This window comes from Heterocephalus glaber, unplaced genomic scaffold, assembly GCF_053883595.1.
Source record: "Heterocephalus glaber isolate CG9 unplaced genomic scaffold, H.glaber_assembly_v1.0 deba00001431, whole genome shotgun sequence".
Lineage (NCBI taxonomy): Eukaryota > Metazoa > Chordata > Mammalia > Rodentia > Bathyergidae > Heterocephalus > Heterocephalus glaber.
In genome coordinates, this window is record NW_028258295.1 from 3,433,419 (window position 1) to 3,489,491 (window position 56,073).

General features: G+C 36.6%; 3 protein-coding genes and 2 pseudogenes across 3 annotated transcripts in view; all 5 read left to right on the top strand.

The window, feature by feature from the left end:
• The first annotated feature begins 2,437 nt into the window (after positions 1-2,437).
• On the top strand, positions 2,438-4,055 carry LOC101725916 (putative olfactory receptor 10D4). Its single transcript, XM_004870935.4, has 2 exons — positions 2,438-3,409; positions 4,023-4,055. The coding sequence occupies exons 1-2, from the start codon at positions 2,495-2,497 to the stop codon at positions 4,053-4,055; spliced, it is 948 nt and encodes a 315-aa protein (XP_004870992.2). The 5' UTR covers positions 2,438-2,494.
• A 14,516-nt stretch (positions 4,056-18,571) lies between these two features.
• On the top strand, positions 18,572-19,504 carry LOC101725540 (putative olfactory receptor 10D4). Its single transcript, XM_004870934.1, has one exon. It carries the CDS (start codon positions 18,572-18,574, stop codon positions 19,502-19,504), a length of 933 nt encoding a protein of 310 aa, XP_004870991.1.
• A 13,297-nt stretch (positions 19,505-32,801) lies between these two features.
• LOC147827809 (putative olfactory receptor 10D4) lies at positions 32,802-33,747 on the top strand (annotated as a pseudogene).
• A 6,574-nt stretch (positions 33,748-40,321) lies between these two features.
• Positions 40,322-42,920, top strand: LOC101725158 (olfactory receptor 10D3-like; annotated as a pseudogene).
• Positions 42,921-55,874: 12,954 nt separating this feature from the next.
• Positions 55,875-56,073, top strand: part of LOC101724786 (putative olfactory receptor 10D4) — a 939-nt gene continuing 740 nt past the window's right edge. Inside the window, exon 1 of the mRNA XM_004870933.2 lies at positions 55,875-56,073. This exon is cut by the window's right edge and continues 740 nt beyond it. Coding sequence (XP_004870990.2) covers positions 55,875-56,073 — 199 coding nt within the window.

Genomic DNA, 56,073 nt, shown 5'->3' on the forward strand with positions numbered 1-56,073 from the left:
CCTTTTAGGAATAGGTCTGAGGGAAGCCTGCTGTTTAATTCTTATTGCAGAGGACTGTGAGGAGGGTGCTGATAGTGCAGCCAATGTACTTTGTGATATTTGCACTCTACCTTGGGCAGTAAAGAGCAGACCAGTTAGCAGTTTGAATTTGGTTACTAAGCTAGAAACAGAAGTGTTCATATTAAAGGGAAAATTTGTACACTTGTAGGTTACAAAATGTTTTCTTTCTAAAAATTCTGTCAGAATATTTACATAACCCACTGTTCTGGGCCGAGAAAAATAACTTTTCCCTGACATGTGTGTCTTTTGATACTTGTGCCCTCTTTTTTATTGGGTAGGGATGAACTTTACATTCAGCTATATTCCCATCCAATTTTAAAATTTTTTACTTTGAAACAGTGCCACAGCTATGTCACTATGCCTAGGGTGGGCTCAGACTTGCCACCCCCCTTGCTTCATCATCTCAGAGTGTGACACTTACAGGTATAGGCCACCTTACCTGTTGAAGGCCAGTGGACTGAATGCTTTTGTCTTAAGATGACAAGAGTCAGCTCAAGAGGATTTGGGGGAGGGCTCTTTTATATTTTTTAAATTTTGTTTATTTATTTATCATTTATTTATTTACTTATTTATTTTTTTGGTACTGGGGATCGAACTCGGGTCCTTGTGCTTGTGAAACAGGTGGCAAAACCACTAAGCTAAATGCCCAGCCCAGGGCTTTTTTATTGTAGCCATCATTTGAAGTTTTGAATTCAGGATAAAGAGGCCATTTATGTTTCTAAACATCAAGATTTTTGCTTTCTCCTTTTTTCTTTGAATGGTAAAAAATGGAAGTGCATAAAGTTTTACTGATTTTCAAGTCAAAAAATGCTCAAATTCCATAAACATGTACAGTTTTATGTAGCAATTGAAAGTAAATATTCTTTTGATACTCTTATTGATCTTTTAAAATTCATCCCTAATTTTATTTTCATTACATCTGTGATGCTTTTGTTAATATATCATTACTTATACTCAGTCTTACATGAATGAGATTCAGTGGTTAAGTGAATTTATTACACATTTACTACTAAGTGCAAAAGGTAGACTCCTAGCATTTTATATTAATCTCACAAAGCCTCTATGAGGCTGAAAATATACAGTTTTCTTTGGAGCACACAGTACTCATTGAGGGTAAGTTACTCAAATCATTCTAGGTAGAAAATGGTAGAATCAATTAAATTTAGACACCAGTTTCATAGAATGTCTGAGAGAGTAGCTCAAGGAATGGAATCTTTATTTTATTCATTTTTCTTTTTTGAGCAGGAGATAATGATTGCACATAACACTGAGTAAATGGCCATGGTCCAAAGTTGATATTTAAGTAATATTTGGGGCTGGAAAATACTTTTACTGCCTGTCAATATGATATCTTTGTTATCTCTGAATCTTCAAACCCCTGGAAGAGGGACTAGTCTTACATAGGACGTAGTGATGTGACAGATGACATCATTTCCTGAGAGCCCTTGCTTCCTTCACCTTTTCCTTCTTTCCTCTTGTTAACACTTACTGGGAATTTTATCCACAGTATAAATCTCTAGTCTTATCTAAATTGAAAGATTTCAGGGGATGAACAATCTGTAAACTGTGAATATACTTGTCAGGTAATTTCCTATCAACAAATCCTGGTCACAGCAGAGGAAAATAAGATTTATCTTGTGGCAACATATGAATGTTTAAGTGAAAATGAAATGCAAAAACAAAATAAATTAGAGCTTCAGAAAATATGGTTCACATTGTTTATTAGGTTTATCTAGTACAAACATAAAATATTAAATTGTATTAATGTTATTAATACTATTTGCAATTGTGTATAGTATAGAAATAAAAATGGAGAGAAAATTTCTAGTGGGATACTGTAGTTGTTTCCATGACATGTACAATGCCGTTTTCTAGATACAACCCACTTTTTGTATGTGTGTGAGTGGGTTATAAATATGAATAATACTCTTTCCTCTTGAATATAAATGACAAAGAATGTAAACAGTATTGTTGAAAGTAAAAATAATGGAAGGGACTTACCATTTTTGCTTGGGTTCATATTTTTATGTGCATGTATTTAAAAATTTGGTCTGTTTATATGCCAGGTATGGCTTCTCTGATATTTATGTGACAGGGTATCTGATAACACCCTTTCCTTGGAGAAGATAGATGGTTCTGAAATACAAGAGTTTGTTTGATGATGAATCAGAGTAGAAAAAACTAAACTAAGATGGTGGTAAGAGTTGATTATTATAAGATATTTCCTGATTATAAAAATGAACTATTCTATTGCTTTATGACTCAGTTTTTAATTTAACCTCAAGACCAGATTTATTGCAAGTCCCTTTCCCTCAATGCCCCTTTTAAGCTTATTTTCACTAATTTAAATAGAACCACTTTATTAGGAAGATTTTCTCAGTCCTCTGATCTTATATCATGTTTATTGCATTGCTTTTCCAGGATTGCCTGCCCTATGAGCATGAGAAACTACACGTCTGTGACTGAGTTCATCCTCTTGGGAATTCCTAATACCGAAGGGCTGGAGAACATGATCTTTGTCCTGTTCCTGACTTTCTATACCTTCTCCTTGCTGGGCAACCTGCTCATCTTCCTCACCATTCTGGCTTCCTCCAACCTCCACACCCCTATGTATTTCTTCCTGGGAAACCTGTCTGTGTTTGATATACTTTACCCTTCTGTGAATTCCCCCAAGATGATGGTCTCCCTGGTGGGGCAAAGCCGCACCATCTCGTACCAGGGCTGTGCTTCCCAGGTCTTTTTCTACCACATGTTGGGCTGCATCGAGTGTTTCCTCTATACTGTGATGGCCTATGACCGCTTTGTGGCCATCTGTCACCCTATGCAATACATGGTCATCATGAACCACAGGGTGTGTACTGGCCTGACAGTGGGCACTTGGCTGGGGGGCTGTCTCCATGCGAGTGTCCTCACATTCCTCATCTTCAGGTTACCCTACTGTGGCCCCAACAAAGTGCACAGCTTTTTCTGTGATATCCCAGTGGTGCTTTCCCTGGCCTGCGCAGACTCCTCTCTAGCACAGATGGTGAGTTTCACCAACATAGGTGTTGTTTCACTTACATGTTTTCTCCTCGTCCTCACTTCTTACACTCGCATTGTTCTCTCCATACTGAAAATCCACTCCTCAGAAGGCAGGCGCAGAGCCTTCTCCACCTGCAGTGCCCACCTCACCTCTATCCTCTTGGCCTATGGGCCTGTGATTCTTGTTTATCTCAAGCCTGCTTCCAGCCTCTGGCTAGATGCTGCTGTTCAGGTGTTAAACAATGTCATCACTCCTTCCCTCAATCCTTTGATTTATTCCTTGAGAAACAAGGATGTGAAATTTGCCCTGAGGAAGGTGTTAGTTCAAGTGGCCCACTCTCCTGGAGTATAAAGAATAGGAGAGATATTTCCGTGAAATTCTTTGGGAGGTTGCTTCAGATGCAGGCTTTTAAAATCAGGGTTATTGCCAAATATTGAGCTGGGCAAAGTTAGTATTTCTCATTTCTTGGGAATTTTAACAGTTATTTCATCCAGAATGGATGTGCTGTGACATGGATTTTCATCTTCAAAGAAACTTTCTATGTTAACCCAGCATTTTGCTATTTTTAATGTTGCTAAAACAATGTACCTTTCTTGCTTCTCACATTCTGTAGCTGTGAAAATATTATTTTGATTGATTTTCATGAAACCACATTATTCTATACAGAAAACACATTTCCTGCCATAGCTTCTTTTTTTTGTTGTTATTTGTTTTAGAAATTTATGCCTTAGTCTTTTCTACTCTCCAAGTCAGTATCTGTCTCATCACTCAGTGAAGCTAGCATAGTTGAGAAAGCATGAAATTCAGAAGTAAGATTCCACAACTTGGTACAGTAGTCAGTTTACACTCAGTTTATGTGTTTTTTGGCTTCAACTGTATCTATCTCTTACAAAACTATCTTTCTCTTATGAAATAATTTAAGGTTTTCCTTTGTCTCCAGAGAAATCTGGCGTTGGACTTCATTCTTAAGTGAGAAAGTGGCCAATAAATTATGATTTAAAATGTGAGAATGGATTTTGAATGAGAGATTTGAATTGGTAAAGTTGTAATGACTTCATGAGCTAGAAATTTCTATCCATTGTAGATACTCTTCAATTTTTGATAATCTAGTATAACTGTAATTGAAGTAAAATCATGAGTAATTTGTTATTTTTAGAATATTTACATTTTTACATTTAACCAAACTAATTTGAGGATAGGAAACTTCTATTTAAGTACATCCAGTCAAACACCTACAATCATAAGTGCTAACATTTAATTTTTTTTTAATGTGTTCAAAGTACTTTACATATGTTGGCTAAGTTAATGCACAGAATTCTACCAGGATTTGCTATATTATACTCTTCATATAGATGAAGAAACTAAGAACTGAGAATTATTCATATACATGTCTTTGAACCTATAATTAAAACTTTGTCTTTCCTATGCCATATTGCCTGATGAGAAATCTTAAAGAATATTAAATTCTGTATGACAGCTGTATCTTTCTATCTATATATCATTCATGGTTGTGCTAATTGGCATATATTGACTAATACAATCTTAATTGCCTCTTCTTTGGGTAGGTGTGGTTACTGCCCTCAATTATTAAGGTGGGAACTGAGGTCCAGAGAGGTGAGTAACTCCATGTAAACAGTAGTTATGCCATTGGTTAAGTAGGGAAGCACTGTGGATAACAGTTCCAGCATAAGGCGTTATTGGAAGAGAATGTCTTTACTCTTCCTCACTCTATACTATTATCCTTTCATTTGTCAAGTCATTGAATCATTGTTGAGCTTACACTCTTTTAGAATTTAGGCTCCACATTTGAAGAGACTGTCAAAAACTTTGTAGACACATTTCCAACTATCACTGACATTCTATCTTATTTAAATGGGGTTTCCTTATTAGAAGTCTTCTTTCCTTTTAGGATTATTTTATATGATAATACATGTTTTGCACATATTTTTGGATTTAAAAAGTGCACACTAATTCATCTTGCCTTTCTTAAAATCATACATCTTTAGATTTACTTTCTGTGATCATACCATTCCACGATAATTCCTTTCTTTGATCAGATTTTATTGCTTAAATTATTCACTTTGTCTTTGAGAAATATAGAAATTGTGACACTTTTCATATCATCATTTTGGGTTGTTATGTAATCCAAAAATTATTATTTTTTGTATTAAATTCTTTTATTGGTACATTGTAGGTATACAACACAATTACATTTCTGATTGGGAATTGTAACTTTATATAATGCATCTTGGTTCTTATTTGTTCCCCATTCCTAGCCCTCTCTTCACCCCCTCCACCCTTCCCTATTTACAAAGACTTTATTTCCATTTTTTCCATTTATCAGCATTTTTTCCTTTCCCTTCTTTCCTTTCCCCTGTGCCTCCCACTACCCCTACCCCTTTGGACCTTTTCTTCCTATTTTACATTATCGATTATTCATTCTAATCATTGGTACATTTTAGGTATACAATATAATGACATTCATCATTGGAAAATTGCACCTTTACATAGTCTCTCTTGGTTGTTATTTTTCACCCTTGGCCAGCCCTCCCTTCAACCCCTCCATTCCTCCCTATTTACAAAGATTTTGTTCCTATTTTTCCATTTTCTCATATTAATCCCATTCCCTTCTATCCTTTCCCCTAGCCCTCCCACTTCCTTCCCCTTTGCCCCTTTTCTTCCTATTTCACATTACCTATTATACATTTAGTCTTTATTTACACTTTCAGTTTCTCACACCAGAGAAACTATTCGGTATTTACACATGTGTGTCCTATTTATTTCACTTAAGAGTATTGCTTCAATGTGCATCCACTTAGCTATAAATGTCTCTAATTTCTCATTTTTTATGGCTGAGTAGTACTCCATTTTACAAAAAACCACATTTTCTTTATCCAGTCTCCAGTTGATGGGCATTTGGACTGTTTCCAAGTTTTAGCTATTACAAACTGCACTGCTATGAACATGGGTGCACATATATCACTGTGGTATGATTCTTTTAATTCTTTGGGGAAGATCCCCAGCAGTGGAATAGCAGGGTCAAATGGGATTTCCAGTCCTAGTTTTTTGAGGTATGTCCATACTGATTTCCACAGTGCTTGCACCAGTCTACACTCCCACCAGCAGTGGAGCAGGGCTCCTCTTTCCCCACAGCCCCGCCAGCATTTGTTATTGGTTGATTTCATGATAGCAGCCATTCTTTCTGGAGTGAAGTGGAATCTCAGTGTTGTTTTCATTTGCATCTCTCAAATGACCAGTGATGTTGAACATTTTTTCATGTATTTATTTGCTATTTCTACTTCTTTGGCTGAGAAATGTCTGTTCATTTCAGATGCCCATTTTTGGATTGGGTCTTTAAATTTGGGAGATCTGATCTTTTTAAGTTCTTTATAGATTCGAGATAGTAGACCTTTGTCTGAGGAAGAGCAGGTGAAGATTTTTTCCCACATTGTGGGTTGTCTCTTCACACTGCTGGTGGTTTCTCTTGCTGTGCAGAAGCCGTTTAATGAGAAGAGATCCCATTTGTTGATTGTTTGTGCTAGTTCAAGGGCAACTGAGGTTTTGTTCATAAAATCTTTTCCTACACCAACGTCTTCAAGGGTTCTACCTAACCTCTGTTCCAACTGGTTCAGCATTTCTATTTTAATATTTAGATCTTTAATCCATTTTAATTTTACTTTAGTGCATGGCAAGAGATACAGGTCTAGTTTTAATCTTTGGCAAGTTGAAGCCCAATTTTTCCAGCACCATTTATTAAAGAGGCTATCCTTCCTCCAGTGAGGGTGTTTGGCTCCTTTATCAAAGATGAGATGGCTAAGTGTGTCTGGCATTGTTTCTACATCTTCTAATCTGTTCCACTGGTCCTCAAGTCTGTTTCTTTGCCAATACCATGCTGTTTTTATCACAGTAGCTTTGTAGTATAGTTGCAGGTTGGGGATTGTGATACCCCCTGCCATGTCTCTGTTACCTAGAATTGCTTTTGCTATTCTGGGTCTCTTCTTGTTCCAAATGAATTTTTGGATTGTTTTCTCGAGGTCTATGAAGTATGCTGCTGGGATCTCAATTGGAACTGCATTAAATCTATATAGCAGTTTTGGAAGTATGGCCATTTTCACTATATTAATCCTTCCTACCCAGGAGCCGGGGATGTCTGTCCATTTTCTGATATCATCTTCAATCTCTCTTTTCAGAGTGCCATAGTTTTCAGAGAAGAGGTCTTTGATTTCTTTCATTAGGATGATTCCTAGGTATTTCAGTTTTTTGGATGCTATTGTGAAAGGAATTATTTGCCCTATTTCTCTCTCAGTGAGTCTGTCATTGGTGTAGAGGAAAGCTATTGATTTTTGTGTGTTGACCTTGTAACCAGCTACTTGACTGAATTTGGTTATTAAGTCTAGAAGCCTTTTGGTGGAGTTCTTGGGGTCTTCTATATAGAGTATCATGTCATCTGCAAATAATGACAATTTGACTTCTTCATTTCCTATCTTTATTCCTTTTATTTCTTTCTCTTGTCTAATTGCTGTGGCTAATGTTTCCAGAACTATATTGAACAAGAGTGGTGATAGTGGACATCCTTGTCTTGTTCCTGATTTGAGTGTGAAGGATTTCAGTTTTTGACCATTTAGTATGATATTGGCTGTTGGTTTTTCATAGATGACTTCTATCAGTTTGAGGTAGAGACCATCTATTCCAATTTTTTGTAGGGTTTTTATCATAAATGCATATTGGATTTTGTCAAATGCTTTTTCTGCATCTATGGAGATAATCATATGGTTTTTGTCCTTGGCTCTATTGATATAGTGTATTACATTGATTGATTTGCCTATGTGGAACCATCCCTGCATCCCTGGGCTGAATCCCACTTGATCAGGGTGTATGATCTTCTTGATGATCTTCTGCATTCTGCTTGCCAGTATCTTATTAAGGATTTTTGCATCTATGTTCATTAGTGAGATTGGCCTATAGTTCTCTTTTTCAGTTGGGTCTTTCTCTGCTTTGGGGATCAAGGTGATGCTTGCTTCCAGGAATGAATTTGGGAATATTGCTTCCCTTTCAATTTCATTGAAGAGTTTAAACAGTAGTGGCAGCAGTTCCTCTCTAAATGTCTTGTAGAATTCAGCAGTGAAGCCATCAGGGCCCAGGCTTTTCCTAGGTGATAAGTTTTTAATTACCTTTTCAATTTCATTGGTTGATATTGGGTTGTTCAGAATTTTTAGGTCTTCTTCATTCAACTTCGGTAATTCATATGTATCTAGGAATCTGTCCATTTCTTCTGTGTTTTCCATCTTATTGGCGTATAGGTTCTGGAAGTAGGTATTGATGATCCTCTGGATTTCTGCTGGGTCTGTTGTAATTTCACCCTTTTCATTCTTAATTGCATGGATTTGGGCCTTTTCTTTCCTTTTTCTGACAAGGTTGGCTAAGGGTTTGTCAATTTTGTTGATTCTTTTGAAGAACCAACTCTTGGCTTCATTGATTTTTTGTATCATTGTCTTAGTCTCCATTGCATTGATTTCTCCTCTGATCTTTATAATTTCCTCCCTTGTATGAGCTTTGGGGTTGTCCTGCTCTTCTTTTTCTAGAAGCTTGAGGTTCAGCATCAGGTTGTTTAATTGGACGCGTTCTGTTTTCCTAATATGCGTATTCACTTCTATGAATTTCCTGCATAAGACTGCTTTCATTGTGTCCCATAGATTCTGATATGTTGCATTGTCATTGTCATTTAATTGAAGGAACTGTCTGATTGCTTCTTTAATTTCCTCTGTGACCCATTGGTTATTCAGAAGTGTGTTGTTCAATTTCCACATGTTTATGAAATTTTTTGAGTTTCTTTTGCTATGGATCTCCAATTTCATCACACTATGGTCTGATAATATACAGGGGATAACTTCAATTCCTTTGCACTTACTTAAACATGTTCTATGTGTGAGTATGTGGTCTATTTTGGAGAATGACCCATGTGCAGCTGAGAAGAATGTGTATTCTGATTTTGTGGGGTGGAAGACTCTGTAAACATCTGTTAAGTTCATTTGTTCAAGAGTTCGATTGAGTTCTAGTATTTCATTACTTATTTTTAGTCTAGTTGATCTATCTATTTGTGACAGTGGGGTGTTGAGGTCCCCCACTACAATTGTATTAGTGCATATATGACTTTTCATGTCCATTAGTATTTGTTTTATATAGTTGGGTGCACTAGTGTTTGGTGCATAGATATTTATGATTGTCATCTCTTCCTCTTGGATTCTTCCCTTTACAAGGATGTAGTGTCCTTCATCTCTCTTAATCAGTGTTGGTTTGAAATCTACTTGAGCTGCAAAGAGGATAACTACTCCTACTTTTTTTCGGGTTCCTGTTGCATGGAGTATTGTTTTCCACCCTTTAACTTTCAGTCTAGGAGTTTCCTTTTGAATTAAGTGTGTTTCTTGTATGCAGCATATTGTTGGATTTTGCTTCTTGACCCATTGTGCCAGTCTATTTCTTTTGATTGGTGAATTGAGACCATTAACATTGATGGTTATAACTGAAACGTATTGACTTGTCATTGCCATGACTTTTTCTTTTTGTTGGGTTCTCCCCCTTTCCATTGAATTTCTTGTCATGCCAGATGGGCTCATTCTGCTTTGCTTCCTGGGGTTGTGATCCTCAATGTCTGTTCCTAGGCTATTGTGTAAAATTCTTTGGAGTGCTGGTTTGGTATTCATGAAGTTCCTAAGGTGCTCTTTGTCATGAAAGTATCTTATTTCTCCATCAATTTTGGAAGATAATTTTGCAGGGTACATCAATCTGGGTTGGAGGCTGTTTTCTTTGAGGGCTTGGAATATGTCACTCCAAGCTCTTCTTGCCTTGCTGGTTTGTGTTGAGAAGTCTGCTGTGATTCTGATGGGCTTTCCTTTGTATGTGATTTGTTTCTTTTCTCTGACTGCTTGGAGAACTTTGTTCTTCTGTTGTGTTTCTGGAATCTTAACAATTATATACCTATGTGTAGATTTTTTTTGATCAAGGCTATTTGGAGTCCTATATGCCTCACTTATCTGTATGTGAAGCTCTTTTCCCCTGCTTGGGAAGTTTTCTGTCATTATTTCTGTGAAGAGATTTTTTAATGTCATCTGCACTCTCTCCTGTTTCTTCATTGAGCCCAATCAGTCTTATGTTATTCTTTTTTGCATCATCTAGCAGCTGCTGGATTGATTTCTCATGGTTCCTTATTATTTGGAAGCAATTTTTCTTTTCCTGGTCACTAATTGCAATCTTATCTTCTATATCTGAAATTCTGTCCTCACACTGGCTCATTCTGCTGTGCAGACTTTCAATGGAGTTTTTCATGTCCTGGAAATCTCTTTGCATCTGTTTTATGGATTCCATTTGTTTCTTATGTTGGGATTCCATCCTGTTCCTCAGCTCCTCTCTAGATTTATTAATCATGTCTTGCACTAAGGGCACAATTTCTCCTGTTATCTGAGAAATTATTTCTGATTTCATTTTTTCCAGATCCCCTTTTGTTGCCAGTTTAGTGGGTCCAGGTTGTTGAGTATCAAAGTGTTCCATTTCATTTCCCTTTGGGGTTGCTGTAGGTGATCTGGAAGTCTGGTTTTGAGATTTATTTACATGTTTTCTCATTTTGACTGGGGGGGAGGGGCTGTTAGCGCCTGCACGGATTACCTCCTCTGAGGTGGGTGAGGTTGGACAGGGGCCAGGAGCAGCGGTAGGGATGGTGACCCAAAAGCCCTTTCCTGTGGACTGGGAGTAGCCAGAGGGTTGGTGGCCGGGAAACCCCTTCCTCTGGACCAGGAGCAGTGGGACAGAAGGTGGCCCAAAAGCCCTTTCCTGTGGGCTGAGAGCAGCCAGAGGGATGGTGATTGGGAAGCCCCTTCCTCTGGACCAGGAGCAGTGGGACGATGGCTCAGAAGCCCCTACCTCTGGGCCGGAAACAGTGAGACTCAGTACCTTGTTCTGGTGGTCTGGTGTCCTCTGCACCTTTGTAATGTGGAATCAGGTGGCTGCCTGTCTGCAGTGGGGTGATTCGGTGCCTTCTGCGTGACTCAGGACCTCGGTAGGGCGTGCACAGACCTACCTGTCTGCAGCGGGCTGATTTGGCTTGTGTTCCGCCCGTCTGGGGACCTCGGCAGGGTGTGGGCAGACCTGCCTGTCTGCAGCGGGGTGATTCGGCATCTTCTGCTTGACTCAGGACCTCGGTACAGCCCATAAATTATTATAAAATATTTTAATCAGTGATTGGGCTACAACACAATGAAGTCAAATGGGGAGCCATGAGAACAATTCCAAATACTTATTGGCAGTTTACTATTTATATGGTACAGTGATAGCCACACAGGATCGATTCAAATAGATATAGTTTCTCTATTTGTGTAATATCAAATATACTGGAGGAGACTGATGTGGTGCTAGTAGTCAATATATGATGGAATAAAAACTGAAAAAAAAATCAAAGAAGGGGCTGTGAAAACATATGTTTAGATAAGTGTGTCAAAGATGAGGAAAGAAATATCCTAGAAAATGAAGAAATGAGCATCTTGAGGAATGAACTCTGATAACTGTGATTGTAAAGTACTTTAGAATGCTTAGATTCTCAAAGGAACCTGTTAGTGAGTGTTCTTGTTTTCTAATAGGGCTTTCTACTGACAGCAACTGCAATGTAATACATTACTTTAAAAAGTGCAATAACAAATAATTTTATCTTGCCTTTTCAATATTTTTGCAAACTGTTGTCAGAATAATGCAGGCTATTTCATTATCTTAATCACTCTAGACAGTGTTCTTTGCATTGTAGCTACTTCTCTCAGTCTTCTCTAAACTTTAAAATCTTATCACTATTCAAACCAGTGAAAGCCCTTGCAGCAACTGTTTCTGGATCAGCACTGAGAAAAACATTTCCTTTATCCTTAGGAAAAATTTGTTCTATTAAAGTTATGAAGGATGTGCAAGTCACAGCTGCCACAACTAATAGACTGGAGCCCCCGTTCAGTCTTGGCCACCTCAACCACTGTCCTTTATGTCAGCCCAGTACAGTCACACTCTGAGCCCAGTAAGTTAATGCACTGTCACACAGAGATATTCACAGGTCCTTCTTACTTGCTCATAATTTTTTTTCCTGAAATTCCCATAATTTGATCCAGTTCTTCTGTAATCACCAATCTGTGGTATTACCTCTGAACTACTGATGTTTCAAGAGTCCAATAAAAGCACCCATTTATTTTTCTTCTATGTTAGAAATAATTGAGATAAAACCCAGACTGCCGGAGTGCATCAAAATAGCAAGTTAATTCTGATAACTAAGTTACATAATTACTAAAGTAGAGTGTGGTTTGATCAGGAGCCTAGTACTCTTAATCGTTCCTCAGTGAATGCATTTGGCTTCTCTTTTTCTAGTCTTTGGAATTCTTTTCAAAGATTTTGTTTCTCTTATATCACAGTGTGAGTGATGCCCCTCACAGTAGCTGTAGCTGCCTTATCTGTTCCCAAACCACATGACACATGGAAGACATGACACACTGCAGACAGGCGAGTTTGGCATCAGATACCCATGTATATCTGCAGATCTGACATAATAAAAAATGAAGAATATGGAGGACTCCAAAATGCAACAGCAATTGTTTTCATCTCAAAGGGAAGCATTTCCACTCCAAGTAAATTTTAGTTTAAATAACTAATGTCTGGGAATATATTACTTATATCCACCTTTGTGAGGTATGTCCACCTATATAACTTGTGTCTATGAAAAGTCAACATAGCCTCCAATGGGGCAGGAAAAGCATTGTTTGAGACAGTAGGTTGTAAGAGTGAATAGATATGTGATGAAATTAGATGTCTTCAGGAGAGTATTTTGCTTTCAATGTAAAACTCCCTCTTTTTAAAAGAATATGCTAATCCATTAATGCTTGAATTCCTGTGAATGTGGTATTTCATTTCTTCAGGTGAATTTATATTAGTTTTAATATAGTTCATATGTGCATAATATATTCATCCATTCTTCTTTAAACCATATATAAGTCTTTTGAGAATGGTTTGTCCTTGAAAGTCATTTAATTTGTCTATCTGGCAAAATATTTCTTTGACAAATACTTGTTAAGTAAGTGAATAATTTGGAAAGTTTATAAACACACATAACAAATGATACAATTTGACACCGTTGTACTACTTTTTAACTTCAGTGTTGAGATTTTGACAAGAACAGAAGTTCTGGCAAGTTGAAATTGCATGGTAGTTCTACATATATGGTCACATTGTTACTCGTATCTGCTCTGTGTGTGTGTGTGTGCTTGATATGAACACTAATTATGAGATCTTCAAACCACTTGAAGTAATAATTTCTGGCACTACTTAGATATAAAGTAAAGTAATCAATTTATAATAGATGCAATAGAAAAAGAAATGTTAGGAGCACATCATTAATTATACATACTGTTAGTGGGAGATTGATTTTCACTAATTCAATATTGCTTATCATAATGACTCAGAAGGAAGAAATTGAGATTAGCTAAAACTAGATAATTAAAGTCATCCACATTATCTTCTACAACTCACTCATTAAGCTGTTTAATATGTGATGACTCAAAATAATTCACTTTTTTTTTTTTTTTTGGTACTGGATATTGAGCTTGGGACCTTGAGCTTGCGAGGCAGGCTGCAGAACCACCGAGCTAAATCCCCAGCCCAATAATTCAATTTTGACTCAGTAATGATGATGACAATTTTGAGATCTTCAAAATATTACTAACTTTAAATCAAAAATTTTTTGATGCCTATATGTAATAGAAATTTAATCTTAGCCTATGTTTGAGGAAATAAAATTCTTCATAAAATGGAAAACTATGTATCAATAACAATAAACCAAAATATTGGCACTACTTATGCAACAGAAGAGAAGAATTTCAAAAAATTATATTGAAAGAAGTCAAGCCAAAAAGAAAACAGATTTTGATTCCATTTAAAGTATATGCCAAATGAAGCCAAGTCTGTAGAGACAGAAAAGAGGTTAATGATGAACTAGAGTTGATGTGTGAATAAGAACGATTATAAATGAGCAAGAGTTTACTCTTACCAGAGGGAAATGTTCTAAAAATGGATTTGATGATATCTGCACAGCTTTGTAAATATATATTCTCTGAATATCACTTAAAATTGGTGAGTATTATGGCATATAAATTAAATTTCATTCAAAGTATTTAAAAGATATAATAACAATTGCTGGTTGAAAGAACTGAATTTTTAAATCAGTTAATCCTTCGTTTTAGAAAACAAAGCTAGCACCACACCTGCCTTGCAAGCGCAAGGTTCTGAGTTTGATCCCTGGTACTGGAAAAAAAAAAAAGAAAGAAAGAAAAGAAAGCTAAACAACAGGAAAATGGATAAGGCTTCAGGACTTAGCATGTTTATTTTTAAAAGTAAGACTCAGATTACTTATTCTATTTAGTTATAATTAAGGATTTTTTTGGTGTATATATTTTATTAAGCTGGGCAAGTGCTGCATGACCAACAATGTAGAGATTTTGAAAGAACTAGCTTCCAAGCAACTTGTACTCAGAACTGTTCAATGCACAACCCCTTTCTCTAAGTGAATGAGTGTAGGTCTGACCAACAAAGTCTTATGTCTGAGGTACAAAACCAGAGAATATTGCCCTTGTTAGCAGTTTATGAGCAGGCCCTGAAAAGTCAGAGTAAAATTTATTTTATTCCTCCACAATCAAAGAATGTAAATTTGTGTCCCTTTGGATGTGAGATTCCCACTGGTTACTTGGAAAGTTTTCCTTTTATGGAGATGACTCAGTAAATAGGAGAAACTGAAGTGACTACTACAGCTCCACACCCCTCAACCAGGAAGCAAGAGGTTGTACCCTCTTCTGTGGACAAAAGAGAAAGGGTTGTAATTATGGTCACCCCTGGACAATTGTGATTGCAACACATGTATTAAAATGTATCTATAAAGATAAATAATTTTGGTCAAGAAATAGCGTCAACACCAGATGTTTCAGAGAGTTGATGGCAAGCATGAGTCATCTACACATTTACCCAAAGAAATAGTATAAACTCTATTTGTACATATACATTGAAGGGAACTATGCATGTTAATCCAGCAGCCACGAACACTTATCAATAAAACGTTTATAGATATGAAAAAAATCATGTCCCGCTTTTGGTATACTTAGTATGGTTAAGTATATTTCAAAGAGAAAACCAGAAGCCTTTTTGTTTTGGGTTTACTTGGTTTTTAATTTAAGTTTAACTAAATTAAAAGTTATGCTGAAAGTGTTTTTAGATGAGAGAAAAAGGGAATAATCACACCTGCAGCTAAAAACACAACACAGAAAGCTATTCCCCTGTGACAATACAGCAAGGACATTCTGTGCATTTTGGCATGACATTCTCACTGCATTTGCTTCATCCAGGAGACAAAATCTCAGAAGCAGCAGAACTTGGCTGCTATTCAAGAGGCCTTATTTGTTTGTGTTCATGCTATGCACTGTGATAGAAATGATTTTATAGCTTTACTCTTTATTTGAAATTTATTTCCCAATGGCCTGTTTCAGGTAACAGTATGTAACTCACAAAAACAGCAATATCATCAGTAGGCATATGCAAGAGAGGGAAAGCCGAGCTGTAAGCTACCACTAGATCATTCACTATAGAAGAATTCTCTAGAAAATGAATTACACATAAAAGAGAGAAACAGTCAATTGGTGACATTTATGCATTCATTTCTGGGTTTTGTTGTAAAGAATTAGCTTCAGTGAGTGTGAAGGTTGGCAAATCCAAATTATGCAGAATAGTTTTCCAGTTTGAGTCCCAAACAAAGAAAGTCCTGTAGAACAACAAGCCTGCTTTGAAGCCCATCAGGCAGGGAGAGCCCATGTTCCAGCTCAAAGGATGTCAGGCAGGGTTCTCTGGTTGCTGGGGGCGAGGATCAGATGTGTTCTATTAGGATCTTCAACTGATTGGATGAGGGTTCTCATTATGGAGGTCAATATTCTTCACTCAAGATCAGCAATGTAAATGCTAATCGCATCTTAAAAAATTGAGCATAACTTAATTTAGATAGATTTAAATTCCAAATTAAGTTTTAGAGGAAAATTTGTCAACTTTCTGAGCCTTATTTTTATGCTTTCAGAAAGAAAAATATAATCTAACAAGGACTTAGCAATATAATAAAAGGGCCTTAAATAGTCTGGCTGGGAAAGAAAAGGTTATTAATAGGCAGTTGTTACTAATTCAAAATCATAGGGAAGAGAATCTCATATATTCCCTCTGCCATTATGAAAGACAGTAATTATGAGAATGTTTTCAAGATTACTTAATCCTCATTACAATAGTCTTTTCATACTTCCTGCATTATTTCAAAAGGATTTTACCCACATCATTCTTAATGAGTCAATATACATATACCTTGGAAAATTGGTAAAAATAGTGTGCTCACACTACCTAATTGACACTTGTGTGGGCTGATCTATTCTCTACATAGAGGACATGAGGTTGAATTATTAAAATATACATTGTACTCATTATAATAATAAAACCTATGGAAATAGACATCAGTAGTAGTCCTAAGGGAAAAATACAAAGCAGAGTTTTCAGAAAACAAGTAACATGGGAACACAGTAGGTGTACAAACCATAATGGGGAAGTGTAATACTAATTGTGGAACACAGTTACAGGGAGATTGCTTTTGTTTTGTACTTTAGCCTCAGATGTAATTATTGCCTCTTTTCTCTGGGTGCCTACTTTTGTAATTTTCAGGTCTTTCTTCAAACTCTGATTCTCTAAGCACAAGATCACCGGACAGTCTGAAATATCTGAACCCAAGTGTTGGACCTCTACTTCAAGGAAACCATGTTCAATAATTTAAAAAGCTTTAAAAACTGAATGTACCTAACATATACATGTACCAACTTCCCAGAATTGTAAACATTGTGTACTACACACATGCACTAATAAACTAAAAAAAAAAAAAAAAAGAAAACCTGAATGTACCTAAGGGATGCCATGTAACTGCCCTTTAGGCTAAGAAGTCCTGAGGGAAGCCAGTAGGCAAAGGGGAAGGAGGAGAGGGAGGGTCATCTCCACTCTAATTGCTCCCTCTGTGACACACGTTCAAGTCAGTGCCCACCAGGGATGAGGGTCTCAAGGAAGCTGGAGACCTTTACTCTCTCCTGAGGGGATTTCTCCTGCTTCTTCTCTCAGGCCTCATGGTGCTGTTGCATCTAGGCTTTTACATTTGAGTATCTGGATCTGAGAATGAGAAACATTCAGCTTTTCTGGCTCCAGAGTCTGGCTCTTCAGTCTACATGCTCTAAGGTTAAAAGAAATGGTTGGGTAATGAGAGGCCTGGGTTTTAGCCCAATATGATCATATTTCCCTCCACTGTGTAGATGCTTTTTCTTTGGCCCATTGTCTTCTCATAGTGTTCATGTTTTCTGAGGGCTATTTGGGCTCTAGGAGGATGGGTAGAATGCAAGAAAGAGTAGCTCTGCTTAAGTTTGGGTGAATAATCACTGAGTGGACTCCATGATATTTTCTTAAGATATTTCCTGATTAATGAAGATATAAAAATTGTCCATGGGTTGCACACAACTCATTTTTATTGCAAATAACACTACAACTCAGACTAAATTCTGCACTGAAACAGACACTTGTTAACATTGGTAATCATGCATTTTTTTTAGTATATTGCATATTACCTCATTCTCTCTTTTTTTTAGACAAATACCAGTTTTCAGTTGTTCTGCCTGATGATGGAGAAAACAGCTTTGTGAAGCATCCACTTGAGTAGGTAATCCAGACTGTCCCTACTCACTCTACAGAAAAGTTGTGATGTAAAGACTATTTAGAATTGAAACATTAGTGTCTTGCATTCATTTTTCAATCAAAGGTGTTTAGGGACACCATTTCAATAAATAGTTTATATTCATTAAACCTTTTATTGAACCAGTTGTTAACATTGGCAAATGTGTTTGCATGATAAGTACTATTGTTTCTTCTGTTTTATTACTTACCGAAGAGTCAGGATTCATTGCTCAGTTGTTCTGATGAATGACTGAGAAAGCAGATTTGGGAATCTTCTATTTCAAAAGATGTAATGCCAGGCTGCTTTAAATCACCCAACATAATGCTGTAACATAAAGCTTCATTAAAATCAGAATAGGTTCCTTAAAAAAAGATGGGTAGGGGCAGCATTACATTAATTTTTATAAGAACCATTAGATCATAGTGTACTGTTTGTAGAGATTCAGGGGAAATGTACAGATTTTTTTCAATGTTATTGGGAAAAAGGGTGAAGAAATATTTGAAAAGTAAATATGACAGACACACAGTCACCCCTTAATTAATGACAGAAGTAGACTGAACCCTATTTATAAGTGCTTTACAGTTCATAGGTATCATTAGCTTCCAGTGGAGTCTCTAAGGATATTTATATGTTGGGGAGAAGCTCCTCTCAGCGAGGCTCTTCTTCCTTTTCCAGGATGAACTACAGTGAGGATGTGGAACCACACTTCTGTAAGTGACTTTCTCCTGATGGGAATCCCTCACATCACCGGGATGGAAAATGTGCTCTTTGTCCTCTTTCTGGCCTTCTACCTGCTCACACTGCTGGGAAACCTGCTCATTCTTCTGGCCATCCTCACCTCCTCCAGCCTCCACACCCCCATGTATTTCTTCCTGGGAAACCTGTCAGTGCTTGACATATTTTTCCCTTCAGTGAGTTCTCCCAAAATGATGGTCTACCTAATGGGGCAAAGCCACAGCATCTCTTACCAGGGCTGTGCTTCCCAGCTCTTCTTCTACCACTTCCTGGGTTGCACCGAGTGCTTTCTGTACACCGTGATGGCCTATGACCGCTTTGCTGCCATCTGTCACCCTCTGCAGTACATGGTCATCATGAACCATCGTGTGTGTGTCCTCATGACTCTGGGCACCTGGCTGGCGAGCTGCATGCATGCATCTGTGCTCACATTGCTCATCTTCAGGTTACCCTACTGTGGCCCCAACAAGGTGCACAATTTTTTCTGTGACATCCCCGTTGTGCTGCCCCTAGCTTGTGCAGACACCTCTCTAGCACAGATTGTGAGTTTCACTAATGTGGGGGTGGTTGCTCTCATGTGTTTTCTCCTTATCCTCACTTCGTACACTCGAATTACTCTCTCCATATTGAAAATACGCTCCTCAGAAGGCAGGCGCAGAGCCTTCTCCACCTGCAGTGCCCACCTAACCTCCATCCTGCTCTTCTATGGCCCAGTGGTCCTCATTTACCTGCGACCTGCCTCCAGCCCCTGGCTGGATTCTGTGGTTCAGATGCTGAATAATATTGTGACCCCTTCCCTGAATCCTTTGATCTATTCCTTGAGAAACAAGGAGGTAAATTTGGCTCTGAGGAAGGCACTGAGCCAAGGGTTGCACATTTGTTGGGGGTGAGCTTCATGTGATACTCTTTCTTTGCCATTTTGCCTGACAGTCATCTGGATGAAAGACTTCTCTTGTATCTGGTGTGGTACTGTGTGCAATTTGTGAGAGGAAGGTGACATTGTATAGTTTGTAGTGAGATTAATGTCTGTTTGTTTATGCAATTATTTATTCCTCAAAAGTTTTCAACGTTTACCATGCACCATGCTCTCTTCTATGTACTTTATAGACACTGAAATATGTAATTAACCTAATATTGATATGTAGATGATATAATTATCTCAGTGTCCTCAGGAAATCGTCACTGAGAGATTAAGATACATACAGTGTCACAGAGATCTAAAGTTGCCTAACTAGGATGTGAATTTACAGGTCTTAACCTTTTTTAATGCTTGTTCTCTATTGTAAGAATTGTACCATAGATACTTATTTTTTCTAGGAAGTTCTTTTCATTTGACATAGAATAATCTTCAATTTGCCAAAATTCTGTACTCCATTAAATTTGCTGCATTGATTTCTATCATTCTTGAGTGAGTTTGGATGGATCACACATGTTGGAGTACAATATAAGGAAATTCTCTTACATTTTAGAAGCTAGGTAATATCCATATATTTACCAAGAGATCTGAAGACAAATCTATTCTCAGATGAACATCTTTCTTTATGAAGAATTTTGAACTTTATACAAATAACTGGAAGTTGGCTTTCATTCAATCAAGAGCAGAATTTTAATTCTAAAATTCTAGGACTTTCTAAAATAATATTTGTCTTGCCTACAAACCTTTCAAAATGTAAAGAGACTGCTAAAGTAACACACATTACTCATTATTCCTTGTTTGAAAATATAATCAGTCTGGACCTTTTATCACTTTTCTTCTGTTTAGTGACTCAATTCAATCTAAGGTTTCTGAGTTCCTTTTGAACCTCATTTCATCTAGAATCTATATCATCTATATCAATGCGTATGTATCTACGTTATCTATCTGTATTGGTGCAGATAGAAATGTACAGCTCTGATCAGATTCTGAATACTTTTTCTGGTTTCAGTACTGTAACTTCCAATAAGAATGTAGAGAGCATCAAGACTTAAACATAGATTCAGTTCTAATAAAAGAAAATGCACATTAACAAGGAAAAAGAGGAAAGAACAAAATTCTATTGTCAACCTTGCCAGGTTTTTGTTCATTTGTCTTACCCATGATACCATCCTCCCATACACATTCTTCTCCATCAACATTCCCTTCTATAACCCCTAGAGACAACTACTCCTAATATAAAATATAACTGAAACAGCTGGAGATAGAAAGAGAAAGGAGATGGCCCTGACAAGCATACAGTACAAATGAGAAGCAAGCATCCATGTCTTTCTTACTTTTGTCATTGCTGAGATAAAATATCCAACATCCAAGTTAAAGAGGGGGTGTTATTTAATTATCTCATGGTTCATAGAGGTTTCAGTCTATAGTCCAGGCAGGATGGCATAGGAGAGGGGGATCACAGAGGATAAATAGTACACGACAGGGCAGGGCAGGCAGATTGCAGCAAAGAGCAAGCAAGCAACAGTGAGCATTTTTCTGTCCCTTATAACTTATCTAGGCTACCCACCCTCAGAAATTTTGGGCTTAATTGCTATTGTGGCATAGTCTATTCTACCCTGACTGATACAACTCTCCTTATAATTTATTGTAAGTTAAGACTGGTCATCTTTACCTTTTAGAATGTAAAAGAATGACACTTTCATTAAATACTGAAATAAGACTCTTTGTACAATTTAATGTTTGCTTCTTCTGAAAATATTGTATGTAGCAAGTAAAGAATCAGGCGAAGTACTTGACATATTGGTTGGGAAATAATTGATAATTGGGACCGTCAATGTTTTCAAATAAACCACAAATTCAGCTATTTGTATAAAGTTGACTAATCATAAAATATTACAATTTGGTAGAACACGTACATCTATTGCCCAAAGCCCATTCACAGTGAGTTACACTTGAAATTCTTTAATTCATTACCCCTATTCTGCAGAGCTACTTGGACTGTGGAAGTCCAAGTAGCTCTTCAATTCACATTCCTTCCTCAGCTAATCTCATAATCAAGTTAGAAACAGTTACTGAAATGTTTGACACAACAGAGTATTTCTCCTCCACACCATCCTACTCCAATCTTAGGTGAATTTAAGTCTCCAGTGATGGGACAGCTCTCACGGATGTGCCTTTATGTCCTCTTTATTTCAGGATCCTATCTAAAGTCACCCCCAGTTTCGGCCAACAGCCCTGTGTGCCCCATGTCTGAAGCATCTTTTCTTTTCTTAGTGGAGACTGCGATTTGCATTTCCAGTACTGTATTTCTCTGAAATCCTGCCCCTGAGCCCGGCTCTGAGTCGGGGTGAAGTGCCCGTCTTTGGTCGGTAGATGGTAGTATCAAGCGCTTTCATCTCCTTACTGAATGTTTTGTAAAAATAGATCTGAAACTGAATTATCAGATGAGAATGAGTGAAATGATGATGCATTTGGATCATTCCAAGGGCCACCCTATTCTTTAAGGACTAGAACCAGATTCTTCCTGCTTTTGAGCTATATATTTCTTATAATTATTTCTATTTTTATTTAATGTTATTGGTACATTTTAGGTAAACAATACAATAACATTCATCATTGGAAATTTGCACCTTTACATAATCTCTCTTGGTTCTTAGTTTTTCCCCTTTACCTGCCCTCCCTTCAAGCCCTGCATCCTACCCTATTTACAAAGACTTTGTTTCCATTTTTACATTTTCTCATATTAATTCCATTCCCTTCTTTCCTTTCCCCTACCCCACCCACTTCCGCTTCCCATTTGCACCTTTCATTCCTATTTCACATTATCTATTATACCTTTTAGTCGTTATTTACACTTTCAGTTTCTCACAGTAGAGAAACTATTCAGTATTTACACGTGTGTCCTATCTATTTCACCTAAGAGTATCACCTCAGTGTGCATCCCTTTAGCTATAAATGTCTGATTTCTCATTTTTATGGCTGAGTAATACTCCATTTTATTTAAAAAAACTATATTTTCTTTATCCAGTCTGCAGTTGATGGGCAATTGGGCTGCTTCCAAGTTTTAGTTATTACGAATTGTGTTGCTATGAACATGGGTGCACATATATCACTGTGGTATGATTCTTCTAATTCTTCAGAGAAGATACCCAGCAGGGGAAGAGCTGGGTCAAATGTGACTTCCAGTCCTAGTTCTTTGAGGAATCTCTATACTGATTTCCACAGTGGTTGCACCAGTCTACACTCCCACCAGCAGTGGAGCAGGGTTCCTCTTTCCCCACAGCCCTGCCAGCATTTGTTATTGGTTGATGTCATGATAGCAGCCATTCTTTCTGGGGTGAGGTGGAATCTCAGCTTTGTTTTCATTTGCATCTCTCGAATAAGCAGTGATGTTGAACATTTTTTCATATGTTTATTTGCTATTTCTACATCTTGTGTGAGAAATGTCTGTTCATTTCCAATCCCCATTTTTGGATTGGGTCTTCAAATTTAGGAGGTCAGATATTACTAAGTTCTTTATAGATTCTAGATAGTAGACTTTTGTCTGAGGAACAGCTAGTAAAAAATTTTCCCCTCATTGTGGGCTGTCTCTTCACCCTGTTGGTGGTTTCTCTTGCTATGCAGAAACTTTTTAATAAGAGATCCCACTAGTTGATTGTCTGTGCTAGTTCACAGGCAACTGAGATTTTGTTCATGAAATCTATTCCAATGCCAATATCTTCAAGAATTCTACCTAAACTCTCTTTCAGCCAGTTTAATGTTTCTGTTTTAATATTTAAATTTCCATCCATTTTGATTTTAGTTTAGTGGATGGTAACAGATATAGGTTTAGTTCTAGTGTTTAGCAAGTTGAAACCCAAGTTTTTCAGCACCATTTATTAAAGAGGCTATCTCTTCTCCAGTGAGGGTGTTTGGCTCCTCTGTCAAAGATGAGGAGGCTGAGTATGTCCAGAGCTGTTTCTGTATCTTCTAATCTGTTCCACTGATCTGCAGTTTTGTTTTTTCTCAGTACCATGCTGTTTTTATCACAGTAGCTCTGTAGTATAGTTTCAAATTGGGGATTACAATATCCCCAACCTTGACTTTGTTGCCTGGAATTGCTATTGCTATTCTAGGTCTCTTTTGTTCCAAATGGATTTTTGGATTGTTTTCTCAAGGCCCATGAAGTATGCTGCTGGGATTTCAATTGGGATTGCATGGAATCTATATAGCAGTTTTGGAAGTATGGCCATTTTCACTATGTTGATTCTTCCTACTCAGGAGTAAGGGATGTCTTTCCATTTCTGATACCCTCTTCAATCTCTCTGTTCACAGTGGTATAGTTTTCAGAGAAGAGGTCTTTGATTTCTTTTGTTAGGTTGATTCCTAGGTGTTTCAGTTTTTGGATGTTATCATGAAAGGAATTATTTACCCTATTTCTCTCTCAGTGTGTATGTTGTTTGTGTAAAGGAAAGTATTGATTTTTGTGTGTTGACCTTGTATCCAGCTACTTTACTGAATTTGCTTATTAAGTCTAGAAGACTTTTTTGGAGTTCTTGGTGTCTTCTGTACAGAGTATCATGTCTTCTGCAAATATTGACAATTTGACTTCTTCATTTCCTATCTTTATTCTTTTATTTCTTTCTCTTGTCTAGTTGCTGTGGCTAATGTTTCCAAGACTATATCGAACAGGAGTGGTAACAGTGGACATCCTTGCCTTGTTCCTGATTTTAGTTTGAAAGATTTCAGTTTTTGACCGTTTAGTATGATATTGGCTATTGGTTTTTCATAGATGGCTTTTATTAGATGGAGGTAGAGACCTTCTATTCCAATTTTTTTGTAGGGATTGTATCATAAATGGGCGTTGGATTTTGTCAAATGCTTTTTCTGCAACTATTGAGATGATCATATGATTTTTGTCCTTGGCTCTATTTATACAGTGTATTATGTTGATTGATTTGCATATGTTGAACCATCCCTGCATCCCTGGGATGAATCCCACTTTGTCAGAGCATATGATGTTCTTGATGACCTTCTGCATTGTATATACCAGTATCTTATTAAGGATTTTTGCATCTATGTTCATTAGTGAGATTGGCCTATAGTTCTCTATTTCAGTTGGGTCTTTCTCTGCTTTGGGGATTAAGGTGATGCTTGCTTCCAGGAATGAGTTTGGGAGTATTGCTTCCCTTTCAATTTCACTGAAGAGTTTAAACAGTAGTGGCAGTAGTTCCTCTCTAAATGTCTTGTAGAATTCAGCAGTGAAGCCCTCAGGACCCTAGCTTTTCTGAGTTGGTAAGTTTTTAAGTATGTTTTCAATTTCATTGATTGATATTGGGTTGTTTAGAATTTTTTAGATCTTCCTTCAACTTTGGTAATTCATGTGTATCTAGGAATCTGTGCATTTTTTCTGTGTTTTCCATCTTATTCGTGTATAGGTTCTCGAAGTAGGCATTGATGATCCTTTGGATTTCTGCTGAGTCCATTTTAAGTTCATCTTTTTCATTCCTAATTGCATGGATTTGGGCCTTTTCTTTAATTTTTCTGAGAAGATTGGCTAAGTGTTTGTCAATTTTGTTTATTCTTTCAAAGAACCAACTCTTGGTTTCATTAATTTTTTGCATCATTGTCTTAGTCTCCATTGCATTGATTTCTCCTCTGATCTTTATAATTTCCTCCCTTGTATGAGCTTTGGGGTTGTCCTGCTCTTGTTTTGCTAGAAGCTTGAGGTTCAGCATCAGGTTGTTTAGTTGGGCTTACTCTGTTGTCCTAATATGAGTATTCACTGCTATAAATTTCCCTTGTAAGACTGCTTTCATTGTGTCCCATAGATTCCAATATGTTGTATTGTCATTGTCATTTAATTGAAGGAACTGTCTGATTTCTTCTTGAATTTCCTCTGTGACCCATTGGTTATTCAGAAGTGTGTTGTTCAATTTACATGTGCTTATGAAATTTTTGCAGTTTCTTGTGCTATGGATCTCCAATTTCATCGCACTATGGTCTGATAATATACAGGGGATAACTTCAATTCTTCTGCACTTACTTAAACATGTTCTATGTGTGAGTATGTGGTCTATTTTTGAGAATGACCCATGTGCAGCTGAGAAGAATGTGTATTCTGATTTTGTGGGGTGGAAGACTCTGTAAACATCTGTTAAGTTCATTTGTTCAAGAGTTCGATTGAGTTCTAGTATTTCATTACTTATTTTTAGTCTAGTTGATCTATCTATTTGTGACAGTGGGGTGTTGAGGTCCCCCACTACAATTGTATTAGTGCATATATGACTTTTCTTGTCTGTTAGTACTTATTTTATATAGTTGGATGCACTAGTATTTGGTGGATATATATTTATGATTGTCATCTCTTCCTCTTGGAATAGTCCCTTTACATGGATGTAGTGTCTTTCTTTTTCTCTCTTAATTAGTGTTGGTTTGAAATCCATTTGATCTGCAAATAGGATAGCTACTCCTGCTTTTTTTCAGGTTCCTGTCCCATGAGGTGTTGTTTTCCACCCTTTAACTTTCAGTTTATGAGTTTCTTTTTGATTTAAGTGTGTTTCTTACATGAAGCGTATTGTTGGATCTTCCTTCTTGTCCCATTCTGCCAGTCTATTTCTTTTGATTGGTGAGTTGAGACCATTAACATTGATGGTTATAATTAATATGTATTGACTTATCATTGTCATGACTTTTTCTTTTTGTTGGATTCTCCTCCTTTGCATTTAATTTCTTGTCATGCCTGATGGATTCATTCTGCTGGGCTTCCTGGGGTCATGATTCTCATTGTCTTTTCCCAGGATATTGTCTAAAATTCTTTTGAGTGCTGGTTTGGTATTCATGAAGTTCCTCAGATGCTCTTTGTCATGAAAGTATCCCATTTCTCCATCAATTTGGAAAGATAGCTTTGCAGGGTACATCAATCTGGGTTGGGGGTTGTTTTCCTTTAGGGCTTTAAATACATCACTCCAATCTCTTCTTGCCTTGAGGGTTTACATTGAAAAATCTGCTGTGATTCTGATGGGCTTTCCTTTTTATATGATTTGTTTCTTTTCTCTCATGCTTGTAGAATTTTATTCTTCTGTTGGGTTTCTGGAATCTTAACTATTATATGCCTATGTGTAGATTTTTTATGATCAAGGCTAGTTGGAGTCCTATATACCTCGATTATTTCTATGTCAAGTTCTTTTCCTCTGCTTGGGAAGCTTTCTGCCATCACCTCTGTGAACAGTTTTTTTAATGTCATTTGCACTCTCTCCTGTTTGTTCATTGACCCCAATCAGTCTTATGTTATCCTCCTTTGTATCATCTAGCAGCTGCTGGATTGATTTCTTGTGGTCCCATACTATTTTAAAGAAATGTGTCTTTTCCTGGTCACTAATTGCAATCTTATCTTCTATATCTGAAATTCTGTCCTCACATTGCCTCATTCTGCTGCTTAAACTTACAGCGGAGTTTTTAATCTCATGGAACTGTGTTTGTATCTTTTTGTGGATTCCATTTGTTGCCTATGTTGGGATTGCATCATGTTCCTCAGCTCCTCAATTTTTTTATCTGAGTCTTGTCTAGATTTATTAATCATGTCTTGCACTATGGGCACAATCTCTGCTGTTATGTGAGAAATTATTTCCGATTTCATTTTCTCCAGATCCTCTTTTGTTGCCAGTTCAGGGAGTCCAGGTGGTTGAGTATCAGAGTGTTCCATCTTGTTTCCCTCTGGGGTTGCTATAGGTGATCTGGAAGTCTGGTTTTGAGACTTGTTTACGTGTCTTCTTATTTCAACAGGGGGAGGAAGGTGCTGCTGGTGCCGGCATGGCTCACCTCCTCTGTGCTGCCGGTGGTCGTACAGCAGCCCAGACGCCTCTTCCCCTGCATTGCGGGTGGTGGTATGGTGGCACAGAAGACTCCTTCTCTGTTCTGGGGGTGTTGGTATGGCAGCCCAGAAGCCTCCTCCTCTGCACTGGTGGTGGCTCACCTCCTCTGCACTGAAGTTGGTGGTAAGGCTGCTCAGAATCCTCCTCCTCTGCATTGCGGGGGGGTGGTGTGGTATGACAGCCTGGAAGCCTCCTCCTTTGTGCTGAGGGTGGCTCACATCCTTGATGCTGAGGTCTGTCATAAGGCGGCCTGGAATCCTCCTTCTCTGCACTGGGGGTGATGGTATGGCAGCCCAGAAGCCTCTTCCTCTGCACTTGGGGTGACTCACCTCCTCTACACTGGGGGGGGTGGTACGGCAGCAAAAAAGCCTCCTCCTCTGTGCTGGAAGCAGCTTAACTCCTCTGCCTACCTCTTATAATTTAAACCTCTTTCCAACTGTTAGTTAACTCAGAAATGGTCACTTGAGAAAGTCAACTACACACAACATAACCACATTCATAAAATATTTTATAAATACAGGATAACAAGGAAAGGAAAACACTAATGATGAGCCTCTGCAGGCAACATTTCAGTTCAGTGCCTCAGGGTTGATAATACAAGAAGAAATCCAAGAGAATAGATGAAAAGATGGTCTAAGGTGATGAAAAATTAGCTGAGGTTTATTATTTTTTATGTGAAAGGCAAATGTCAATTCATGTCTTTTCTTTTTCTTAAATTATCCCTTTTTGAAACAGTAGTATCCAGGGATAGTGGTGCACATCTGTAATCCTAGCACTTTGGGAGGCAGGAGAATGACAAATTTCAGACCATCTTGGATTATTTAGTGACTTGGTGAAACCTTGATGCAAATAAAAAGTCTGGGTGGGAGTTCAGTGTGAATGACCTAGGTTCAATCCTGAGTACTGCAGGAAAAAGAAGTGAAAAGCACAGAAAAGAAAGAAAAGCAAGAACATTACTGATAACTCTCAGAGCACAGCAATGACACAAACAAGTATTTACAAATTGAGGGTGTCTTAATAATGAGAATGAGTCATTTTTCCAGTTTTTTGTTTTATTTTTTAGTATATATATATATATATAACATAATATTTACATTTTTGTGAGAAGTTGGTACATGTACTTTTTGTCATCTGCTTTCCAAATAATGATACTTATTTATAATCACAGTCTTCTTTCTCAATAATTAATCAGTACAATTTCTTCTATCACTTTTTTTTGTGACTACTAAATTGAAGGCACAGAAAACACAGAGCTTTGAGACAAGATTTATATTCCAGAGCTACAATAGTAAATAGTAAATTTTAGGGTGCTGTGAAGGACATATATATGTAAGATGTTGACACAAGTACCCTGATTTAAGGGAAACTAGAAGTTGTTTATTCTGAGTGAAATATAAGTGACTATGCTAAAAAACATAGATTAAAGGAACCCTGAATAACATGTTCTTCCTGGAAAGGCTGACATGAATTTTTGCAGCCAATGAACAAAGAAATTCATAGATCAATACATTTAATAAATACATAGATGTGAGCATTAAGTGAGCAAACTGCACAGATCAAAGATGTAGTCTGTATATTTTTCATATGCTGTTTTATAGCTTTCTTAGCTTTAGGGTTGGCAGAAGCTAGAAGTCATCTAAGCTTAGAAATACATTCTAAGAATTTTACCTTATAGTCATGAGGACTTACAGCAGATACATAAGTTAATAATAATGACTGTTAACATGACCGACATAGGCCAAGAGAATTTTGGCTCTACTACATTCCATTGTCCACAATCACAACATTCTGTTCAGCTGTGATCGAAACACTGGGGAATCTTTAATATAATTGTTGCTTCTTCAGAGAACTTCAGTTCACAGAGGGCTTATAAAGTACATGTCAAATAGGCCCATTATGGTTTAGGTACTGGTATGACTCACCCTTTAAAGTAGTGAAAGTTACACATGCACATACCTAAGTCATGTTCCAAACATGTAACTTACAATAATTTACATGTAGATTAAAATAAAGTTCATTATATTTCATGTATTCAAGTTCACAGAGTTTCAGTTTCCAATGCCAAATGGTATTGCATTTTCAATCTTTTAATTCTTCTAACAAGAGAAAAATTAGGTTGACCACAAGAGACCAGATTAAAGCATTTTACATTTCTTTTTATCTCTTAATAATGTCAGTAACTCCAATGCCCAGAGTATGAACGAACACGTATTGACCAACCACTACCCAACCAGTCATGTCTGTGGTTTCAAACAATTTCAAAGGTTTCAGTTCATAGTCAGTTGGCTCTGTTGGCTTTGAGCCTATAGTGAGATAGAACACTGTGTTGGGGAGCACTTGGCCACTTCATGGTGGCCAGGGTCCAGGGTTACAATGTCCCCTTCAAGGACCCCCACCAAAAGACCTTACTTCCGTCCATTAGGTAACACTTCCTCAAGTTCTAACAACTCCCAGTAGTGCCACTGGCTGGGACCCATACTTTATCAAGTGGCCCTTTGAGGGGCATTTCAGATCTACACTACAGCATTTGTTTATCTTCATGTTGGCTTGTTTTCTTAACATAAAATTTAAAAGTTGTTTATCTATTTTATATATGAGTCCTTGATAGTAGTATTTGCTGCAGGTAATGTCTCTTTCACGTTTTTTTTTTTTTTGGTTTTTACCTTTTAAATGATATTCTCATCATTAAAGTACTCAAAATTTCAGTATGTCCATTACAGTTATTTCTTTATCTACGTCAGGAAGATTTTCCCTTGTTTAACTTGCAAAACTGTATTCTTTTCCATACAGATATGAGTTTCTAGTATCTTTGGAATTGATTTTTGTTTTGTGTATGTTACCTGATGATTAATTTAATTTTTCCTTCTTGATCCAATACTTTAAGCCCAATTTAATGAAAAAAATTCCATAGATTTTCAAGACACCACTGAATTAAGCAAGTATCCATGTATATATAAACACTATGTTTTATGCTCTATTTTATTCCATTTATTTGTATTATTTGTGCCAATAGAATATTGTTTTAGTTACTACAAACATAATAATTAGAATTTTAAATTTATTTAACTTGAGTAACAAAAATAAAAATTACAAAGTAGTTTGTAGGCAATTGTTCACGAAAAGACATATTTGTAAACATATTAATAAGCAATGCTGATAAAATTGACTCTTGCAGATACTTCTGTTAAAAAAGTATTTGGGAAAATTATATCTTCAAGGCTATAGTATTAATTAATGTTATAACATTCTTACTTTGGTGAACTTATCTTTATAAAGTCTCAAAAATAGAGAAGTGTATGATAAAGGGTTCATCATATATGAAGCTCTGCTTCTGCAACTTTGCATTCTACTTACATTGCTCTTTTCTTTGGGCCCCTTTGTTCTACTCAGACTCTCAGTTCTTGTCATTTCTCCTGCTCAATCAAGGCAAGTAGGAGAACCATGGAAAAGAGGAGAATTCATACATGTGGCTGAGAACAGCATCTATTAGTAAGCCAGCACATCCAGAGGAAAACTTTAACAGGGGTATATATTTCCATTCTCTCATGAAAGAGTAAGGGAAATCAGGAAATAATCAGGAAGTGTCGTGATAGTTAAAAAAGTTTATGAAAAGCTAGTAATATGTATTTTAGAATATGTAATTGGAAGAAAATGTTTTGGTAATATGCATTTGAGCATTTACAATTAGAAGACAATATTTAGTTTACCCTCTCTAGGGAGAATGATTCACTCTTTTGTTTTGCTAAAAGTTAATCCTATAAGTTTTACTTGAAATCTTCTATGGTAGAAATTCACTGTTCTCCCAAATGACCATCTTTATGGTGAGGTGCAACCTGGTTTTAGACTTTTTTCCACTATCTGATGGCAAATTCTTTCTGGGAAATTGGTGTTCATGGAGGTAGAGTATTGAGTATTGAGTGTAAGAGTCTGGTAAGGAGGACTTTGGGAGTACATCTAAGGTAATTTGTGATATTTCTATTTCACTTTACCTGGAGCAAGCATGTGCCAAACACTTGTCATTTAACAATGTGAATTTTTTGACTGATAGAAACAGAAATGTTCAAATTGAAGAGAAGCTTACCTAATGATCTTGTAATTCTGCCAGAATATTTATATAATGCACTATTGAGATTCTGAAGAAAATAACCTTTTCCTGACCTAGGTATCTTGATATGCCTTTAAAATCATATGGACTCCATAAATAAATCTTAAATAAATTTTGAAATACTATATTTTCTTTAAAGTTCATTTTAATTCTACCTTCACTACTTTTGAAACTTTTAAAAACTATATTATAACTCTTACCTAAATGACTTCATTACATGTTTAATACCAAGTGCCAAGCATTGACTATAGTATTTTATCTTCATAACTTGTCATAATCCTCACAAAGACCTTATAGACAAACTATATTCATTTTTTCTTTTTAAGGCGATGAAGCTCAGAAAGATTCATTTGCTCATGGTGACAGAGTAGTACATGGCAGAGTCAGGTCAGGGTTCAGAATCAGTTTTAAATACCTCCAGAGTAAGTTCTTCAAGGGATGGAACTGTATATTATTGATCTTGATATTTATACCAGTCAGAAAAGAAATATATGTGCATTTTATTGATTTCCATGGCCTAAATCAATGTCTAAATAGACCTTGGGCAAGATGGGGTCCTTTGATTTCCTGTTTATATCTTTGCTAGGATGTCAGTCTTTTCAAACACCTGGAGGAGCCCTAGGCTTGCATGGGGCCTGGCTATGGGATTGAAGACAGCAACTTTATGAAGAGCCCCTGATTCTTTCACCTCAATTCTTGCATTGTATTCCACTTACTGAGATTTTTATCCATGGCATGACTTTTGGAAAAATTGAAATAATACAGGAAATGTTTCCAGAGCAACAATCTAAAAAGTAGTACAAATAGATTTATCCATTTTTTTCATTGAGCATATATGATCACAGTGGAAGAAAATTAGTTATAACTATCAGCAACATAGGGCTTATTAAAATAAAATAAAATGCAAATGCAAAAAAGGAGAAATCAGGGTTTCAGAAAATATAATTCTGCTTCCTCTTAGGATCATGTGGTACAGATATTCACTAATAGAATTCATGGGATTCACAACTTTTTGTGAGGAAATATACCAATTGGTTTGATAATAAACTAGATTTAAAATATGTACATAAAATTAGCAATAGGAGATTATTAATAAAATACTTTTTCATTTAGCATATGAAGAAACTGGGTTCAACTTTGACACATTTCTTAATTTATCTCAAAACCAGATTCATTAAAGGCCCTTTTCCCTCATTTTCCTTCTTTTGGATAGAGCCACTGATTGAAATAAAAGCTGCTTTGTCAGGAAGATATTCTCACTTCCTTTGGTCTTACAGCATAATATTGCTCTGCTTTTCAGGACCACGGGACACATGAACACTGGGAACTCCACCCCCGTGACAGAGTTTGTCCTGTTGGGAATTTCTAATACAGAAGGGCTGGAGACCATGCTATTTGTTCTCTTCCTGACCTTCTACATTTTCACTTTGCTGGGCAATCTTATCATCTTCCTCACCATTCTGGTTTCCTCCAACCTCCATATCCCCATGTATTTCTTCCTGGGAAACCTGTCCGTGTTTGACATATTTTTCCCTTCTGTGAATTCCCCCAAGATGATGGTCTTCCTAGTGGGGCAAAGCCGCACCATCTCTTACCAGGGTTGTGTTTCTCAGGTCTTCTTCTACCACTTCCTGGGCTGCACGGAGTGTTTCCTCTATACTGTGATGGCCTATGACCGTTTTGTGGCCATTTGTCACCCCATGAGATACATGGTCATCATGAGCCACAGGGTGTGTACTGGCCTGACAGTGGGCACTTGGCTGGGAGGCTGTGTCCATGGATGTATCCTCATATTCTTCATCTTCAGGTTATCCTATTGTGGCCCCAATGAGCTGGACAGCTTTTTCTGTGATATCCCTGTGGTGCTGCCCCTGGCTTGTGCAGACACTTCTCTAGCACAGATGGTGAGTTTCACCAACGTGGGTGTGGTTGCTCTCATGTGTTTTCTCCTTATCCTCATTTCTTATGTGCGCATTGTTGTCTCCATATCGAAAATCCGTTCTTCAGAAGGCAGGCACAAAGCCTTCTCCACCTGCAGTGCCCACCTGACCTCCATCTTCTTTTACTATGGGCCTGTGATTCTCATTTATCTTAGGTCTGCTTCCAGCCCTTGGCTAGATGCTGTAGTTCAGGTGTTAAATAATGTCATCACTCCTTGCCTGAATCCTTTGATTTATTCCTTGAGAAACAAAGATGTGAAATTAGCCCTGAGAAAGGTATTAGTTCAAATTGTCCACTCTCCTAGGGTATAAGGAATAGGAACACGCTCTCAAATTACTTGGAGAGGTGCTTCAGATCCACTCCTCCAGGAGTATAGCTGTCATATGCTGAGTTATGCAAATTTAATATCTCTTATTTTTTTGGCAGTTATAACAGTTATACCATAGAGAATTTTGGGCTGGCAACACAGATTTACACCTTCAAGGAGGGTGTTTCATATTAATCCAGCACTTTCTCATTTTTGAAATTTTCTAAAACAACATACTTCTTCTAGTCCACACAGTGTGTGCTTGCTGCAATTCTGTTTAGATTACCCATATGATAACATATGAAGTTTACTGTATGATAATAAGTTCTATTGTATGATAATGTGTGAAATTTCAAAGTAGGAATGTAGTTTGGTAAATATATCTTTAAATTGTTGACTGAAAGGGATCTTCCCCAAAGAATTAAAAGAATCATACCACAGTGATATATGTGCACCCATGTTCATAGCAGCACAGTTTGTGATAGCTAAAACTTGGAAACTGCCCAAGTGCCCATCAACTGGAGACTGAATAAAGAAATTTTTTTTTTTTTTATAAAATGGAGTACTGCTCAGCAATAAAAAATGAGAAATTAGAGACATTTACAGCTAAGTGGATGCACATTGAGGCAATACTCTTAAGTGAAATAAATAGGACACACATGTATAAATATGGAATAGTTTCTCTGGTGTGAGAAACTGAAAGTGTAAATAAGGACTAAAATGTATAATAGGTAATGTGAAATAGGAAGAAAAGGGGCAAAGGGGAAGGGGAAGTGGGAGGGGTAGGGGAAAGGAAAGAAGGGAATGGGATTAATATGAGAAAATGGAAAAATAGGAACAAAATCTTTGTAAATAGGGAGGAATGGAGGGGTTGAAGGGAGGGTTGGGCAAGGGTGAAATATAAGAACCAAGAGAGAATTATGTAAAGGTGCAAATTTCCAATGATGAATGTCATTATATTGTATACCTAAAATGTACCAATGATTAGAATGAATAATCGATAATGCAAAATAGGAAGAAAAGGTCCAAAGGGGTAGGGGTAGTGGGAGGGGCAGGGGAAAGGAAAGAAGGAAAAGGAAAAATGAAGAGAAATGGAAAAAATGGAAATAAAATCTTTGAAAATAGGGAGGGGTGGAGGGGGTGAAGGGAGGACTAGGAATGGGGAAAAAATAAGAACCAAGATACATCATGTAAAGGTACAAGTTCCCAGTGAGAAATGTAATTGTGTTGTATACCTAAAATGTACCAATAAAAGAATATAAGAAAAAAAAAAGAAAAATTTGGGATCCATGAAAAAAAAAAAACGACCTAGTTGAGAACCATGAAATATTCATCTTGGTAACAGCTGAATCAAGGAGCCATGAAGATGCACACCAGTGTCTTAGGAGATGCTGACTGTTTTTATGGCTGAAAGTGCAAGGAGGTGGTTAATTACATGAGATACTTGTCAAAAATTGTGAATGGTGTGGGAGAGTTTAAATTGCCTTGTAATAAGCAGATTGGTCAGTCCAGGGAAGAAAATGAGATTGCTACCAGTCCTGGGAAGACTGCTCAGAGCTCAAAAGCCAATACTAAACAGAGAACAGTTGGATGGAGGAAAATGTTTTATTCAAGTGCTGATTGCTGAGGTCATAGAAGGGGCTATCACTTCCCCCAAAGGCCATCTTCTGGATCTCATGTACCTGAAAATGGCTTTTTTTTTTTTGGTACTGGGGATTGAACTCGGGTCCTTGTGTTTGTGCAGCAGGCAGCAAAACCACTGAGCTAAATCCCGGCCCTGCAAATGGCTTTTATGGGGAAAAAAGTAGACCACGGGCAGGGAGGCTATATGCTGAGTGAGGTTTTTGTCATACAGGGCCTATTTTAAATTCTTCTGACAGAATATTCTTGAGATGACAAAAAACTTATAGCCTCACAATATCTACATTTTTAAGATAAACATTTATTTCCCTGCAAGTTAAACATTATTCCTCTTGAAAGAAAAACATTAGTAAATCATTTGTCCACATTTTGATGTTACCTGAATACAATCCCATGTTCCAGGCTCTGAAAAAATAAAGAAATTTGACTGATAAGGGGTCTTGGGAACAGTACTTATCTAGTTCATTGTCCTGCAATATTTTACTCCAGCAAATAGTTTCTTAGGCATTGCAATGTGGGATTTTAAAAATTTACAGCATGGATCAAGGGAAAATAAATAATGTTTCTGGGGGCAATTTGCTGGTGCAGCTTATCTAAAATAAAGTGCTGTAAGTCATAATTTCCTGGCCATGATTGTAGTTGAGGATGTTTGTACGCACTGTACGAAGGGTAGTGATTTCATTCCAGAGGTTGCTGTTCAACCCCAGCACACAAGGTTAGCCTGAACCTGGTGAGGCTTGGACAATAGCTTAGTTAGGAGTCCAGCTGTAAGTGTGCCTGGGATTTGGTTTAACAAGGCCTCCCTAAGCAAATGCTGTTCCACTTTAGATTTCTATTCTGACCATACTAAGCTTGTAATTTCTTTGAATTTAAATTTATTGTCCCATTAGAGAATCATACATTTTGGATTTGATTTCCTTTGGCTATCCTAAAATTCGGTGTTGGATTTCATTCCGCATGTGTCATGGATGAAGATGACCATTAATCTATTAGGAGAAAATATGAGCATGGATTTTGTAAATTTTCAGAGAAAAGAATTTTATGAAAAATGACTATCTTTTCTAGGTACTGTCTATCTCTTGATAATGTAATATATTTCTAATTAATTGAAGATATAATAGCGATATTTATATTTGGAATATTTTCACATTTAATCAAATTAATTCCATGATTGGAACCTATCTAATTAGACTCATTCACTTAAACACCCAGAATAAGAACTGACATTGAAAATCTGTTTATTATATGACAATATTAAGGATACTTTACCTGTGTTGACTAAGTTAATTACAGAATCCTACAAGGCAAATCCTATTATATTTTCCTTTCACTTTCAAAGTAACATAAAAAAGAGAAATGTTCACACTCAAGATATCTGAACCAGTAACTGAACCCTTAGCCTTACCTGTGGCATCCTAGTAATAAGAACTATAATACCATAAATTCTGTATAATGGTAGCTGTCTCTGTATCTTCCTTTATATGCATTGTTCATTATTGTAACTAATTTTTATACATTAACTGAGTCTAAATTGCATCTCTGTTAGCTAGATGTGATTAGTGTCCTTAATTATATATGAGAGAGCTGAGGCACAGGGAGGTTGAGTAACCGCATATAGACAATAGTGATGACATTGGGTATAAGTAGACAGCAGTCTGGTTAACGGTCACAGAAATGGGCAAGAATAGGAAAAGAATAACTTTAGCTTCTTTCTACCCCATGGCAGTTCCATGTATTCATTCAGTCATTGACTACAGGACTCACTTTAAACACTGTATCTAACCAGTTTCCAATGTATACAGTGCTTGCCAAATGACCCATATAAAGACAAAATTTAGAGCAACTATACAGGGCTGTTCATGGTATACTTTAAGCACCTTTATGCACTCATGTACCACTACAGTTTCTAACAACACCATATTGTCCTTCTTGGACAACTTTATTTCTCATATTTGAATGTTGCTGGATCCCTTGCACTAAGTATCACATTAGATGTCTGTTGGCGTGTTCCAATTTATTCACAAACTTAGCAGCTTAGAACAAAATGACTTATTGCCTTAGAGTGTGTCATATAGTCAAAGATATGGGGCAGCTTAGCTGGGTGGTCCTAGCTTGGGACCTCCCACGCATTGCTGTCACTCTGTCCCCCAGGGAGGCAGTCACCTGATGTAGGGTCTGCTGGCAAGGTGTCTCAGGGCGGTGCTGTTAGCAGGAGGCCTCAGTTCCTCATGCACTGCAGGGGCCTCTCTTTTAGTCACCTGTGTGTCCTCACATCACAGAGGATGCTGAACTCACGGTGAGTTTAAGCAGGATTCTGAAGAACCTTCCACTACAAGTCTGCAGAATTATGTGCCACCACTTCTGCTTTTCTTTTCTTGCAATTAGGAGTCAAAGTTCAGAACACAGTAGGAGAAAACTCATGCTCTTTCTTTTGAAGGGAGTATCATACAATTTATCAAGATGTTTTCAACTGCCACAGACAATTCCACTTTATTTAAAATTACTCTGATGGGAACACTTCTTTCTGTTTTGGGTTGTTTTAGATGCTAAAAACATAACCACAACTACTTGTATTTTCCCATGGTCTCCTTTGGGATTTTTCTATATTCCTCTCTGCCTTTGTAAGAATCACATATCTTGTAGGTGTTTGGCTTCTATCATTTTCCTAATACCTGCTCTGCACTTCACACTCTGTGACAATCCCTTTCTTCTATCAGCTTACAGTTTTTAATTAATTAATATAATTACTACATCATTATGAAATAGAAAATTTGAAACTTTTCATATCATCATTGTGGAATTTTGCATAATTCAAACTTTATTATTCAACATTTTAAACATTTTAAACACTAGGTTCTGGAACCTAGTCGAGTCAGAAAGCCAGTCACTAGGGTGACATCAAATATTTATTGGCAGTTTACTATTCATAAGAAACAGTACTAGCCAAGTAGGATATAGTACTGAACAAGATGTATATGATCTTTGCAGTTATGGAGTAAGACATATTGGAGAATACAGATATTGAAAAGATGGTCAACATATAATGGAAACAAACTTGGAACAAAATAGAAAATGGGACTGTGAAGGCAGATTTAAATTAAAATGCCAATGTCATGGGAAAAAAAGCCTCCTAGAAAATGACTAGAGACCCAGAGTGCTTGCATGAAGAGAAAACTCATGGATATTATTCTATTGTAGCTCTTATAATTCCAAACTTTGTTGCGTGAACACTCATATTGCTCACGAGTTCCACTGGGAATGACTTGAAATGGCTCTTTTAAAATTAATGACATAGGATCTTAAAAAAATGAATTCTGATGAAAATGATTGCAAAATACATCAAAATGGTTACTGTATCACAGTGATCCATTGGTGAACATTTTTGTTTTGTAGGAAAGGAGGGCTTTCTATTGACACTAACTCCACTGTAATGAATACATTATTTTTAAAAGAACAAATAATTTTAATGATAACTTACCTTTCAACATCTGAAGTCTGCCAAAAAATCTTTCATAATAGCTCCTCATTGCCTCTATGCACTTTGCCCAGAGCTTCTTACATTGTAGCTACTTTCCCAATTTACTCTAAACTTTCAAAATCCTGGTACTCCTTGAACCAGTGTCAGAGCTAATAGCAATTGTCTCTGGATAAGGACTGAAGAAAGCATTCCTTTATCTTCAGTAAAACTTTGCTTGATTTAGTTTATCAAAGAATGAACAAGTCACCGCTGTTTCTACAATGTTTGGACTCCTTTAAGTTTTGGCCTAATTTGTGTCAATGGTGGGGGGGGTGGTGGTGGTGGTGGTGGTGGTGGCGTGTGTGTGTGTGTGTGTGTGAGTGTGTGAGTGTGTGAAACAGAAACAGCTAGAAAGGGAGAGAGTTGAAAGGGTAGTAATTATGTATAATCTTTTGAATAATTAATAACTAGAATTATCTAGATGCAAAGCAAAATACCCAGCACTATAATTATTGAAAAAGATGTGATTGGGGTATATCACTAATTATATATTATGTCAATGTCCAACTGATTTTCACTTATTCAGTATTGCTTTTTATAGTGACTCATAAAAATTGAGATGATGAGCTGAAAGTAGACAATTAGAATATATATGAATAATATTTTACACAATTCACATATGTATTTTTTATCACCTCTTATAAATGAGCATGAGATTACTGTTCCTGTGAGGAAAATGTTCTAAAATCAGACCATGGTAATAGCTATACATCTCTTCAAATATATACTCTGTATATATTTACTTAGTTGGACACTTAAAAATGCTGAGTTTTATGGCCAATGAATTATATCTCAGTTGTACATTTAAAAAATGCTGAGCTTTAAGGCCTATGAATTATATCTCAATAAAACTGTTTAAATATTAATCACTGTCAATCAAAAAGGTAAGTTTTTATGATGCTTTCCTACCTACTTTTTGGGAACATAAAAACAGAAAAGTAAATAATATATATAATTCAGAATGCTTATTTCTAAACGGAACACATATTCATTCTCTTTAGTTATAATTGAGCATACATTTTAAAGGCAAACACCCTGAAATTTAAATGCAAGTTCTATGATTTTTAAGATGTCTTAGAACTTTGTTAGCCCTATTTTCATCTGTTAAAAGAAAAGAAACATCAAACAAAGATGCAAGGATGGTATAAAAAGGACTTCTATGGTTTGGTTAAAGAGCCCTGAGTAGTTTGATTCTCAGTAAGTAGTAATTACTAATTCAAAATTATGGAGAAGGGAGATTTTCTGCATTTTTTCAGGATCTAAGAAAAGCAATAATCATAGCAATATAGTTAAAGTTATTTAAATTTCATATAGTTATCATTACATGCCTTCTGTATTGGGTTGTGTTGTTCCAGGGCCTGGGTTGCAGTTCAAGATAATTAGTTGCGAGGCTGTTCTTCCATCTTTCAGGACTAACTACAGTGAGGATGTGGAAGCATACTGCAATAACTGACTTTCTCCTTATGGGAATCCCTCACACCACTGGGGTGGAGAATGCACTCTTTGTCCTCCTTCTGCCTGTCTACCCGCTCACATTGCTGGGAAACCTGCTCATTCTTCTGGCCATCCTCACCTCCTCCAGCCTCCACACCCCCATGTATTTCTTCCTGGGAATCTTGTCAGTATTTGACATATTTTTCTCCACAGTGAGTTCTCCCAAAATGATGGTCTACCTAATGGGGCAGACCCACAGCATCTCTTACCAGGGCTGTGACTCCCAGCTCTTCTTCTACCACTTCCTGGGTTGCAACCAGTGCTTTCTGTACACCATGATGGTCTATGACTGCTTTGCTGCCATCTGTCACCCTGTGCAGTACATGAGCCATCATGTGTGTGTCTGCATGACTCTGGGCACCTGGCTGGGGAGCTGCCTGCATGCATCTGTGCTCACGTTCCTTATCTTCAGGTTACCCTACTTTGGCCCCAGTGAGGTGCACAGTTTTTTCTGTAACATCCCCCTGGTGCTGCCCCTGGCCTGTGCAGACACCTCTCTAGCACAGATGGTGATTTCACTAATGTTAGGGTGGTTGCTCTCATGTGTTTTCTCCTTATCCTTACTTCGTACAATCGAATTGCTCTCTCCATATTGAAAATCCACTTCTCAGAAGGCAGGCGCAGAGCCTTCTCCACCTGTAGTGACCACCTGATCTCCATCCTGCTCTTCTATGGCCCAGTGGTCCTCATTTACCTGCGACCTGCCTCCAGCCCCTGGCTGGATTCTGTGGTTCAGGTGCTGAATAATATTGTGACCCCTTCCCTGAATCCCTTGATCTATTCCTTGAGAAACAAGGAGGTAAATTTGGCTCTGAGGAAGGCACTGAGCCAAGGGTTGCACATTTGTGGGAGTGAGCTTCATGTCATGGTCTTTCTTTGCCACTCTGCCTGCCATTCTTTGGGGTGCAAATTTTCTCTTGTATTTGGTATGGCCACTGAGTGGAGTTTCTGCCAAAATAGTGATTCTATAGTTTATAGTGAGATTAATGTCTGCATATTTATTCAATTATTTATTCTTTAAAATACTTACAATACTTACAATGTACCATACATTGTTCTATGCACTTACTGACTCTGACATGTGTAAATAACATAATATTCATTTGAAATAGATCATATGATTATCTCAGTATCCTCAGAAAATATTTACCAAGGTTAAGGCATGTGCAGTGTTACAGAGGTAGAAAGTTATTGAGCTAGGATGTGATCCCAAAGGCTTAACCTACTGTTAATGCTGCTTCTGTATTGTAAGAATTGTACAGTATATACTTACTTCTAAAAATTCTTTACAATTTGCATAGAACATTCTTCAGATTGCCAAAGTATCTATAGTACATTAAATTTCCTACATTGATTTCTATCGCTGAGTGAATATTTGGTGAATCACACAGATTTAAGCATGACATTAACGAACTGTCTTACATTTTAGAAGTCAGGTAATATTCATATATTTAACCAAAACATCTGAGCATAAATCTACTGTCAAGTGAACATCTTTCTTTATGAAGATTTTTGCACTCTAAAAGAAGAACTAGAGGTTGGCTTTTATTCAATCAAGGACTAAATTGGAATTCCAGAGTTTCAGGACTTTCTAAAATAATGTTTATCTCACATAAGTAGCTTTCAAAATGTTTGACCCTCAAAAAACTGAACAGAAATGACTCATTTTCCTTCTATGAAAACATAATTATTATGAAACTTTTAATTTTCTTCTTAAATCTATTTAGTGATTCAATTCAAACTGTGGTTTCTGACCTCCTGTTTAGTCTCATTTCATCTATGATTTATATCATCTATGTCAATGTCTATCTCTGTGTTATCTTTCTGTCTTGGTGTAGAGAATGGTATACACCTGTGATTGGATTTTGAATATATTTTCTGATTTTAAAAATGTACCAATGATTTTCAATCACCATAATATTTTAAATATGTTTACATGTGTGAAACAATTACTTCAGGGAATGTGTGCAATTTGATAATTTTTAATTTATCTACAGCTACGTATCATCACTGCTACAGTCAGTTTCAGAATATTTTTATCAAAACAAAAAGAATTCTTATATTTTGTAACTATTATCTGACTATACTTTTATCACCCTTGTTCTTAGACAAACACTAGTGTACTTTCTATACTTATAGACTTGCCTATTCTAGACATTTTGACAAAAAGGAATCATGTGTATGGTGTTTATGGCGGGATTCTTTGAAATAATATTTTCAAGAGTTATCTATATTGTATTTCTTCTTATGACTTAATAATATTTTATTTATGGAATACTACAATTTATTTATCATCAGTGATGGATAGTTTTTGGGTTATTTCTTTCTTTTCATTATTGTGAACACAGTCATCATTAACATCTGTATGTACAGTGTTTTTTGAACACTTATTTTCAGTTCTTTTGGGTATATATCTACTAGCAGAATTGCAGTATCATATTGTAATTCTTCATTGGACTTCTTTATGAAGCACTATTTTTAATTGTATCTGTGCCTTTTTACATTCTTATCATTACAGAAGTTGCAGTTTGACCATAACCTTGCCAATGCCTTTTACTTTTAAAAATTATTTTTATAGCATCCTAGTGGCTGTAATGTAGAATCTTATGATTGTTTTCATTTGAACTACCCTGTGACTAATGATGCTGGACATTATTTCACATGCTTCTTGGCCATCTGTGTATCTTCTTTGGAAAATAAATGTCTATTGAAATTTTTTGCTCATTTTTAATTGGACTTATTCTTTTGTTTTTGTAAATGTTTTGTAAATATTTTTTGGTTTATATAAATAGAGATATTTACATATTCCTAGATACGAGAATTATAAAATGTCTGATTTGCAAATATATTCTACTAGTCTGAAATTTTTTACCTTGCCAGTAATGCTTTTTATTCAAAAAAGTTTTGCATCTTGATTGTGCCTTGCTAATACATGTTTTCTTTTGTTACTTGTGGTTTTTGTGTGATATCTTGAAAACATTGTACAGAATTAGTCTTATATTTTATTCTGAGTTTTATAGTTTAGTTCTTACCTTATTTTTTTTCCCTAGCCCCCCCTTTATGCCCTCCACCCTTCCCTATTTACAAAGACTTTATTTCCATTTTTTCCATTTCTCAGCATTTTTGCTTTCCCCTCTTTCCTTTCCCCTGCCCCTCCCACTACCCCTACCCCTTTGGACCTTTTCTTCCTATTTTGCATTATCGATTATTCATTCTAATCATTGGTACATTTTAGGTATACAAGATAATGACATTCATCATTGGAAATTTGCACCTTTACATAATCTCTCTTGGTTCTTATTTTTCACCCTTGCCCAGCCCTCCCTTCAACCCCTCCATTCCTCCCTATTTACAAAGATTTTGTTCCTATATTTCCATTTTCTCATATTAATCCCATTCCCTTCTATCCTTTCCTCTAGCCCTCCCACTTCCTTCCCCTTTGCCCCTTTTCTTCCTATTTCACATTACCTATTATACATTTTAGTCCTTATTTACACTTTCAGTTTCTCACACCAGAGAAACTATTTGGAATTTATTCATCTGTGTCCTATTTATTTCACTTAAGAGTATTGCCTCAATGTGCATCCACTTAGCTATAAATGTCTCTAATTTCTCATTTTTTATGGCTGAGTAGTACTACATTTTATAAAAAAAACACATTTTCTTTATCCAGTCTCCAGTTGATGGGCATTTGGACTGTTTCCAAGTTTTAGCTATTACAAACTGTGCTGCTATGAACATGGGCACACATATATCACTGTGGTATGATTCTTTTAATTCTTTGGGGAAGATCTCCAGCAGTGGAATAGCAGGGTCAAATGGGACTTCCAGTCCTAGTTCTTTGAGGTATCTCCATACTGATTTCCACAGTGGTTGCATCAGTCTACACTCCCACCAGCAGTGGAGCAGGGTTCCTCTTTCCCCACAGCCCCACCAGCATTTGTTATTGGTTGATTTCATGATAGCAGCCATTCTTTCTGGAGTGAAGTGGAATCTCAGTGTTGTTTTCATTTGCATCTCTCGAATAAGCAGTGATGTTGAACATTTTTTCATGTATTTATTTGCTATTTCTACTTCTTTGTCTGAGAAATGTCTGTTCATTTCAGATGCCCATTTTTGGATTGGGTCTTTAAATTTGGGAGATCTGATCTTTTTAAATTCTTTATAGATTCGAGATAGTAGACCTTTGTCTGAGGAAGAGCAGGTGAAGATTTTTTCCCACATTGTGGGTTGTCTCTTCACACTGCTGGTGGTTTCTCTTGATGTGCAGAAGCCTTTTAATAAGAAGAGATCCCACTTGTTGATTGTTTGTGCTAGTTCACAGGCAACTGAGGTTTTGTTCATAAAATCTTTTCCTACACCGATGTCTTCAAGGGTTCTACCTAACCTCAGTTCCAACTGGTTCAGAGTTTCTATTTTAATATTTAGATCTTTCATCCATTTTGATTTTAGTTTAGTGCATGGTGAGAGATACAGGTCTAGTTTTAATCTTTGACAAGTTGAAACCCAATCTTTCCAGCACCATATATTAAAGAGGTTTTCTTTCCTCCAGTGAAGGTGTTTGGCTCCTTTATCAAAGATGAGATGGCTGAGTGTGTCTAGCATTGTTTCTGCATCTTCTAATCTGTTCCACTGATCCTCAGGTCTGTTTCTTTGCCAGTACCATGCTGTTTTTATTACAGTAGCTTTGAAGTAGAGTTGCAGGTTGGGGATTTTGATACCCCCTGCCATGTCTCTGTTACCTAGAATTGCTTTTGCTATTCTGGGTCTCTTCTTGTTCCAAATGAATTTTTGGATTGTTTTCTCAAGGTCCATGAAGTATGCTGCTGGGATCTCAATTGGTATTGCATTAAATCTATATAGCAGTTTTGGAAGTATGGCCATTTTCACTATATTAATCCTTCCTACCCAGGAGCAGGGGATGTCTGTCCATTTTCTGATATCATCTTCAATCTCTCTTTTCAGAGTGCCATAGTTTTCAGAGAAGAGGTCTTTGATTTCTTTCGTTAGGATGATTCCTAGGTATTTCAGTTTTTTGGATGCTATTGTGAAAGGAATTATTTGCCCTATTTCTCTCTCAGTGAGTCTGTCATTGGTGTAGAGGAAAGCTATTGATTTTTGTGTGTTGACCTTGTAACCAGCTACTTGACTGAATTTAGTTATTAAGTCTAGAAGGCTTTTGGTGGCATTCTTGGGGTGCTCTATATAGAGTATCATGTCATCTGCAAATAATGACAATTTGACTTCTTCATTTCCTACCTTTATTCCTTTTACTTCTTTCTCTTGTCTAATTGCTGTGGCTAATGTTTCCAGAACTATATTGAACAAGAATGGTGATAGTGGACATCCTTGTCTTGTTCCTGATTTGAGTGTGAAGGATTTCAGTTTTTGACCATTTAGTATGATATTGGCTGTTGGTTTTTCATAGATGGCTTCTATCAGTTTGAGGTAGAGACCATCTATTCCAATTTTTTGTAGGGTTTTTGTCATAAATGCATGTTGGATTTTGTCAAATGCTTTTTCTGCATCTATGGAGATAATCATATGGTTTTTGCCCTTGACTCTATTGATATTGTTTATTACATTGAGTGATTTTCATACACTGAACCATCCCTGCATCCCTGGGATGAATCCCACTTGATCAGGGTGTATGATCTTCTTGATGATCTTCTGCATTCTGTTTGCCATTTTCTTATTAAGGATTTGTGCATCTATGTTCATTAGTGAGATTGGCCTATAGTTTTCTTTTTCAGTTGGGTCTTTCTCTGCTTTGGGGATCAAGGTGATGCTTGCTTCCAGGAATGAATTTGGGAGTATTGCTTCCCTTTCAATTTCACTGAAGAGTTTAAACAGTAGTGGCAGCAGTTCCTCTCTAAATTTCTTGTAGAATTCAGCAGTGAAGCCATCAGGGCCCGGGATTTTCTTAGTTGATAAGTTATTAATTATGTTTCCAATTTCATTGGTTGATATTGGGTTGTTCAGAGTTTTTAGGTCTTCTTCGTTCAACTTTGGTAATTCATATGTATCTAGGAATCTGTCCATTTCTTCTGGGTTGTCCATCTTATTGGCGTATAGGTTCTGGAAGTAGGTATTGATGATCCTCTGGATTTCTGCTGAGTCTGTTGTCATTTCACCCTTTTCATTCCTAATTGCATGGATTTGGGCCTTTTCTTTCCTTTTTCTGACAAGGTTGGCTAAAGGTTTGTCAACTTTGTTGATTCTTTTGAAGAACCAACTCTTGGCTTCATTGATTTTTTTGTATCATTCTTTTAGTCTCCATTGCATTGATTTCTCCTCTGATCTTTATAACTTCCTCCCTTGTATGAGCTCTGGGGTTGTCCTGCTCTTCTTTTTCTAGAAGCTTGAGGTTCAGCATCAGGTTGTTTAATTGGGCTCATTCTGTTTTCCTAATATGCATATTCACTGCTATGAATTTTCCTCATGAGACTGCTTTCATTGTGTCCCATAGATTCCAATATGTTGTATTATCATTGTCATTTAATTGAAGGAACTGTCTGATTTCTTCTTTAATTTCCTCTGTGACCCATTGGTTATTCAGAAGTGTGTTGTTCAATTTCCACGTGTTCATGAAATTTTTGCAGTTTCTTTTGCTATGGATCTCCAATTTCGTCGCACTATGGTCTGATAATATAGAGGGGATAATTTCAATTCCTTTGCACTTACTTAAACATGTTCTATGTGTGAGTATGTGGTCTATTTTTGAGAATGACCCATGTGCAGCTGAGAAGAATGTGTATTCTGATTTTGTGGGGTGGAAGACTCTGTAAACATCTGTTAAGTTCATTTGTTCAGGAGTTCGATTGAGTTCTAGTATTTCATTACTTATTTTTAGTCTAGTTGGTCTATCTATTTGTGACAGTGGGGTGTTGAGGTCCCCCACTACAATTGTATTAGTGCATATATGACTTTTCATGTCCGTTAGTATTTGTTTTATATAGCTGGGCACACTAGTATTTGGTGCATAGATATTTATGATTGTCATCTCTTCCTCTTGGTTGTTCCCTTTACAAGGATGTAGTGTCCTTCTTTGTCTCTCTTAATCAGTGTTGGTTTGAAATCTACTTGATCTGCAAAGAGGATAGCTACTCCTGCTTTTTTTTAAGATTCCTGTCACATGGAGTATTGTTTTCCACCCTTTAACTTTCAGTCTATGAGTTTCCTTTTGAATTAAGTGTGTTTCTTGTATGCAGCATATTGTTGGATTTTGCTTCTTCACCCACTGTGCCAGTCTATTTGTTTTGATTGGTGAATTGAGACCATTAACATTGATGGTTATAACTGATATGTATTGACATCATTATCATGACTTTTTCTTTTTGTTATATTCTCCCCCTTTGCGTTTAATTTTTTGTCATGGCCAATGGATTCATTGTGCTGTGTTCCCTGGGGTCATGATCCTTGTTGTCTTCCTAGGATATTGTCTAAGATTTTTTGGAGTGCTGGTTTGGCATTCATGAAGTTCCTCAGGTGGTCTTTGTCATGAAAGTATCTTATTTCTCCATCAATTTTGAAAGATAATTTTGCAGGGTACATCAACCTGGGTTGGAGGCTGTTTTCATTTAGGACTTGGAATATGTCACTCCAAGCTCTTCTTGCCTTGAGGGTTTGCATTGAGCAGTCTGCTCTGATTCTGATGGATTTTCCTTTTTATGTGATTTGTTTCTTTTCTCTAACTGCTTGTAGGACTTTGTTCTTTTGTTGGGTTTCTGGAGTCTTAACAATTATATGCCTATGTGTAGATTTTTTTTTGCTGAAGGCTGGTTGGAGTCCTACATGCCTCACTTATCTGTATGTCAAGTTCTTTTCCTCTGCTTGGGAAATTTTTTGCCATCATTTTTGTGAACAGTATTTTTTATGTTGTTTGCACTGTCTCCTGTTTCTTCATTGACTCTAATGAGTCTTATATTATTTTTCTTAGCATCATCTAGCAGTTTCTGGATTGATTTCTCATGGTCTCTTAGAATTAAAAAAAAAAATTTCTTTTCCTGGTACTAATTGTAATCTTATCTTCTATACCTGAAATTCTGTCCTCACATTAGCTCATTCTGCTGTGCAGACTTTCACTGGAGTTTTTAATCTCCTGGAAATCTGTTTGCATCTGTTTTATGGATTCCATTTTTTTCTTTTGTTGGGATTCAATCATGTTCCTCATGCCATCTCTTGATTTATTAATCATGTCTTGCACTATGGGCACAATCTCTGCTGTTATCTGATAAGTTATTTCTGATTTCATTTTTTTCTGATCATCTTTTGCTGTCAATTTAGGGAGTCCAGGTGGTTGAGTATCAGAGTGTTCCATCTTGTTTCCCTGTGGGGTTGCTGTAGTTGATCTGGAAGTCTGGATTTGATGCTTGTTTACATGTCTTCTCATTTCTACATGGGGTTGAGGGTGGGAGTGTTGGCATCCATGTGGGTCACCTCCCCTCTGTGCTGGAAGTAGTGGTACTTTGGCCTGGAAGCCTCCTCCTCTGCTCTGAGAGTGGTGGCGCACCCCATCATTGTTGAGTTTTGTTAGTGAGTTCCATGAATTTCTTATATATTTTGGATATTAGCCCTTAGCAAATACATGGTTTGTAAATATATCCTCCTATTTAATTGGTTGCTTTTAACTTTGTTGAATGCTTCATTTACTGTGTAGAAACTTTTTTGTTTCATATAGTCACATTTGCTTCTTCTTGCTTTTGTTGACTACATTATGTAGAATATTTTAATTTTACTTTTTATTAGTACATATTTGTTATACAAATTTATTACATTCATCATAGGGAATTTATAACTGTACATACTATACTTTAATTCTTTTTTCTCCACTCCCCTCCCCAGCTTTCAACCTCTCCTTCTCTCCCCATTTCCAAAACCTTTGTTTCAACTTTTTTCCCTCCATCCCCTCCAACACTGTTTTCTCCTTTCCATTTGAACATTTTCAGCATGCAGTAATGCAGTTTTCATTTTGTCACAGAAAATCAATTATGGTTGACTCCATTATTTATAATGCAATCATTTTTCATGTCATTTTTAAAAATAAATTTGATATTCCCAAATTTATCAATTTTTCATTTTATTCTTAAATAGAACAATTCTCAGAATCTGGTTCTCAGGCTGGTGCTCTCAGGCTTTAATTTAAACATTTTATTAAGAGTTTATTATGAATTAGCCTTGCTCAAAGAATTTAGAGTTAAATATGTGAACATTAAAAATCATGATAAATCATATTATTCTAGAGTAATTCAGAGACAAAACCATGAACATTATTGAGCTTGTGATAACACTCCATATGTTACAAAGTCCGTCTCATTTTAACCATGACCAGAGCCATAGGAGATGAGTGCTAATATCTAAATTCATACAATCAGTAATGAATATGGTCAACGTTTAATGGAAGACTACATGGTACTGAAGTGCATGCTGTTGACTTCTATGTTTTTGTTTTCATGAAATTTCAGGAACTTTCTCTTTTTTAGGAGGCAGGGCATTGTATGTGAATAACACTGTGTTTTAGTTACTTTTCTCATTGCTGAGACAAAATACCCAATACTCAAATTTAAAAAGGAAATGTTTATTTCAGCTCACAGCTTTTAGAGGCTTTGGGGGTGTTTCATCAAGCAAGTGGTCTTTGAGGGGCCAAGGATTGTCAACAACCTCCTATCTTCCCCTGGGTATCTCTGAGTTCTTTATCTTCACTTGGACAAAGATTAGGGAAGTGAGGTGATGCTGACTCAGAGCCGAAAGTCCCCAGCAGAGAATGAGGAACTCCGGTTCTGAGCAGAAAGAGGAAGTGTCAGGAAGGAACTGGTTCCAATCCTTAAAGAATAAGATGGCCTTTATAATGATCCCAAATGCTGATATTGTTTATAATTTCAGTCCTCTTTCTCAATAATTAATCAATACAATTCCTTCTTTTTTATTTAATGACCACGAAATTAAAGGTATGGAAGACACAGAGCTTTAAGACAGTATTTATGTTCCATAGCTGCAGAGTACAGTGGAAAAATGATGGATTTTATACTGCTTTGAAGTATATGTGAGGTGTTGATATAATATAAGGACCTTGTTTTAAGGGAAACAAAAGCTGTTTATTCTGAGTGAAAAATGAGAGACCATGACACAGACTCAAGTTACCCTGCATGACATGTTCTGTGTGGAAGAGTTGACATGAATTTTTACAGCCAATGAACGAAGAAGATCATAAATCAATACAGTCAATAAACACAGTGTGAGCAACAAGGAGGCAAACTAGGCAGATGAAGGATGCATTTTGTATATTTTTCATATGCTGTTTTACAGCTTTCTTAGCTTCAGGGTTGGCAGAAGCTAGAAGTCATCTAGGCTTAGAAATACATTCTAAGAATTTTACCTTATAGTCATGAGGACTTACAGCAGATACATAAGTTAATAATAATGACTGTTAACATGACTGACATAGCCCAAGATAATTTTGACTCTACTACATTCCATTGTCCACAATCACAACATTCTGTTCAGCTGTGATCGAAACACTGGAAAATCTTTAATATAATTGTTACTTCTTCAGCAAACTTCAGTTCACAGAGGTGTTATAAAGTACATGTAAAATACAGTCATTATAGATTAGGTACTAATGAGACTCACCATTTAAAGAAATGAGAATTACACATGCAAATAACAGGGTCATGCTGCAAATGTATAACTTATAATAATTTACATGTAGATTATACATAATATAAAATTAATTACTTTTCACACATTCTGCAGTGTTTTTCATGTTCACAGGGGTTGTGTTTCAAGTTTCCAGAATTTCTGCTTCCCATACAAAATGTTATTGCATTTTCAGTTTTTAATTCTAATGAAAGACAAATTAAGCTGCTGTCTTACTTATTTCTTGTTGTTGAAACATTGTGCTCAACACCCACAAGTTAAAGGAGGAAAGGTTTATTTTGACTCACAGTTTGTAGAAGTTTCATTCTATAATCGACTGGTTCCAAGGCAAGGTGGCATGGCAGAGGGGGATCCAAGAGGAGAAATAGTCCATCACAGAGCAGGGAGAAGGCAGCAAGCAGCCCTTTTCTTGTTATTCCACCAAAGCTACAAGCTTTTTGTGTGGTGTTACAACCAGGGTGGGCCTCCCAATTAGTGGACTAATCCAGTACCCCACAGTCTTAATCCCAGTATCACGCACCCATGATTTAGGCATCTCCAAAAAGTTCTACCTATGAGTGCATGAGGCTTTGGGGGGACATCTAGATACAAGCCATAACACCTGGACAGAAGAGACCAGATCAAAGAATTTTTCATTTCTTTTCATCCTTTATAATACTCTTAGTAACTCCACGTCCAGACTATTCAATTTTGCTGACCAACCACTACTCAACCTAGCAATATTAGAGGTTTCAACTCATAGTTTCAAAGGATTCAGGGTATGCTCAGTTGGCTCTGTTGGTTTTTGGGCCTATGGGGAGGTAGAACCCCATAATCGGGAGCACATGGCTACTTTATTGTGGCCAGGGGCCAGGGTCACAATATCCCCTTCAAGGACATGTGCACAAAGTCTTTACTTCCATCCATTAGGCTACACTTCCTCAAGTTTTAACAACTGCCAATAATGCCATGGGATGGGACCAAGACTTCCATATATGATCCTTTGAAAGATATTTCATATTTAAACTACAGCATTTGTAGCATTTGCTGATTCATGCTAGATCGTTTTCTTAACATAAAATTTTAAAGTTGTTTATCTATTTTAAAATAATAAATAGAAATTTTAAATATATTTAAACTGAAGCATAACAAAAAATGAATATTAAGAAATAGTTTGTAGTCAATTGTGAAAATGCTTCTATTATTTGTAAATACATTAATACACAATTCTGTTAAAATTGACCCTTGCAAGCATAAGTGTTAAGAAAGTAATAGGAGTATTATCTTCAAAGCTGTGTAAAGCAATAGTATTAATTACTTTTATAGCATTAATTGCTTTTATAGCATTTCTTCTTCAGTGAACTTATCTTTAAAAGTCTTAAAAATAATAGCCTACTGTGTGAAGAAGAGGTTCATCATGCTGAATTTCACATATCTCTATCTCTGTCTACTTACCTACCTATCTATCTATATCCTTCTCTCAAGCTGTAGTTGTTTATTTGACAAATACAAAAAGAAACTTCAAAATAATTAAACATCTCCAATAATAAATATGATTGAGTGAAGTAGTCATATATGAAGTGTAGATCAAATGCTAGAGTAAAAAATATTTGAAACAATTGAGCAATATGGAAAATATTTTGAAAAATTGTTAATAAATATTAAGTTAAATCAAAGTATGCAAAACTATAAATATACCAAAGCTGTTGTGGAAAGGTTGCAAAGAAGACACTAAAATTTTAAAATTGGTTAAGATTGAGAAAATATGTTTTTTTCTTTGTTTTTGAATATTTACCAAATGAAATTTAAATTTTCATATTACTTCCATAATAAATATGCCAGATCATAAAATAACAAGTGACAGAATGGAAAGGAGCTCAAGGAGAGCTATGAAAGTCTAATTATTCCCTTCGCTCTTTCATGTTTTCTGAATCTGCAGATTGGGCCACTAGGGAGATTTGTCTCAAAAGAAACCAGGTCCATTGGTGCTTTTCAGTTTGAAAACATTAAAAATTCAGAATTCGGGATCAAATTAATAGCAGGGCTGAGTGTAGGATCCGTGTCTTGGATTCAAGTAGACAAGGTACAAAATCTTGGGTCTATGCTGTGGCATCTTATACAAAACACATTTCTGGCTTTAGGAACACATTCTTCTTGCCTAAAAACGTCACGAAAAAAATCTTTCTACCTACATTAGATTTAATTTCCATGAGCTGGTTTGTGTGTAAGGTCTTTCTGCTTCTGAAAGTTCTCATTCTGATAACGTTGCTTTTTCCTTTGCTTTACGTTTCCTTTCCTTTGCTCCTCTCTGTTCTCACATTCTCAGTTCTAGTCAGTTCACCTGCTCAGTCAAGGTCAGCAAGAGAACCACAGAAATGATTATTCTTACATGTGGATGAGAGCAGCATCTATTAGTTAGCCAGCACGGAGAGAAGGGCAGGAGTGCTGGGGGATAAGTGTGTGTGTGTGTTTGTGTATGTAGAATGATTTGTGGGGGAAAGTAGGTGACATGAAAGGAGATAGATTCTTTCTTCAGGATTCGTACCTTGCAGTTAGTGTATAGATTAAAGATTATCTTTACATAATATCTATTCCTTCACAGGAAAACTTTCTTTAACAGGTGTATACATTTCCATTCTCTCACCAAAGAGTAAGGGAAATTAGCAAATATCAGGGGATGTGCTAATAGTCAACTCAAAAAGTTTATAAAAAACTAGTAATACGTACTTTAGAGTTTATAATAAGATATTTAGTTTACCTTCCTTAAATTAGAAAGCTTCTCCTTTTGGTTTCCCTGAAAATAGATCCTGTAGGTTTGTTTTAAATTTTCTATGGTAGAAATTCACTGCTTTCCCAAATGACCGTCTTTATGATGAGGTGCAACCTGGTCCTAGACTTTTTTCCATTATCTGATGGCAAATCCTTTCTGGGAAATTGGTGTTCAGTGAAGTAGAGAATTGAGTACTAAATTATAAGGGGGTTGGTGAGAAGATAACTGAACATGCATCTAAGTTAATTTGTGCTATGTATACATTTCCTAGGGCAAGCATGTGCCAAACATCTTTGTCATTTAGCAGTGTGAATTTGTTGACTGATAGAAACAGAAATTCTCAGATAGAAGGGGGAGTTGATGCATGTATAGCTTACCAAATCATCTCTTAATTCTGTCAGAATATTTATTTAATGAACTATGTAGAGTCTCAATAACATTTTCCTGACCCGTGTGTCTTCCTATGCCTTTTAAATCATATGGATTCTATAAATATGTATAATTTTTATGTCTTAAAATAAATTTTGAAATCCTACATTTTCTTTAAAGTCCATTTCAAATATATTTTCATCACATTTGAAACTTTTTTGTAACTACATTAGAGCTCTTAAGTAAATATTACATATTTGAGTTTTAATTGCTAAACTAACTTTGTTACATATTTAGTACTAAGTGCCAAGCACTGAGATTAGTATTTAATCTTCATAATGCATCATAACCCTCGCAAAGACCCTGTAGACAAACAGTATCCATTTTTTGAAGGAGGTGAAACTCAGAGAGGTTTTTGCTCATGATGCCAGAGCCAGGTAGCCCAAGGCAGACTCAGGTCAGGTTTCAAAAGCAGTTTTAAATACCTCCAGAGTAAGTTCTTCAAGGGATGGAACTGTATTTTATTTATCTTGATTTCTCTACCAGGCAGAGAGAAAATGTGTGTGAAATTATATCGATTTCCATGGTCTATAAATCAATAGATCTTGGACAAGACAGGGGTCCTTTGACTTCCTGTTTATATCTCTGCTAGGCTAGGATGGCCATCCATTTAGACACCTGGAGGAGCACTAGGCTTGCATGGGGCCTGACTCTGGGACTGAAGACCGTGATATTAGGAAGAGCCCCTGCTTCCTTCACCTCAGTTCTTAACTCTTATTCCACTTGCTGAGATTTTTATCCATGGGATGATCCTTTACCTTTGCAAAAATTGAAATCATATGGGAAATATCAGAGAACCCACCTATAAAGTAGTATTAGATTTATCCATTTTTTCCATTGAACATATATTGATCATAGCAGAAGAAAATTAGTTATAACTCTTGGCTTCATAGGGCTAAGATAAAATAAAATGAAAAGGAGAAATCAGGGTTTCAGAAAATATAATTCTGCTTTTGCTCAGGATCATCTGGTACTGATGTTAATTAATAGAATTCATGGGATTCACAATATAGAGAATAAATTCTACCCGAGAGAGAAGTGCTAGCGGGACGTTGTAGTTCTTTCTAGCATCAGTGCAATGACTTCTACTCTCCACAAGCCTTTTGTATCTGTGTGTGAAAGCAAAGTGAAATATGAATTGTTATCTTTTTTGGAATAAAAATGATGAAGAATGGAAAGAATATTGTTGAAAGTAACAGTAAACAGGATGGATTACATTTTGTCTTTATTTCAATTTTCATATGCATGTATATGGGTCATTGACATATTTATAAACTATGACTGAGTTGATATTATGAGGTTAACACATGATAAACATTTCATGAAACAAATAAATGGCTCTCAAATAAGTTTAATGATAAACTAGATATTTAAATAGTATAAATAAAATAAGTAAGAACAGGGGATAATTGAAAGATGTTTGTTAATCACAAATTATTCTGTTTCCTCATTTAGCATTTTTAAAATGTGGGGCAAATGTCATACGTTTCTTAATTTAACCTTAATGGCAGATTCATTAAAGACCTCTATCTCTCTTTCTCCTTTTGCGTGGAGCCACTGACTTAAATAAAAGTCACTTTGTCAGGAAGATATTCTCACTTCTTTTGGTCTTACATCATAATATTACCCTGCTTTTCAGATCCACCTGACACATGAAGACTGGGAACTCCACCCCCGTGACAGAGTTTGTCCTGTTGGGAATTTCTAATACAGAAGGGCTGGAGACCATGCTGTTGATTCTATTCCTGACCTTCTACATTTTCACTTTGCTGGGCAATCTTATCATCTTCCTCACCATTCTGGTTTCCTCCAACCTCCATACCCCCATGTATTTCTTCCTGGGAAACCTGT

Bases quoted from the DNA above. Each gene is read 5' to 3' on its own strand.
- LOC101725540 (XM_004870934.1), top strand. From the start codon at position 18,572: ATGTGGAACCACACTTCTGTAAGTGACTTTCTCCTGATGGGAATCCCT.
- LOC101725916 (XM_004870935.4), top strand. From the start codon at position 2,495: ATGAGCATGAGAAACTACACGTCTGTGACTGAGTTCATCCTCTTGGGA. The intron at 3,410-4,022 runs GTGGCCCACTCT...CTTTGTCTCCAG, and splicing joins TGAGGAAGGTGTTAGTTCAA to AGAAATCTGGCGTTGGACTT.